This window comes from Miscanthus floridulus, chromosome 10 (genome assembly GCF_019320115.1).
Source record: "Miscanthus floridulus cultivar M001 chromosome 10, ASM1932011v1, whole genome shotgun sequence".
NCBI classification, from domain to species: Eukaryota; Viridiplantae; Streptophyta; class Magnoliopsida; order Poales; family Poaceae; genus Miscanthus; species Miscanthus floridulus.
The window spans coordinates 5,569,815-5,641,903 of NC_089589.1; the positions used below are offsets into that span (position 1 = coordinate 5,569,815).

Consider the following 72,089-nt stretch of genomic DNA (forward strand, 5'->3'; position numbering starts at 1 on the left):
TTTTTTTGAATGACAGCGCAAGAAATTTAAATATAATAGGCTGTTAGAAATGGAGGTCATAGCACTGTCATCGGAGCTAGCAGCCTTCATCGTATCGGAGTGCTTAGAAAAAAGGAACATTCTCCATTGCACAGTCCGTGAAGTACAAGGCGCAGTACGGGCCAGAGCGGCTCGCTAGACTATTGTAATTTCTTTTTTATTTCAAGGGATCGAGAGCTTCATAAGTACATTTGAATTGTAACTGTAACATTTGTAATGTTTAATGTCGAATGACTTGTCGTCTACGTAGCGAATATAAAGTGAAATCTGATTCCACTAAAAAAATAAAATAAATTATAAAATAGTAAAATGTGAAAAGGAGATCACTATCGGTTAGCACAAAACCAGCAGTGATGGTAAAGAGGGCACTGCCGGTTCATGGCATGAGCCGACAGTGTTGGTTGAGCCATCACTGTCGGTTTGAGCTACCAGCCGGCGGTGATGACTCGACCAACATAGCCAGCTTGAGCTATGAACCGACAGTGATGGCTTGTTCAACACTGCTGGCTTGAGACACAAGCCGACAGTGTAGGCTTGCTCAACACTGTCGGCTTGAGCCAAGAACCGACACTGTTGAAGCAAACATCATTGTCGGTTGGGTCTACAAACCGGCAATGTTGTTCAACTGGACACTGCCGGGTGGAGCCAGGAACTGACACTATTGCCTGTAGATTAGTGTAGTTTTTTAGGAACCGGCAGTGTTGTCAACCCCCCAACAATGAAGGGTGGTTTTGAACCGACAGTGATGATAAGATCTGGGGTAGTGAGCACTGCAGTTGGGGAGTTCATCAACCTCTAGCCGTCATTATCCTTGTGCAGATTCACTGGTGAACCTATTTCCTGATTCGTCTAATTTCATTGGTGGTGTTGAAGATACATGTGCAGTATTGATTTGCAACGGCAATTTTCAGGTTTTATATATATTTGGTAATGACTGCAAGGACATGCTCACTACACGGTGCCAACTGACAGACACCCATTGTTGTTATTTGTCAAACCTGCACACCAATAGGTCAACTGATTGCAGCCAGCAAAGCACATTTAAAACAGGTTATTTCTCTTCCATAATTTCCTTTTCTTTTCTTTTTTTGGTAACATACAAAAGCATCCTTGTAGCTTCACAGAAAAGGTCATAACTTATAGCGTGTGCATGTGTGAGTAGGCTATGCTAAATTGAACTCTGGTTTCTAGTACATGCATAGAGATGGTCCTAACTTCAGATGTGATGTGAGAATGTGTCACAATGTTCTGTTGTATATAAAATTTATTCTGGAGAATGCTTCACATGACACATTTGTGTGCTAGTTGTCATGTTCAGAAAAGGAATATTGAGCAGTTTTAATGTTTAGAAAAAAGAATATAAAGTAGTTCAAATCTGTAAGCACCACACGTAGTTATGATTGGTTTGCTTTAGTAATGGCTCTGCAGCTGATGCAGATGCTACAAAACAAGAGAAAATTTTGTAGTGCTTCATTTCTTGAATAATTTGAATGAGGATGTAGTGTTATTGCAGGTCCACTGCACTTGGCAGTCCATGATTAGCCTCAGTCAAGGTGAAAGACCTGCATGGTTGAAAAAAAGTAAATGAAGATCTTAAGGCTATATGATGTAAACAAATTCGTTTCAGTCTTTGTGCTCTTGTAGCCCATACCAGTGGAGGACCATTTTTTTTTAAGACGTCACCAGGTGGGCCGAAAAGTCCACACCTAAATATTTTTTCACTGATACCGGCGAAGCCGTGAATGGAGGGTGCCGAGCATCTAATACAGAGATGACCCTTAAAGGTCAGAGAAGTACATGATATGTATCAATGTAAGCAGCCCAAAATGCTACGGCCTACAGGGGCATCCTCGAGCTCTGCTTTGCAATGAACAAATGCTTTAGTTACTTACGCTGCACTACTTGCATGTTGCCTGTACTCAGGCTAGCGGCTGCAAATTTCCTTTGCTACTTACCTGAGCCGTGAAGTAAAAAGTAAATTGTTGCACTGCACCGTTCATTCTCCACCGGGTATGGAGCATTCAGTTGTATTAAGCGGACGACTCTGCTTTGTCAGGCACACCCAGCGTTTTGATCAGAATATGCAGCGTTTGTTTGATCTCCTTTGCATATGAAAAATTCAGTTTTCAGAACGACAAACATTTTGTTCTACTGTACAGTTAATATGTGGAACTACTACGAGTGATGCACGATGCGTTTTTCTTCCTTGCATGATTTCAGCCTTGTATCTTGAGTTTTACTCGGCTTGTCCTTGCATGATTTCAATCTGGTCCACCAGGCTCGTTTGGCTGTAGGTGCGCTGCATTGCCATTTGTCAAACTGATAACACACCTTTGCAGGCTTGCACAAAGTGTGCACTGCGCTACTAGCTGCCAGTGGACACCTCGGAAATATTCCAGCTCCATGGGAGTGCGAGGGAACCGCTGCCTGGCCGTATCCATTGGCTATGGCGTGCCGCCCTGCCGCTGGGCCTGCGCGTGCGCATGGTGACGCAGCCGCGCGCGGCGGGCAAGGGACGTGCCTGCGAGCCTTCGTTGTTGCTTTACTTTGGTCAGTCTTAGTGGGAGTTTATGTCCCAGTTTCTAACACTCTTATGTATTGCAAACAGTGCAGAAGAGTTTCATCCTATGAAACTTTTATATCTTTCTCTTCGTAAATACAGTGTCATGTCAGCATACTTAATGTCCATGAAACTCTATCAAATTCCTATTGAGCTTGTCCTTAACAATCTCATACTCTAGCTTCTTTTAACAATGTTAATTAATATAAAGGATCCCAAAAGAGCATAACCAGCCTCATAGTCACCTAGCCTAATTTAATCTCAACGGACACATCACAACTTTTCCAAAACAATGCAAAGAAAAGTGACACGTCATCGAAACACGCTTAAGACGTTTAACAACCTCAATCATGTTGTGCAAGTGGGCAGACAAATAGCAGTTGAATACAAGTTTTGGTGGTTGGCATATCCGATCGATACCGCTTTCCTCTTGTGCAGTGTGCCCTAATCGAATTCCAAATTAATCTACGCCAGGCCTTATTCCAAGGTCCAAGAACAAGTGGATCAATTTTTATTGTGGCTCAAGTTTTGAGCTCCAATCTTCTTTGTTTGTAAATTAAATTATGTATGCCTGGCGCATCACGATGCAACAAATCATCAAGTCTTTGTCAACAAAACCTACTCTGTCATTATGTATAATATCGGCCAAGTGGGCATGTGCACATTATTTCTGACTAGGCATCACATGCTGGCCACACGGCAAAACACCAGAAAGGGCGCATCTTACTGTTGTATACGTTGGGGAACCTGGCTCAATTCCATCATGCGAGCGTTTTTAGTTGGCACGCCCGTAGGCTGCTGTCACAGTTTTTGTGCGATCCATTACGGCCCATTCAAGTTTGACGGCTCAAACTTCCAGGGTACGAACAGACTCGAACAAAGAAATTAAACTACTCATCATTGATGATCGGTCTCGTTGCAAGCTGGTATTGCTGGATATCATCTTTGCACATAAGAGCTACTCCGTACTTGGCATGGTTGAAGAGATTTTTATTGGAAGATTCTTCTATTTATTTCTTTCGAAACATTGCACCAGAGGTATATCATGATTCCATATATCTTCTGTCTCTTCTATCAAATTTGCTGCGGCATTTCCGCCAGAAACCATGCAGCGAACCGTTCGTACCCACTGAGTCAAGTACCGAAAGCTGGAGCCATTGTCGAGGCATATTAAAACGAAATATTGACAAATAGACACATGCATGTGGTGGCATCAAAATTGCAGCTTTCTGAACATGAACGCGACAATTGCTAGTTTCCAAGTTGCTTGGGCGTACGCGTACCCTACAAGCAAGCTGATGCTGATGTAAATAATTGATGAATCCGGTGGCCTGAAACTGTCGATTAGGCAGCGCACAGCCTAGGAGTGTCTGTTATCGAACAATACAAAGAGGTCCCAATCATGTCAGCAGTGTTCTGGCCCAGCTGCCTGCCGTGCTCCGTGCTCGTGGTCGTGGTGCCCGAGCGCGCACGCACGGGGAAACGACAAGCATCAAGCAGGCACTGGCCGAGCTGCCGGTGGCCGGTGCCGGGTGGGACCGGGGCGGCGGGCGATCGGATGAATCCGATCGAGATCATATCAGAGCAAGAGGAGATGCATGCATCGACTTGCTTGATTGGGGGTGTTTAGTTACTCAAAATCCAAACTCTAGCACTATGCAAAAAGAAGATTCCCCATCACATCAAACTTACGGTATATGCATAGAGTACTAAATGTTGACGAAATCAAAAATTAATTGCACAGTTTGGTTGTGCTTTGCGAGACGAACGTTTTGAGCCTAATTAGTCAACGATTGGACAATTATTACTAAATACAAACGAAATACTACAATGCGCTACCGTGTACTACAGTGAATTTGCCACTGCCGATTCCGGGCAACTAGGGCTTGGTTGCATCTTGCACGCCACTGCTTGGAGCCACAGGGGAGTAGCAAACTATTCGTCTCGGATGCCACCGTAGCGTCTCCATCGGCGGCGGAAACTCGTCGCCCGCCGGCGTGGGCACGGCAGGAGCCAGCAGGTCAATGCGTGCGGCCTGACCATGCCGGGCACTGTCCACAGTAGTATGCAAGCCTGCACGTGGAACGCCTCCGAATATGGAAACTAAACAAGAAAACTAATTTAGAAAAAATATTTACCCCGCAGAAGAGAGACTTAATAAGGCCCCATTCGCTGGTCTGAAACTTGGCTGTAACTAGCTGAAAAACATTGTTCCGGCTAAATTGTTGTGAGAGAAAAACACTGTTCGGACTGAAAAAAGAAGCCGAACAAGCCGAATATAGGGTAAGTCGAACAGGGCATTAGATTGTATTTACTCTCGTACAATAGAGCAATTTGATAAAGAAGCGCTAGGTAGAGTTTTTATAATAAAATATGAGCTGAATTAGTAGCATGTTTAGAGATAATCATTTAGACCAATATCGTTGTATCAACTTCTTGTTCTTCTAAAACTAATTAGCAAATGTATCCATGAATTACAAAGGAACACAATACGTCTTTAAATAAAACTCGATAGTATCATTGGACGTGAGTTATTTTAGCTCATATAAGCATAGGTCACGTGTCCGGATCACATAAAAACACCAAGAGCATGAGAGCATTTTAGTAAGTAAAAGATGAATAGAAGAATCACTTTGGTTTTTAATATTATATTATTATCATTGATACGCATTAAGCATTAATTGGTGTATATAAGATCAGGTAATTACAGCGACCTTAGCCTCTTCACAAAGTTTATTTCACCATACTCCTATGCGAGCACCTTTAGGAGTATAACATAACGGAACAAGTATATACATAATATTAGGAGGAAGCTCATTCATTTAGGTTTGAGTTCTCGACTTCATGTTGAAACTTGAATGCAGCACTCCACCCGGCGGCGAGAGCATGCAGCGGCAACGGCGACGGCACAGCAACCCGACAGTAGCCAGTGCGCGCAACACGTTCAACGGTAGGTGCGCCATCTCGTCATCGCCGAAAGCAGCGGCCTTCATTGTTGCTTTGACATCCAACAAAGCAAAGCGCGTGCAATCTTGGCTCGCTGGTCCCCATGCACGGTACGTGCATTGCATCATAACTCCGCGGCAGCTTCCCGGAAGGTTCCTCTTTGCTTGTTGGGCCCCTCCATCCTGTGGCATGAACCATTCATGGAAGACCACATTTTTTTCTGGCAACCCCTGTTCGCCATGCACACTTGCACAACCGCACACTAGTACTATGCTCTTTCTTGGCACGCGTTTCCAGCTCAAAGTCCTTTTTTCTTTTCTTTTCACTCTATCTTTGCACCATGTTCGTTTGAACTTATCAGTCCGGCTTATCAATCATGATACAGTATTTTTCTCTTATAACGAATCAGCATCGGTCAATCACTCTTGTCTCTGCTGGTCTCTTTGTTCCCTTAAACAGTGCAGCACGTCAACTTTTGCAATGACAAACACCTTATTCCGGAATAATCATATTCCAATATTTTTAAGATAATGACAAACATCACAACTCCGCGGCAGCTTCCCGGAAGGTTCCTCTTTGCTTTAGGGAATCTATATATGCGATGCACTTTGCCGGGTAATTTACTTTAGCCGTCCACATCTGCTTTTGCTTGTACTCCTAGAGACGACTACACCTTGCTTTAGCAGTTGCTGCCCTCCCTTACTTCAGAACCTAGCAGTGCAGAAGCAGAACCCTGCCCTCGACTCGATAAGTTGATGCGCCTGCGTTGTGCAAACCAAGGCCGGCGCCCAAACTTTCCGTCTTGCTGTACACACAAGCAACGGCAACACATCTGAGCTCCAGGTATTTTGCTCTACTACTCTGCCACCTCTTCGATCATTCAGTCGTCGTCCACCCTATATATTTCCTTGTACTCCTTCGCCTGCTATATATACTTTCTGCTTGCACCTGTAATTTCTTGGGTAAATAACATGAGCTTTCTTCTAACTGGTCTCAGCTAGGTACTGAACGAACACTCCCTAGTCATAGATCATGGCAACTACAAGGATGCTGTCCTATTGATTCTTCTCTACTTGTGGTATGTTCATCTTACCCTGGTTCACTGGTTTTCATGTTTCTTATCTCTATTCGACCGACTCAAGGGAGGACGCTACCTTCCTTGGCTTAGGGGCACTAAAACTTGATCTGCTCTGAGGGCTCTTGTTTTGACACAACCTCTGGGTTTTCTCAAGCTTCTCAGGTTCTGCCAAGTATACATGATATACATTCATCTCTGCTTTGCCGGGTAATTCAGAATTATATATAGATGTAATTTATGGGTTTTAAATTATTTTTCATAATAATAGATGTTTTAATTTAGTTGTAGATTTATGGGGAAATTTTAGTTTCTCTAATAATGACATAAGTGGATTTTTTGAAGTGTTACCGGGGGACAATCCCCACTTGAATAGTTTTGATATATTGTCAACAGCCTCGTTTCTGGGGAACGAGGCAAAACCCTTTAGTCCGGTTAATTATCGAAAACCGGACTAAAACCATACAACGGCCCTAGCACAAGGGCGAGGTTGTGGCATATCCACTAATAAGGAAAATAAAACAACAACAACAACAAATGCCCATGCCCCAGGGAACGGTGGCACAAACACAAAAATACCACGAAGAAGAGAAAAGCAACACCACCATTACCACCAAGGCGCATGAGCTCTTAGGCGATGCCTCAGCGAGGTGAATGAATTCAAAACGTAATCATCATCAGCCAAGCAGGAGCTTAGCAAGGTTGTCGCCCAAGTCTGGTGCCGAGAAGAACTACACATTGACCTGGCTGACCGAGGAGAGAAGGCCGCTAGAGGTTCCTTAGCGACGACTTCAAGAAGGAAATCCACTCGAGGGCGATAGTCGTCGTTGGTCCAGCGTAGAGTTGGGCTGGCCAGAACCCGGACACGCATGGTATGGCGGGTGCACTGGGGGCGGGGGCGCCGGCCGCCGCCACATGGGGAAGGCAATATCGGGGATCGCGGACACAACCGCGGTAGGTCATGGTGCGTTGCGCAGGGGGAGTGGCGTCGGTCGCCGCAACATGGGGACGACGGATCCGGGCCTAGGGCGTCGGCACGCGGTGCGCCGCGCTGGGGGATCAGTGGTGCCGGCCGCCGCCACACAAGGACAGCAGATCCATTTCTGGGAAGTCCAGAAAGGGGGCTTGGGGACATGACCGCGTCGACTCACGGTGCGCCGCAGGAGGGAGGGGTGCCGGTGGCCACACGAGGGTGGAGTATCCAGGCCCGAGAAGCCTAGAAGAGGGGGGCCCTAGTATTGTGACCGTGGCGGGTCAAGATGCGCCACGCTGGGGTTAGTGGCGCCGGCTGCCGCCACACGGGGATGGCGTACCGTGACCGGGAAGCTCAGAAGGGGGCCTCAGGGACGTGACCGTGTCGGGTCACGGTGCGCTGCGCTAGAGGAGGTGCGTCGGCCGCCACACGTGGACGGCAGATCCAGGCCCAGGAAGCCTAGAATGGGGCTCAGTGACGCTGGGGGTAGAGGCGCCGGCCATCGCCACACGAGGACGACAGATCCAGGCCTAGGGCGTTGGGTCGCGATGCACCACGTTGGAGGGAGGGCCGCCACCAGCCGCAGCCACACGGGGATTCTGTTGAGAGAAATGATTGCGAAAAAGAAGAAGATATCTCAAGAAAACAAATTAAGGGGAGAATGTTGGAATTAATTTATTTTCTTGAGATGAGAAAAAAAATTTGATTAGTGGATGCTATACACTGGTTGATCCTTGAAGTTTCTAACAAAGTCCGAAGAAGTGAAACTAGACGCAAGTATGAGTTGAAAAGATGCAAGTCAAAAGCAAATTGAGTTTTGCTAGTTAAGAGGTGCTTGATACTACTAAAAGCTACTGGATTGTTCATGCACCATGAAATGTGATAGCCTTGAGCTGTGTATGTGTGTGAGAGAAGAGATAATGAAGATATTAGTTTGAAGAATAACACGTCCCACTGATTTTGTTGTATTCAATTCCTAACACAAATGCCTGTATTTACCCATCCTTGACAAATTGACAAGGTTTGAAAGCATAACATTTTGTTCGATATTTTGATTTGTTCCAAAACAGAGGGGTAAAATCTAATTTCTCCTTTCAGTTGTGTGGGTCCTCTACATTATTGTAACTATGGTCCATGTGGGTCCTCGAGCCCATTTGTCCATATAGATCTCTCCATGATTCCATCCATCATGCTTATCTCCTTGTTACGACTGGCCATGGTCGGCAGCAGTTGATAGCTTACCTTCACAAGGAAGCTGCCACAACTCACAATTGAGCAGAGGCAACCCCGGAAGCTTTGGTGTGTATACATAGCAAAGGCAGCGGATCCCTGAGCTCCAGGTATGTATAGCATCCCATTTTATTTTGTTTCTTGCTCTGTGCACATCCATTCATTTCATCTCTGATACCTGCCTTAAGCTTTCTACGCTACTCCTTGTGTCTTTGTTTCTAGCAGTTGATTAGTTCGCTACGAAGCATCACAAGCCAGCAGAAGATCCCAAGTACTCTGAACACTGGCCGTCAAGATCTAGGCTCCATCCCGCACTGTGCAACACAAATTCGGAGGTCTGGTACACTGGTGCACACGTTGCAGAGGAGAAAAAGGAAGACCACATTTGGAGATGGCACAGCAACAGCAGCAAATCCCTTAGCTCCAGGTATTTAGTTTATTTCTGATAAATAATATACATCCTATTTGATTTTCATGCTTGCTCTAGTCAACAATTTGTTTATTTCGTCTCTGATGCCTGTACTTTTTCCAGCACATAAATCTGTATACTAAAGGTACTTAATACTGGAGCACTCATCAGTCATAGATCATAATCTGGGCAAAGGACTGCTATTTATTTGTCAGCTCTTGAGGCAGTGGTATGTTAATGTTGGCATCGTTGAATAGTTCATGTTCATGTACTTTGTATCTTGTACTCTCCTATATCCTGCTCTCTAATTTTCGGACATAGATGACACTTCTTATGTCGAGTTCACTGTTATGTTAGAAGGAATTCTACATTGTTTGTAAAGGAGCACTTCAGCAACACGAAGACCGAAAGGCGGGATGCGTACTTGAGCACCTGTTTACCCAGGTGAGATATCTCAAATATACCGGCTACTATTTCGTACACTTCTATCAGATTATTATTTGAATGAAATCTTCTCTGACATTGGCATTGGTACTGTTCATGCATTAATGCAGCAGAAAAAAACTAATACTCACATCAAAGCACAATAGGAAAGATGTAGTTTCATCATGCATGTGGAGCCATATTTGGTACAGCTCATTTTTGAATTCTGGCCTCATGTTTGGCTGCTCACTGCGAATTCATTTTTGCAGGAAATTAATATCTGGCACAGGAGAATCTATAAGAAAAATGACCGGGGTAGAAGCTGCTGCCATATCTGCTTTAGTATCTGGAACCTTGAAGGTTGTGGGCAGCAAATTAGCTCCACTACTAATCAAAGAGTACAGCTCTATAGTGGGTGTCAAGGAAGATCTCCAGGAGCTCCATGATCTTGTTGAGGAGATCAACTTTTGGCTGGAAAAAACAGCAGAAAATTCTATTGGAAGTACACAATCATTTGCTTGGCTGAAAAAGTTGAACGATATTTCTTATGATGTTGATGATGTTGTTGATGAGTTCCAGCTAAAGGCTGAAAAACATGACTCCAATGGTGACAGTGGTATTGTGTCCAAATACCTGTGCACAATACCAAAATCATTTGTTTTTCAATGCAACTCAGCCAACAAGATCAAGGCAATCAAGAAGAGATTTGCTGCAATCGTGAAGCAAAGAACTGACTACCAAGCAATAACAAAGGGTGTGGATCCTCCTGTTCAACTTACGAACATGAGAACAAAGGAGGTGGCATCATTGCCTAATGTTGACGAGGCATTAGTAGTTGGAAGAGATAAAGATAAGCAGGAGATAATATCCATGCTTGAAGAGAATGATGATCAACAGAAAATTAAGATAGTTTCGGTCATCGGGCTTGGTGGGTCAGGGAAGACTACCTTGGCTAAACTGGTTTTCAATGATGGTAACATTATAGAGAGGCATTTATTTGAAGTTAGACTATGGGTTCATGTGTCAAAAGAATTTGTTGTCAATGATCTCATCAAAAAATTGTTTGAAGCTTTTTCTGACAATAATCCAGGAACCCATGCCTTGCCTTATATGAACCAAACTATCTTGGACAAGTTGAAGGGCAAAAGGTTTCTTCTTGTATTGGATGATGTTTGGACCAACTCACGAGATGAGTGGGAAGAATTCATGGTACGTCTAAAGGTTGGCGCACCTAAAAGCAGGATTTTACTTACTACTCGGAACAGAGAAGTTGCGGTAATAGTGGGATCCACCAACCAATTTTACTTACCATTCTTGTCTCCAGATGACAGCTGGAAACTATTCCAACAAAGCCTGGTAACACCTCCTGCTGGTTGGGATTTTGAAGAGGTTGGGAAAGCGATTGTGGACAAATGTGGTGGGGTGCCACTAGCAATTAAAGTACTTGCAGGTGCTCTCCATGGGAAGGAGCGGATAGAAGAGTGGCAGGTTGTGAGAAAGAGAAAATTATTGAATGTTGATGGTAAAGAAGATAGAGTAGCTGCATGCTTAAGGTTAAGCTATTCCCATCTGCCATTTAATCTCAAGCAATGTTTTAAAATATGTTCATTGTTTCCTAAAGGTCATGGGATTGATAAAGAACAATTGATTGACCTATGGATTGCTCATGATATGATCGCTGTAGAGGATGGTGTTGATTGCTTGGACTTGGAGCATGTTGGCCACAACCACTTTGAGTCTCTTCTGCAAGTGTATTTCCTACAAATCTTCTACGAAACAGATGGGAGAGTGACATGTGGGATGCATGATTTGGTTCATGATCTTGCCTTGTCCATCTTGGGTGATGAAATTTCACTTGACATGCCCAGCAGTACCACAAAGAGCTATAGATATTTTTCTTTGATTAAACAGACAGAACATATGGCACCTAAATTTTTTTTTAGAAAAGCACGTGCTGTATATATGCCTAAGTATGAAGATTACATATATGCCATGGCATTGAAGCATGCAAAGCACTTGCGCAGTGTTACGGTGGGATATCTCAATGCAGAAGGAGCTAACACCATATCTCAAGTTAAGTATCTGAAATATCTTGCCATGTCATTACGAGATTGTGAAACGCTTCCTAAGGGTATCTCAGATGTTTGGAGCCTGCAAGCACTTCATGTAACAAGCAGCTATTCACTTATCAAGATACCGGAATCCATTGGTAAGCTGAAAAAGTTAAGAACACTAAACTTGTCGGGCTGTATATTGCTAAAGAGTTTGCCAGATTCTATTGGTGATTGTCATATGATTTCAAGTATTGATCTTTGCCGTTGTAGTGACCTTACAGTGTTGCCAGACTCTATTGGTAAGTTGCAGAAGTTAAGAACATTGAACCTATCAAGTTGTAGAGAGCTGAAATGCTTGCCAGATTCCATTGGCAGAAACAAAATGCTAAGATTGTTGAGACTAAGTTACAGCAAAGTTAAGAGGCTACCATCAAGTATGACAAAACTGGAAAATCTGGAGTGTTTGGACCTTCAGGGTTGTCGTGAGCTAGTAGAGCTGCCTGAAGGCATCGGCAACTTGGATAAGCTTCAAGTTTTGAACCTAAATTCATGTACAAAATTGGGAGGAATACCTGTAGGCATTGGACAGCTCAGTCGACTACAAAGGTTGGGCTTATTTGCTATTGGTAAGGGAGAAAAGTTTGCTGGAATGTCAGAGCTTGCAAATGTATCTAGGTTTAGTGAGGGACTAACAATCATAGGTATTCAACATGTGATGGATACGAATGATGCACACGTGGTATGCTTGAAACAGAAGACAAACTTACAGTGGTTGGGCCTAGAGTGGATGGCAGATTACACAAAAGAGGTGAACACTGAGTTGCAGCAAGATGTGCTTGATGTCCTAGAACCACCACCTGGTATTAAAAAGCTGGACATTCGTGGGTATTCAGGTAGGCAGTATGCAGGGTGGATGCAAAGTCAAGTTGGTGGTGGAGTACAGGGCCCTGCTCCCTTCCCATTTTTGAGGGTGATGTTGCTATGTGATTTGCCGAACTTGAAGCATCTAGATGGGCTTGTCGAGCTACCTTGTTTGGAGGTGCTTCGGCTGCTAAGGATGCCTTCTCTTGAGAGCATAAGTGGAGGCCCATTTCCTTCGCTGGTGCAGATGGAGATGTACAAACTGCCTCGTTTGGGAGAGGTGTGGATGGTACCAGAGAGGACCATGCCCGATGTAGAAGATGGGGGAGGCTGCTACAACTACAATTTAACACCTCACTTGGGACAAGTCCGAGTTGGTAGCTGCTTATCAGAGTTAGAGATCAATCGTTGTCCAAAGTTGGAGGTGATGCCGCGCTTTCCTCCGTCGCTGCAGCGCTTGATCTTGAATGGCCGTGAGCAGATGCTGCAGTCACCAGGCCAATGCCAGGGGTCTTCTTCGTCCCCCAGTTTTAACAAACTGAAGAAGCTTCAACTATGGAATGTGACAGGATTAGGATCTGGGCATGGGTGGGAGCTACTGCAACACATGACGGCACTCGAGTCATTGGAGATTCTTGTCTTCTCTGGAGTGCAAACCGAGGTGCCTGAGAGCTTGTGGAGCCTCACATCCCTCCGGTCCCTGAAAGTGGACCACTGGTCTAATATCCGCATGCTACCCGAGTCGCTAGGGGAACTCCGGTCTCTGCAAGAGTTGACCATCGAATTCTGCCATAGCCTGATCAGCCTCCCCCAAACAATGGGCCAACTCACATCCCTCCAGTTGCTCAAGATAGGATGGTGCGAAGCACTTCACCAGTTGCCCGACTGCCTCGGAGAACTCTGCTCTCTACGCAAACTCGAGATTAATTATTTGAGGGGGCTGACTTGCCTTCCACAATCCATCTGCCGCCTCACCACCTCTCTTCAAGAGCTCCAAATCTACAAGTGCCCGGGCATCAAATCCTTGCCGGAGGGGATAAAGGACCTCACGGCTCTGAAGCAATTGAAGATCTGTTTCTGCCCTGATCTGGAGAGGCGCTGCAAGAGAGGAACAGGGGAGGACTGGCACCTCATCTCCCACATCCCTGATGTCTCGCACCATTGATGGTCTTGACAGATGAATGAGGTGTGGCCGTGTGGGGAGGATTTGGCCAGCGACTGCATGCTACTGCTTAATCGGGTGAGTTTGGTGTGCTATTTTTACCTGTATCTATGAGCAGTCCCCCTGTTTTCATGTGTACATTCACTAGAGAGCCAATTTCCTAATTATTATTTTTTATTAAAATGTGGTTTGATTTGTGGAATACTTTGGACGAGGATGTAGTTTTGACATTTATGGATTTGCCTATTATTGCATTGCAGCCCACTGCACCTGGGAGCTGGGAGTCCTTGGTTTCAAATGATATGAATTCTCTACGCGCCTGTGTAGTGTAATGCTTCGATCTTCGTCACATAGGAGTATGGGATTTCACAGAAGAACAGACGTTTGTGTTCTGTTGTTCAGTTAACATGATGGGCCTTCTTTGTCGTCTCGTCAGTCACAGTTCTTGGCAGCCAGAAGCTGAGGTAGCGCGCAGCCAGTGAGGTGGAACTATATATATTGCGACTTGCGAGTGATGCGCGATGATGGGTTTTTCTTCTGTGGCACTGTCAGTGTGAATGTGATGGAAATATGCTGAAGCAACCTACAAATATTGCAACTTAGGAGCAAGGTGGCAAATCGTATGACTGTGGTTTGGGAGTTGCATGGCCTGTCCTGATCAGAATACAGGTGTAGATGTGATGATTTGGAAATGCTTTTGTGACAGTTTGAAACCGTGAAATTTATTGTGTTGGAGGACGCTTCTGATGATGGTGTTGTGCACTGCATCTTGCTTGCTGCTATGGCCTATGGTGGAGATCGAACGCATGCTTTAATGCCAGATTGCATTACAGGCTACAGAAATCACATGAGTTGGCAGGTCTCCTGTGGCTTTCCGGCCGGTTCTTTCCTCTTCCCTGGTGTGTGAAACACTCGGCAGTGCGCGCCACCCGTTCGACAAATCTGTTAGGTAATATGCTGACGGCGTCGAAAAGGCTACCTGCTGTGGGTATTGTAGCCATAGCAGGGGCAGGCACCGAACGGCTCTCCTGCCGCACTATAGCCACAGTAGGGGCAGGCGTCAAAGTCAGCCCTGCTGTTACATCTAGTCACTGTAGCAGCATGGCAGCTGTAATAGGATTAGATGGATAGAGTTGTATATATATTTTACCACTGCAACTCAGTAAAGCGAGCGAGTTCAGTTTTTGCCATCTCCTCTATAGAGCTCCGGCCAACGCTGGTGCTTGTGCTGAGTGTGTGTGCTCTGTTCTCCCTCCCTTCTTCTACCTCTAGCCTTAGTGGGTGGTCGAACAACGATAGTCATGGTCGGCAACACCGGTGAGTGGTCGACTCACCCGTGCCGGAGATCCTATGGGCTAACAAGTGGTATCAAAGCCGTACAAGTGTCGTCGCCGGACTAACCGCTGGCGATGACGGACGGTTTGGAGATGGACGACAGCAGCGGCGCTGCTGTGGCTGCCCAGCCACGACAGGAGGTCGTTGTGCGCATGGTGTGGGAGGTCAGCATCACCAGTTGGCCGACGCTGACTCGCACCAACTATGGCGAGTGGTCGGTGACCATGAATGTCAAGCTCAGAGCCCGACGGCTCTGGAATGCTGTTGACAAGAGCGCCGACAACGAAGAAGATGACATGTCAGCGTTAGAGGCTATCCTCGCTGCTGTACCGGCGGAGTATAGGGAGCCATTAGGGGCGAAAAACTCTGCTAAGGAGGCGTGGGAGGCCATTGAGGCGATGCGCGTCGGTTCCGACCGCGCAAAGAAGGCGACGACCCAGTTTCTAAAGTAGGAGTACGTCAACCTCAAGTTCAAGGATGGTGAATCGATGGAGGACTTCTCCCTCCGCCTGCAAACGCTCATCTGCAAGTTGAGGAGCCACGGCATCACCATCGACGAAGAGGAGGCGGTCTCCAAGTACCTCCACTCCGTGTCGATAAAGTACATCCAGATCGCTCTCTCCATAGACACGATGCTGGACTTGTCCACCCTCACTATTGAGGATGTGACAGGTCGTCTATGGGTGGTGGATGAGCGCATAGAGCAGGCCACAACAACGAAGAACAGCGGCATGCTGCTGCTGATAGAGGAGTGGGCTGCCCGGAGGATGTCCGGGGTAGCCTCCTCCAGCCACGGTGGCGATGGCAAGTGTCGCGGCAAGGCTTCTTCGGAGAAGAAGAAGAAGGTCAACCCCAACACCTGTCGGCGTTGCGGGAAGACGAGCCATTGGGCAAATAAGTGCCTAAATCGCAAGTAGGAGAAGAAGGCTGAGGCTCATCTAGCGTAGGCTGATGATGATGATGAGGCCACTATCCTGATGACGATGTTCTGTGCACTACATGACATTGAGGCCGAGGAGAAGGGAGAGGTGATGGCGGTGGAAGGGCCTAGGAAGGCCCTAAAGGCTGTCAACCTCGATGAACCGCGCGCCCAAGTCCACCTTGGACATGTGGGCGGCGAGCAGGAGCAGCGGTGGTATTTGGACTCTGGCGCCAGCAATCACATGACGGGCTCCAGGGCAGCCTTCTCTGAGCTCGACGATGACATGACCGGCATGGTGAAGTTTGGTGACGGCTCAAGGGTGGCGACCCGAGGGCGTGGCACCATCATCTTCAGGTGTCAGAATGGCGAGCACCGCGCGCTAACGGATGTATATTACATCCCGCAGCTGCGTTCAAGCATCATCAGCATGGGCCAGCTGGATGAGCGTAGAAGCGAGGTACTGATCAAGGATGGTGTCCTCAAGATCAGGGACCAGGAGCAGCGCCTTCTTGCCAAGGTGAAGAGGTCCCAGAACCAGCTGTACCTGCTCGACTTGAAGGTGGAGCAGTGCCTGGTAGCACGGCACACCGAGGAGCCATGGCTGTGGCATGCCCGGTTCTGGCATCTCAGCTTCGACGCGCTTGGTCGGCTAGGCAAGATGGTCCGTGGGCTGCCCCACATCGAGCACGCAGACGAGCTGTGTAACCGCTGCCTGGCCAGGAAGCAGAGGATGCTGCCGTTCCCAAAGGCGGCCAAGTATCGCACGGTGGACGCTCTCGAGCTCGTCCACGGCGATCTCTACGAGCCAATCACGCCAGCCACAAATGGTGGTCGACGGTAATTCCTCCTGCTCGTGGATGATTGCAGTCGCTATATGTGGCTACAACTCCTGACGAGCAAGGATGAGGCGGCGGCAGCGATTAAGAAGTTCAAGGCGCGCGCGGACGCGGAGAGCGGCAAGAAGCTGCTCGTGCTGCGGATAGATTGGGGTGGCGAATTCACTTCGGTGGAGTTCGCTGCGTACTGCGCGGATCAGGGTATGGTGCGACACCACATCGCGCCATACTCGCCACAGCAGAATGGCGTGGTGGAGCGGCAGAACCAGATGGTGGTCGGCATGGCTCGATCCATGATGAAGGCCAAGGGCATGCCGGCAAGGTTCTGGGGTGAGGTGGTGACCATGGCGATGTTCATCCAAAACCGCGCGACCACCAAGGCCCTGAAGGGTAAGATGCCGTTCAAAGCTTAGTATGGGCGCAAGCCAAGCGTGTCCTTTCTTCGGACATTCGGCTGCATCAGCCACGTCAGGAAGAAGAAGCCGGTTCTCACCAAGCTGGAGGACAGGAGCACACCGATGGTGTTCCTAGGCTACACGGAAGGTACCAAGGCATACCGGCTCTATGACCCACGCGGAGGCAAGGTGCTTATTTCGCGTGACGCCGTGTTCGACAAGAAGGCGGCTTGGGACTGGAACAGTCCGGGCACGGGGGAAGCTGGCGGCTTCACCAGCACCTTCGTCGTCGAGCACTTGGTCATCCACGGTGGTGGAGATGCTGGAGAGGAGGTGCAGACCACTCCAACAACAGAGCCAAGCACTCTGAGAGGGGTGTCGAGCACTCTGAGAGGGATGCCGAGCACTCTGAGAGGGGTGCCGAGCACTCCAAGAGTGGAGCCAAGCGGTTCTACAGTGGTGTCGACCACTCTAGGATGGGTGTCAAACACTCCCGTAGCGGAGACAAGAGGTCTTATAGTGGTGCCGACCACTCTAAGACTAGTGCCAAGCACTCTGGGAGGGGTGCCAACCACTCTAGGAGTGGTGACGAGCGGTCCAGGAGTAGTGCCGAGCACTCCAGGTACTGTGCCGATCACTCCGGCGGAACAGGGAACTCCATCAATGCCGATTGAGTTCACCTCACCTCCAAGTGACATCACTGAGTTTGTGGATGCCTTCCACGATAGTGAGGAGGTGCGGTTCCGCAAGCTGGACGATATCGTCGGCGGCACAGGGCCCTCAGGCCTGGCGGGTAGGCTGCTCAATGACCCAGAGCTGCTTCTTGTCAGTGCAGAGGAACCACCCATGCTCACGCTGGCCGAGCACGATGCAAATTGGCAACGAGCGATGCTAGAGGAGATGAAGGCGATCGAGGAAAACAAGACTTGGGAGCTCGTCGATCCACCTCTAGGATGTCGTCCGATCGGCCTGAAGTGGGTGTACAAAGTCAAGCAGGACGAGCACGGCACCATTGTCAAGCACAAAGCATGCCTCGTCGCCCGAGGCTTTGTCCAGCGCAAGGGCATTGACTTCGAGGAAGTCTTTGCACCGGTAGCGCGCATGGAGTCTATCCGATTGCTACTGGCTTTGGCAGCAGTCAAGGACTGGCGCGTCCATCACCTGGATGTAAAATTGGTCTTCCTCAATGGTGAGCTGGCGAAGACAGTCTTCGTCAGACAACCTCCTGGTTTCGCCATCAAGGGGGTGGAGCACAGGGTGCTCCGGCTGCGCAAGGCGCTCTATGGGCTACGATAGGCCCTACGAGCGTGGAACGCCAAGCTTGACTCCACGCTAGGCGAGCTTGGGTTCACACGGTGCGTAACCGAGCATGCGCTCTACACGCGGCGATGGGGGAAGGAGGAGCTCATCGTCGGCGTGTATGTGGATGAATTGATCGTCACCGGCGCACGTGTGGAGGACATCGACAGCTTCAAGCGTGAGATGGTGGCTCATTTTCGAATGAGCGATCTCAGTGCGCTCTCCTACTACCTCGGCATCGAGGTGAGATAGGGGAAGGAGGCGCTCACGCTTGGTCAGAGCGCGTACGCCTCGAAGCTGTTGGAGCAGAGCGGCATGGCTGAGTGCAAGCCATGCATAACTCTGATGGAGGAGTGGTTGAAGCTGACGAAAGCTAGTACCACAGTGAAGGTAGATGCAACACTTTACCGGAGCATCGTCGGCAGTCTGCGCTATCTAGTCCACATGACACCGGACATTGCATTCACCATGGGCTACGTCAGCCGCTTCATGGAAGATTCCAAAGAGGATAACTGGGCTGCAGTGAAGCGGCTACTGCGCTACATCAAGGGGACGGTGGATCAGGGGATCGTCTTCCCCAAGACCGACGGAAGTAGGTTGCAGCTCACTGTGTTTAGCGATGTAGACATGGCGGGGGACATCGACTGACGGCGGAGTACCTCTGGCGTGCTCGTTTTCCTTGGGTCGGCTCCAATCTCATGGCAGTCGCTAAAACAGAAGGTGGTGGCTCTATCTACGTGCGAGGCAGAGTACGCGGCGGCGGCCACAGCGGCGTGCCAAGCTGTGTGGCTACGCCGGCTATTGGGCGAGCTGACCGGTGTGGAAGCTCACCCACCAGCACTGATGGTGGACAACCAGCCCGCCATCGCCCTCTTGAAGAATCTGATTCTCCATGATCAGAGCAAGCACATCGACATCAAGTTTCACTTTCTCAGGGACTATATCGATGGAGGGCAGATGGTCATCGAGTTCATTGAAACTGGTTGACAACATGCGGACGTCCTCGCCAAGCCGCTCGGCCGTCTTCGGTTCACGAAGCTGAAGGAGATGATCAGCTTGGAGGGGGTTCAAGGGTTAGCAGCAGGATTAGGGAAAGAATTGTTAGGTAATCTGTTGCTCCCTTGTGTGAACGCACGGCAGGGGAAGACGGCGCCGAAAAGGCTCCTTGCTATGGTACTGTAGCCACAGTAGGGGCAGACGCTGAACGGCTCTCCTGCCACACTGTAGCCACAGCAGGGACATGCGTCAAAGTCAGCCTTACTGTCACATCTAGTACTGTAGCAGCATGGCAGCTGTACTAGGATTAGATGGATAGAGTTGTATAGATAGTTTGCCACTGCAACTCAGTAAAGAGAGTGAGTTCAGTTTTACCATCTCTTCTGCAGAGCTCCGGTCAACGCTGCTGCTTGTGCTGAGTGTGTGTGCTCTGTTCTCCCTCCCTTCTTCTACCTCTAGCCATAGTGGGTGGTCAGACAACGATAGTCGTGGTCGGCAATGCCGGTGAGTGGTCGACTCACCTGTGCCGGAGATCCTGTGGGCTAACAAAATCGTCACGTGAAGTGGGAACTTGAACTTGCACTAGTAGAGAACAGACCTTTGATCCTCGGCCAAAATGGGCTCTAGTCCCGGCATTTTTTGCACCCGGGACTAGAGATACCTTTAGTCCCGGTTGGTGGCTCCAACCGGGACTAAAGGTCCCTTCCAACGGCTACTGCGCCAGACAGAGGTGGCAGGTACCTTTAGTCCCGGTTAGAGCCACCAACCGGGACTAAAGGTAGACTTTTACTCCCGGTTGGTGGCTCCAACCGAGACTAAAGGTCTCTGCCACCTCTGTCTGGCGCAGGAGCCGTTGGGAGGGACCTTTAGTCCCGGTTGGAGCCACCAACCGGGACTAAAGGTCCCCCCTTTATATATCGGTCGTCTCCTTCTTCCTCCCCGAGCCCGAGCTCAGCACATTTTGAAGCTCACTGCACTAGTGTTCTTGCTTCCTCCCTCCATTGTTCCTCTATCCGTTCTTCGATTCCTCCGTCGATTTCTTCGATTCCTCCATCGATTCTTCAGTTGTAAAGGTTACCAATCCCATACTCTCATTTTTCACCATTGTCTTATCTCATTTTGTTCACTATATATATATGGTTCTTTATTGTGGTTTTTTCATTTGTAAGCAATTTGAGCTCAAAATCACTTCAAGCTTGCATATTTACATGAAGGAAGGTTAAAGTAGCTATTAAAAACTAGTATTCACCGTTCATTGCTAGCATGCATAGCACACTTCATTGTTTAGAGATATAGAAAATTTTAATGTTATTTTATTTTATTTGTTTATAAAATGAGAAATTTATAGTGTATTAAAAAATGAGTATAGGGACTAGTGCCTCCGACTGGTATGACAGATGCAATGCAAGGCCGTGCAATAGAAAGCAAATCCGTTCTCTTTTGACGATACGCCCGAACAGCCGGGCCTGACAGATTTGGTGGTTGAACGGGTCCGTCGGCCGTCGCCGTGTGACTGTATGACAAAGAACGGCATCGATCGACCATAGTATTTTATTGTCCGGAGTCCGGTCCGAGGTGCAATGCAACGCAATGACAATTGACAATGCGTTGCTAGGTCAAAATATGGTCATTTCTATGGACTCCGCGACTAAACATTTTATTTTAACTTTTTATGAAATGAAAAACTTAGAAAATAGTTAGAAAATTATAGAAAATCCGTACTAGTTGAACTTGCGGACCGTGTTCAGCTCGGCGAGCATGTTCTCTGCCGAGCGGTAACGGACATCAAGGAGGAGCTTTGATTCTACGAGGGAGAGCGGCAACGGTCGTGGAAGACCGTGTTCCCTTCCTCGTAGAATCAGAGCTCTTCCTTGACCAAGTACGGTGCCGTCCGGTGGAGAAATGCTCGCTGAGATGATCACGTAAGCAAGGTCAACTAGTACGAATGGTTATTTATTAAAACATGTTTTTGAGCTATAGATCCTGCTGGCCGTCTTCTTCCTCCCCGAGCCCGCCCGAGAGCTTAAGTTCAAATTTAAGCAGTGTTCTTGCTCTTTCTCCATCCATTCTTCGATTCCTCCATCAATTTCTTCGATTCCTCCGTCGATTCTTCGGTTCTAAAGGTTACTCTCATGTTTCATCATTGTCTTATCCCATTTTGTTCACTATATATATATATGGTTCTTTATTGTGGTTTTTTTTTTCATTTGTAAGCAATTTGAGCTCAAAATCACTTCAAGCTTGCATATTTACATGAAGGTTAAAGTAGCTAGTTGAACTAGCGGACCGTGTTCATTTTGGTGAGCATGTTCTCTGCCGAGCGGTAATGGACGTCAAGGAGGAGCTTTGATTCTACGAGGGAGAGCGGCAACGGTCGTGGAAGACCGTGTTCCCTTCCTTGTAGAATTGGAGCTCTTCCGTGGCCAAGTACGGTGCCGTCCGATGGAGAAATGCTCGCCGAGATGATCACGTAAGCAAGGTCAACTAGTACGGATGGTTATTTATTCACATGTCCCGATATCGTCGCAGTAGTCTATCAATCACCGTACCCAAACGTAGTATATATATAAATATAAACGATAATCGATTGTTATGTGTGTACACTCCCATTCTTCTGTTAATTTACGGAAATATCATGTGAATTACTTACCTGCCGCAGTAAAAGATGAGAGCACAATGACCATTAAAAATATCATTGTTTAGAGATATAGATAATTTTATAGTTTCTTAATTTTATTTGTTTATAAAATGAGAAATTTATAGTGTATTAAAAAATGAGTATAGAGAGTAGATGGCAACTGCTTCCGGGTCCTCGGCCTCTCATTGGTTTCCAAAGCGACTTAGGCCGGGCCTCCCTCTCATTCCATGCGGCAAGTGTCGTGATGAGACGAAGATTGTGATGGAGTACCGAGTGAAGAAGGAGGGTCCCAACAAGGATCGTATCTTCTACAAGTGTCCGGATCGTAATGTGAGTTATTTTATCGTATTTAATGATTATGGTTAGTTTATACCTATTTTCATGATAGTTGTGATTAAAGTTCTAATTTTTTGTTTTAATTTCAGTGGGATGGCAGTGGACGATGTTCAGGCTTCTACTGGGAGGAAGAGTATGTTGAACTCGTACAAAAATATCTTGCACAACAGGCAGATACGGCGGCTAATGAGGCAGTGATCCAGCCGAAGAAGCCCAAAGATATTGCACAATCGGGGGATCTGTCTGTTTTAGTTGAGATTGGTCGCGAAATCCTTGTGCTCCTGAAATGTATTTTAGCTTTAGTTCTTATAGTGGTAGTTGGGATTGTCTACATTGTAGTGATGCTTTCATAAATTTGTACCTTTTGTGGTGGCACGCATGTTGTATAAATAATTAATTATGATCTAGGTTTTAATATGGTATTTATGTCATGTAATGCAGATGAGCCGGCATTGGATGTACAATGCTGATCGCCGCTCCCAAGAGTTCATTGACGACGTGCATTCTTTGTTACATGCGGCCGAGGCAAACAAACGCGATGGTTTCATGTGCTGCCCATGTGCCATATGTAAGAATACGGTGGAATATCCTTGCTCAAGGACTCTTTATTCACACTTGTTCAAGTCGGGTTTCGTGCCAAACTATATTTGTTGGACGAAGCACGGAGAAACCGGCGTTGTAATGGAAGAAGGTGAAGAAGAACAATGGGACGACAATGATATTATTTCCGATGGTGCGTGCTTCAATGATACTGCAATGGGAGAAGCTGAAGAAGAGGTAGCCGCAGAAGATAAGCCGGCTGATGATCTTTGTCAGGTCATTCGTGATGCACAAAAAGAATGCGAAAGTGAAAAGGAGAAGATCAAGGGTATCTATATGCGGAGATGTCTGGGTTTTAGGCATCCGACGTTGCAACTTGTTCGAAACCTTCTCAATTTTTTATCATAGCCTCTACATGCGATAAAACGACGCCTAGTCAAGTTTCGTGATTTTTGGACTTCGTTCGTATTTTATATAATTTAAATACACTTTTCCCGCAAGTTGTTCGTCATGTTACATACACCAAATATCATTAATATAATTTTTTTGAATCACCAAATTCCATTATTTCATGCACCTGCAGTTCAAATTCGAAGTATGCAAAAAAATTCAACGAAACAAAAAAAACTAACGAAATATAACAAAAAAGTCAACATTGTCCCAAATTTGAACAGAGAGTTTTAAATAATGTGGGAAGGCCTCACAAAAAAAATTAGGCAAAACAAACAAAAAAACAAAATTTCTTCCCTGAGTGCCTTCCCTGGCACTCGGGGAAGAGGCCCTTTCCCGAGTGCCAGGACAGGGCACTCAGGGAAGACTTAAAAAAAAGGCCTAGAAGGCCTTATCTAAACCTAACCGGCCACCCACCCGGCCACCCCACACCCGCACGCCGCCCGCCAGCCTACCCGCCCGTACGCGCTACCCCACCGTCGCCAGCCCCCTCCGCCGCTGCCGCTCGCCACGCCGGTGCCACCGCCCCCGCAGCCCCCGCAGCTCGCCCCCCGCGCTGCGCGCCCCGCGCCGCGCCCCCCCGCAGCCCACGCAGGCCACCGCCGACGCGCCCCCGCAGCCTGAGATGGCGGCACGGCCCCGCCGGCGCGCCCCTGTCCCTGCGCGTCGGGGCCCGGCCGGCCGGCGCGCCCCCTCCCCGGCCCCTACGGCTGGCCCCGAGGCAAGCCGCCTGACGCTCCTAGCCTCGGCCCTGGCCCCGTCCAGCCTTTTCGTCCGTCTGTCCATGTCCATCTGTCCGTGCCTTTCCTTCTGCCCCGTCCAGCCTTTCCTTCTACCGCTGGTCAGGGAGCAGAGAAGGAGGATGTAGGTGGAGGAAGGAGGAGGAAGGAGGAAGAAGAAGGAGGAGGAAGGGGAAGAGGAGGAAGAACGAGAAGAAAAAGGAGAAGAAGAAGGGGAAGGGGAGGAGGAGGAAGAAGAAGGAGGAGGAGGCCGGCGAGGAGAGGAGTAGGAGGCCGAGGAGGAGAAGGGGAGGAGGTGCCTCCATCGCCATGTCCCGTCCCGTTGTCGGCGTCTTCTTCTCCACGTGCACGTCCCGCCAACGCCCAAGGTACACGAACCGTCCTGTTCTGGTTGTCGGCCATCGCGCCGTTTATGTGTTGACGGCCTTCGTGCCGGAATTGTGGATGTGTGGGCCATCGTGCCCCAAATGTGGACGTCAGCCATTGTGCCAATGGTTTTTCTTGCAGGTTATCGAAACCTCCCCATCCAAGGGAGGTTCTGCCGAAATTTTATACTTATAGTGTTGTTTTTCTTCTTTTGCAGAGCAGGACCTGTCGCAGGGGAATCAGAGCACCTAGGCGACCCCAATCGTCTTTGTCGGCGCTGCGGTCTTGCCTGCACAGCGTCGACTCGCCACTGCGTCGCTAGCCTTTCTCCACCGCCACCCTAGGTATAATTAAGCTCTTTTCCTTACCGTTGTCGTACGTTGATCGGTGTAGCCCAGTTAGGCGTCTCCCATCCAAAACAGATACGGTTGGAGGTATGCGGATCTCCGCATATCTATGACCGTATCTGTTTCGGATTGTCCAGGTGTAATTGGACAGCCCGCGGATGCGTAGATGGGTTAGTTTCCATGTTCTGCTCGGATCTGAGACGGAGTTTCGGCACCACCTCCCTGTTGTTCTCCAGATACACACTCTCCCTTCTAGGACGTGTATCGGGAGAGCAGCGGGTAGGTGCTGCCGAAATTCTATCTCGGATCGGAGTAGAGCATGGAAACTAACCTCATCTACGCATCCGCGGGTGGGATTAGGACCTATCCTCACCTATTAGACAGTAGGCACGCCGTGCAAATGCGACTGATGGTTACTTTACTTCGTTATGTGTATATGCTAGAGGATGGATAACCGTGAATGGATGTACACGGGACGCCCAAGTTAGTCTCAAATCACCCGTGAATGGATGGATAAGACTGAGAAATTCTTGGACCATGCATTTAAGGCAGCTAAGGGAGCGAGAGACACGTTCTGTCCCTGCAGCGAATGTGAAAACAAGAAAAGAAGAACAAGGGAAGTCATGATGAAGCATCTTTGCAAGTATGGATTTATGCCAAACTATACCCGGTGGGTGCACCATGGTGAACCCTACCGTCCTAGAGAGGAGGTTGTGAGACTAGGCTTGGAGGCATTTGATGGTGATGGCGGGGTAGCAGGATGGTTAGGTGACTATGCGGATGCGATGTTCACTGAAGGACGTATGGAGGATGAGCAGGAGGATGGGGAGGAGGATCCAGAGCCAAGCGCTAAGGCATTCTTGGACATGTTGGAATCGGCACAGAAGTTCCTACATGAGAAGACAACGATTTCTCAACTGGATGCCATTGGGCACCTATTGGGGTTGAAGTCACAGCACAACATGACTCGAAAATGCTTCGATGATATGGTGGCAATTATTGGGGATCTGCTTTCGGTGGGTCTTCAGCTGCCTCCAAACTTGTACGAGTCAACAAAACTCCTTCGAGCACTGAAGATGCCATATGACCAGATACATTGTTGTCCGAAGGGGTGCGTCCTATTTAGAAAAGAACACAAGGATGCAAAGTACTGTCCAAAGTGTAAATCCTCTAGATATGTGGAGGTAGACAAAGGTGATGGCAAGAAGGAGCAGAATGAGAGGATCCCCATGAAAGTCCTACGACACCTTTCGATCATACCGAGGCTCCAACAGCTATTCATGAAAGAGGAGTCCGTGAAACAGATGAGATGGCACAAGAATGGTGTTCGATACAATAAAGACAAGATGATACATCCAGCAGATGGTGAAGCATGGAAAAGCTTTAATGCCAAGCATCGTGGCAAAGATGAAGAGGCCCATAATGTACGTGTTGTGCTGGCAATGGATGGGTTCAATCCTTATGGAATGATGTCGGCCCCATACACTTGTTGGCCCATGTTCGCTATCCCCCTCAATCTCCCCTCCCCGGGGACCTACTTCAACGGCAAAACATATTCTTGACGTTGATAATTCCTGGACACCCGGGAGACAAAATGGGTGTGTACATGGAGCCTGATTATGATGAATTGATCGAGGCTTGGAATGAAGGCGTATTGACTTACGACCGAGCTACAAGGAGGAACTTCAAAATGTATGTTTGGTACCAGTACTCCATGCATGACTTCCTGGCGTATGGGATATTCATCGGCTGGTGTGTCCACGGGAAGTATCCATGCCCGGTATGTAAGGCAGCTCTATAGTTCATTTGGTTGAAGAAGGGTGGCAAGTTTTCGTCGTTCGACAAGCATCGACAGTTCCTCCCTCTTGACCATGCATTCAGAAGAGACACCAAGAACTTCACGAAAGGTGCCACAGTGATGACTAATGCACCTCAGAAGATGACTAGTGCCTAGGTTCATGCTCAGATAGATGCTCTCGTGGTCCCAACGCAGGAAGATAATCCAAAGAAGGGTAAAAGAAAGAAAGGTAATCCAAAGAAAGATAAGCCAAAGAAAGATCGCATTGTGGGCTATGGTGTGGAACATATGTGGACTCATAAGCCGGGATTGGAGAGGCTTCTCTATTTTGATGACCTTCTCCTTCCACATAACATAGATGTAATGCACACTGAGAAGAATGTCGCCGAAGCACTTTGGGCAACACTCATGGACATTCCTGACAAGACAAAGGACAACCCTAAGGCCAGAGTAGACATGGCAACACTATGCGACAGACCTAAGCTACAGATGATGCCTCCAAGAGACAACAAACCATGGAAAAGGCCTAAGGCTGATTACGTCTTGGAAAAGAAGCACAGGACAGAAGTGATAGAATGGATGCAGACGTTAAGTTTCCCTGATGGGTTTGCAGCGAATCTGAGGAGGGGAGCGAACCCAGAAACTGGCAAAGTCTTAGGGATGAAGAGTCATGACTTTCACATATGGATTGAGCGGCTTCTTCCGTCGATGGTTTGAGGCTACATCCCTGAGCATGTCTGGAAGGTGCTGGCAGAGTTGAGCTTTTTCTTCCGCCAGCTTTGTGCCAAGGAGATATCTCTGAGAGTGGTTGAGGAGTTGGAAAAAATGGCACCCGAGTTGCTCTGTAAGTTGGAGAAGATTTTTCCACCTGGCTTTTTCTTGTCGATGCAGCATTTGATTTTGCACCTCCCAAATGAGGTACGAATGGGGGGGGCCGTGCAGAACAGTTGGTGCTATCCAATAGAGAGATGTCTAAAGACTGTTCGCCAGAAATGTGGAAACAAAGGCAGGATTGAGGCTTCCATAGCAGAGGCATTCATTCGTGAGGAGGTGTCAAACTTCACAACATCATACTATAGTGAGAACCTTCCAAGCGTGCATAATCCACCCCCTCGTTACAACGAGGAAAAAAATGAATCGACCCTCAGCCTATTCAAAGGGCAACGCGGGAGATCAAGTGGAGCGTCCAAAAAGATATTGACCAATGAAGAGTGGCGCAAGATCATGCTCTATGTGTTGACGAACCTTGAGGAAGTCGACAAGTATCAGGGGTAAGTTCTCAACGAACTTGTTACATACTCCGTAAATTTTCTACATCCAACAACCTTGTTGCTTGTCGGTGCAGGGAATTTTTTAATCAATACTGGCATCATCTAAGTCCACCTTCTGACCATGAACGAGATACCCTTCTTCAACATGGTACGCCTGATTTCAAGGTTGATTTCATTACATGGTTCCAAAGAAAGGTACCTTCTGACCAACTTAGCTCGTTCCAAGTTTGGCGTTCCAAGTTGCCTAATTTCATTTCTCTCCTGCTTGATCTTGTAGTGCCAAAGTGATTTGTCTATAAGTGCCGAATTACGACAAGTGGCCAAAGGCTTTTACTGTAAGGTCTCATCATTTAACGCTTATGACGTGAATGGATATCGCTTTCACACAACAGGCTACGAGAAGAATCGGGCCAATGCAAGGACCACGAATACCAGAGTATTTACGCCCGGAGTAGTTACACCCGATGCTGATCAGGAGGACTATTATGGCACAGTTGAAGAAATATACGAGCTCGAATACCATGGTGAAAATGCACCTAAGCTTGTCGTATTCAAATGCCAGTGGTTTAAACCTGCAGTACAGAGAAAGTCCCCTAAACTTGGAATAGTCGAAACTAGACAGGATTCCTTCTATGAAGGAGATGATGTCTATATTGTGGCTCAACAAGCCAGGCAAGTTTATTATTATCCATATGCGTGCAAAACCGATCCACGTCTTCAGGGTTGGTATATTGTGCACAAGGTATCACCACATGGTAAATTACCTCGCCCAAACGATGATGATTACAACTTGAACCCACCCATGCATGACGGGGAGTTCTATCAACAAGACGAGGGACTACCAGGGATGCTTGAGATAGACTTAACCGGGGAGATTGAAATGGAAGTAGACGAGGAATGGGTTGTTGACGAGCAAGCTGCAGATGAGGTGCATGATCCGAGAGACTTGAAAATGCTTGACGGACTACAACTAGACAGCGATGAGGATGAGGCTGTCGACGATTTGGAGGCTCTTGATAGTGATGACGATACCTATCGTCCAGATAATCCCGATCATGAACAATATTAGAAATACATGTAATACTATGTTATTTTGTAATTACATTTTCTTTATTTTGCATCCCTTGCTAAGTACTTCTCGTTTATCATGACTAATAATGGTTTATTCTTTTTAATTGCAGGTGATGGGACCCACTAGGAGGAGCTGTCCCTCGACTTACTCGAGACCGAGGGACACGTCAGCGGCTGTGGAGATGGAGATGGAGCCGTCAGAGAGGCAGAGGCGTCCGAGGGGCAGGCCTAGGTAGGGGGCCCCGCCGCCGACTGACCACGACCTCGGCTCCTCGTGCTCTCCTAGGGCTGACGACGTACCTCTGCCCATGGTGGGCGAGGACGCCATTCCGCAGATGTACGACGACGTCGTTCCGCACGCGTCCGAGGAGGGGGTTCCGCACACCTCCGAGGAGGGGGCAGGGGGTTCGACTTCCTCTACAGCCTCGAAACCCTATAAGCGAGGTCCCAGCCAGCTCCCAAAGCGACCGATTCTTGTTGACCGCCGCCCACTAATTGCACCCGAGGGGGATAGGTAAGTAACTTAATATGTTCTTCATTTGATATGTTGAAAAATCATAATAAGAGCTAATAATAACTATTGTTAACCACTTGTGTAGGAACTGGATGCTTGTGGAGGAGGGGGTCCCGGCTCACAATGTCAATGGGATCCTGGGACTTCTGTGCAGGGAACACTTCCTTGGCCTGGTGTGGACATCGGAGGATGAGGACCCAGAGATACCCTCATTCGACCACTACGCCCTCTTCCACGCCGCTGGGCACCTAAACTTGGCGGATCAGGTGCTTATGGAGTTATGGGTAAGCCTTTCTCGCTCTATGACCCTCAATTCATTGCATTCATTAGACATTCTTGAAATAAAATAATGGATACCTCGTGTCTTTATGCAGGACTTCTTCAGATGCCAGCCAGGACAGGAGTTAAGGGCGCATGAGGTGGCTGCCGCTTCCTGTAGAAGGCGTGTCTCGGACTTGTATCACGAGTCCCGCCTCCAGGCGCACATTGACTACAACGCCACCTACCGTAATAGAAGAATGAACAGAACTCAGGCAAGAAGAGAGATAGAGATTCTGACAAGGGAGCAGTACCTACAGGTAAATAGAAAACATCTCCTATTGATCTCTTTTTAGATTAACTATGCCTAATTTGATCTTCGGATGGCTTATAGGTGATTCCGAGATGGTGCGCCACCTTTCCCGATTGCTGGGCTGCTATAGTGGACAAATGGTTGGACGCGGACTGGCAGAAGGCGCACCAAGAGAAAAGCGAGCACCGTATGCTGCTGCCAGGTGTACCTCACCATCAGGGCAGTGCCAGCCTCAGCAAATACAAAAAGACATATGTAAGTCTCCACCACTTGTCTAATCTAGCCGCGCTCAATTCTACATGATTCCTAACCACATGTTGTTGTCTTTCTCGCAGGAGGCGGCGCACGGTGGCCAGCCAATTGGCCAACTCACGGCGTATGCTCTGGCCCACATGGGCCCGGCAAAGTCCAACATTGAGTACAACCCGGATGCGGGCCCAGAGGCGTACACCAACTTCAGCGTCCACACCCGCCTCAGTTCGTACACGGAGGCGTCAAGGTTAGTCCATGGGTCGGACTACGATCCGAGGACCGAGGAGCGCCTTGATCCTGAGCTAGTGATGAGGATTGGGCAAGGCAAGAAGCATGGGCGGTTTTACATGGGCGACGACATCCTCGAGACGGGCTGTACTCCTCCTCTCAACCGCCTACGAGCAGCGAGCACGAGCTCTAGCATGCCCATAAGCCAACGGCCGATAGCGGTGGCTTCAATCCAAGTAAGTATTCCAGTTTCATTCATCGTTCTTTCACTTTTACGTTCCTTAGCTCTGCATTATTGAAACATTGGGGTCAAATGTTGCAGGCCAAGCTGCAGCAACTTCGGGCTCAGCAAAAGAGTTTGCTGGCTGAGCGGGAGGCTGAGCGGGGCGAGCGGGAGTCCGAGCGTCAGAGGGTACAAGCTTTGGAGGCCCAGCAAGATGGTTTGCTCAAGTTCGTGCAACAACTTGGGCAGCAACAAGGTTGGGAGATCCCAGCAGAGCTGCTTGCACCACCACCACCATATCGTCGAGAGTCTACTCCGGTGAGTATGAGTACAGATGTTTTACTTTCTTTGCTCATGCTTAGTGTCAAACCTAGTGATGGCATTCGTGCCGGATTTGTTAATGTGTTGGCCTTCGTGCCGGAAATGTGGTTGTCGGCCTTCGTGCCGACGTTTTTCTTGCAGGGTTTGGAAACCTCCCCGTGCAGGGGAGGTGCTGCCGAAATTTTCAACTTTTCTTTACACTCCTTACATTTTTATCTTGTCACTCACGTGCAATCTCCTCTCTTTTTTGCAGCATCAATCGGGGGCGGCGTCGAACCATGTCGAAGGGTCGCCGGCATCGCACGTCGGGCCATCCCCACCTGGACCGTCGCCGGGATCGCACGCTGGGGCGTCCCACCCCTCACAGTCGCCGTGAGCCGTCTTCGGAGTCGTTTTTATGTATTGAACTTATGAACTTGGAATAGTGTGTACTTTTGAACGTGTGGTTTGTAATATATTGTGGATTTCGGACAAATTTGATCGTTTGTGATATATAAATGTGGTTTGTGACATATTGGTGTTGATTTGTAGTTTGTGATATATATATATGCTTTGTTGTTTACATGAAAAAGCAAAAAACAAAAAAAAATAATTTTAGAGGTGGCTTCCCGAGTGCCTGTGCTGTGGCACTCGGGAAAGAGGGATTTTTTTTTAAAAAAACAAATTTCTTTGCCGAGTGCCTGAGCTGCGGCACTCGGCAAAGAGTATTTAAAAAAAATTCAAAAATCTTTCCGGAGTGTTGCACTCGGGGAAGAAAATAAAAAAACGGCATCAGTCGTCGGCCAACGGCGTCAAGTCTTCCCTGAGTGCCAACACGGCACTCGGCAAAGCCTTCCCCGAGTGCACGATTTTCGACACTCGGGGAAGGTGCCTTTCCCGTGGGAGGATTAGCCGTAGGCTCTTTCCCGAGTGTTGCACTCGGGGAAGGCTTCCCCGAGTGCAACTGGGCCTTCCCCGAGTGCAAATGGCACTCGGGGAAGCCAGCAGTTCCTGTAGTGAGAGAGATGGGACTAGCAAGTGCATTTTCGTCCATACAAAATACCGTAGCCCAAGAGTGAGTCAAACTAGTCAAACTGCATCCAAAACGTATAGCATGGCAAATCTTTGGTAGACCAAGAATTATAGTTGCATGGTTTCAAATAGATAAATAATAATGGTGTTTCTCCAAATCATGACATTTACGATGGCATAAATTCAATTAACCTTTTTTATTACAGATATGCCTCAAGAACTTTAACCTCGATAAATATAGATTTCACCACGAGGAATATGACCAATTGAATTGCTCGGCTTGACTGACAATGTTAATGTATGATCTTCTTATGTCAAGTTACCTTTGGTATTTGATAGGCTCCTTTTTTTGCTGGAAATAAAATTGCCATGTGTACTCTACTCCATCCGTCATCTTTGAACTGTCGTTCTCACTTCCCGAAAAGTCAAACATACTCAACCTTGGTCAAATATGTACAAGAAAGTATTAATTAATATTTATAGTATATGATTAGTATTATTAGGTAGATCGTTGAATCTATTTTTATAATAAAGTTATTTGGAGATACAAATTTTAATATTATTTTTACAAACTAGTTAAATTTAAGAAACTTTGACCAGCACCTGATCCTACCTCTATGAGAAAATCCTGAAAATTTCGCTTCCACGAGGAGTCGAATCTAAGATATCAAATGCTACTGAGGCTCTTGTAACCCGCCTTTAATTGTCTTGTTTACATGACCACTCAATTTTAAAAGCATTTTCACTTGGGTAAGCAACAGAAAGATGCAGACCTGCTTTTGCCCAAATTCTTATACAGCGCTCGTGCGCCGAGCGGGCTAGCAACGCGTGTTTTCTATTTTTGGCACCTGCCTCTTCTAACATCTGGCACCTTCCGTTTTTGTTCTGGATATCTGAAACGTTGTCACCATTTAAAATATTTCAAACAGCACCACCTATTTCTCCTTTCTTTCTGCTCAACGAGCGTTTCTTCTTCAAGCAAGAGGCGGAAGCTCCTACGCCGCCGCCACAGGCTCGATTTGGGCGGCCCCAACTGATCTTCCCCATCCATGGCCCCAACTGATCTTCCCTGTCGACGTGGAAGCGAAGAGGGCCGTCGAAGTCAGGTGGCCGTCTGGATTCATCACAGAGGCGGAGGCGGTGGAGGCTGATTCAAGCGTGCTTCGGGCTGAGGAGCGACGGGCCCTACGAATCCGCCACCCGTCGAGATCCGGCATCTGCAGTCAGGACCGGGAACAAGGATTCGAACCCTACTGCGATACGACTGCCGGCCGCGCGGCTGCAAGGACGTCGACATCGTCATCGGCGACGGTCTTGAATGACTCTAGCTCCTCTAGGTACGCGCCACCGCTTTGTCCGCCTGCCCCTCCCCGCTCTTTGCCCCTCTGCTCCCACCGGGTGCACGTGCAAGATTTGTGTGCATTGCGCCGGTCGTTCCGTGATCCCCAATGTTGTGTTCTGCGGTCGCTAGGACATTGGTGTCGACTCGCGCGTCGTGGTGGTCTCCCTTTTTGCGGCCGATGCCTAGTTAGGCACCCGCAAGGTCCTGGGCAAGGCAGTTGCTAGTTTCATTCTCTTTGGTTGCGTGCTAGCAGAGTAGTGGGTTTCGCGGTGAGATGCCACCCTGCTAAAAATTCAGAAGCAAACCAACTTGTCTACAACATCTGTTTCAGATTGACCTTATGTTTGATCGATAAGAATAACCGTGTATTGCAAATCTGCGGGGTGAAATCTGTAGTCATCATATAGTTCTAAAAACCGAGAAGATGAAACGGACCATTACCTCAAAATCACCTGTTTCTCAGTTTGGAGATATTCTTCCTCAAGGTATTTTATGAGGGTTTTGATTCTTTAGACGGACCATTAGCTCCATCCTCTGCTGACAGGGATCTGGTGATGTGACTAAAAATGTTCAGTCATAGGGAAGATGCTTTGAACAAATTAGACTGAAAAATGAAAACCGTACCTGTCACCAAAATATTTTCAAGTTATCAAGAAATGCTTTGATACAGTCAATAGAAGTGCTTAGCTCTTGCTAGAATTCCAAAAGAAAACTTCAGTAGAATAACTAATATTGGTGTGCAAAAGCTTGTAAACAGAAAGGCCTCAATAGCGTATCACTTCTCGGGAAAGTAAAAGTCAAATTAAGTACCACGCATGCAGAAACATGATACTTCGTCAATTTCGCAAAGCAGAGTCCACATCTATCCAATTCTTCGCCGCAGTCAACATAAGAGGAATGTATGTCAGCAAATATTTTGAGCCTGTAACTTCTGAGAATGATTATTAGTTATCACAATGTGTTGTTTAGGGGTTCAGGGAGAGAGCCTACTTACTTGGCCTGCTTTTCCCTTAGTTCTTCAAACAAGGACTACAATTTCCTTGTATCTTTTCAAAAAGCTGATCCATGCACTGACAGTGCTTGCTTCTACTTTGCATGAAGCTATGAATCTTGAAAGTTCATCTTCCTGGGCATATGTCAGAAAATAAAAAATAAAACAAGTGAACTGTGCTAACACAATGCATTTCTTAAACTAGAAACTAACAAATACAATTATTGACTTACCTTCATTTTTTTCAGGTCATGGTCAGTGGGAGCATTTGAAGAAAAGAACGCTTCTGGATAAGAGTGATTTTGGTTATTTCCTCCCTGTTTTTATTATTGAGGTATAGTCTGGTACTCTTCCTACGGTATTTGCTAACTTTGTACCTCTGGTTACAAATTGACTAGTTTTTTCTTACTAAGATATTTTCCTGATTCTGTTCAGAACTGTAGCAGATTTAATATTCCTATGTTATTCAGAATTTTTAACAGTACATTGAAGCTTGCTAGGAAAGATCGAGTCAACTAAGTTTGTAATCATTGATATCGTCACAGTTTGCACAAAGTTATCTTACTATCTCAAAAAAAATCTTAAAGTTGTATAGTTACCTGAAATTAATATGAAGAGATACATCTTGTAGCTGGGACTTGAGGGCATAAATTTTTTGTGATCTGGTGTTTTTGTGCAGATAAGATTGTTTTGCCATAATTTTTACAGCTACCTGTGAACAATTTACAGCATATATCAAAATATATTACATGAGTATGTAAAACAATTGCAGCCAAAATATATTTTTTAGCTATCTATTTTTTAGCTTTTGGTGTGGTTTGGACCTGCTAGCTAAAACAACCACCTAAGACTGCTTGGATCCAATAGCACCCAATAGTTAGATAGTTACTATAGCAGCTAATACTGAATAGGAAGCCGTGCGTTCCGTGCTTCTTTTGGTTTCTTTTGGCCGTAGCAGTTTATAATGTATCAAAGTATTGAATCTAGCCGAACAAAGTTTCTAATGTGATAGTTCAAAGTTTTATAAATTCTAAGTGTAAAGTTTTGAACCTAGCAGTAGAAAGTTTTGTAATGTGATAGTTCAAAGTTTTGAACCTAGCTGTACAAGGTTTGTAATGTGATAGTTCAAAGTTTATAAATTTTTGGGGGTGTCTTGTTTGGAGTTTGCAGATAATATGAAATACTTAGTCTCTGTAGATTTTTACTTATGTAAACAAGGTATTGATATGTTCCATGAGATAATTTTTTTTGGTAAAGTTTGATTTAATGTATTTTCTATCTTTCAAATGAATGCAGTTCTTGGAAGAATCGCTGCTAGTACCTAGGAACTGGCCCATTATCATTGAGGGGATGGTATGCGCTTTATCTAGAGACAATTGGGCATACCTATTATTCTTTTCACTTTTTTATCAATGAACAAAGCTAACATGAAGCCCTTTCTGTTGCAGATGAAAGTATATATTTGGCATGTTCAGACTTCCACCCCTATGTTGTTGGTGACTTGGCTTGCACTAAAGAGCTAAATAGGTGGTTCTCCAAGTAATTTGAGAAGGTAAATCATGTTTGGCTGTCACATTAATCTCAGACTCACTAATTTTACAATCTATAACAAGTCAATACATATAAATTGGCAGATTTAGGTATATTTTGTCATCTTCACGACATTTTCCAAAACAGTGTTCTGCACAGTTATATATTTCTAGCACAATTTTACATTTTACCCTTTGAATAGCATATGACAACTCTCCGTAGTTTGTCTGCTTAGTTACATTAACATTTGTTATCAGATTGGGGGCCATTTCGACTTGTTGCTGAGGGAGGGGAAATCAAAATGCTCCTGGGTTAGTTTTGATGACATCACTAATTGCTTTATAAGAGGTAAATTGGCTTTCTTCATTTAATTATTTGTAACTGATTTTTCATGGACGAAATAGCATGATTCTAATATTGGGATGATGTAACAAATGAACTCATAGTAAATATTATGTTGTCATGATGCAGGAGATTCTGAAAAATCTCATCATCACCAACGTGTCACTGAGTTGCAACGACTTCGTTCCATGTAATTAGCTTTGGCTTCATACCTTGTCTTAGCCTTTCTATATGCAACCACTCATCATTCCATGCAGTTAAATTTTGGAGGACTCTTGGAGATGCTCTTATACTGTGAATACTTAATTTTCGTAAGGATTATGACAACCACACATTCACAGCAAAGAAAGACAATTCCACATTTGGAGAACACAAACTGCAACAAAAATTAACCAGCACTCCTTCGCTGTTATGTGGATCTTGGGTAGTGTGCCTGACATAAGTGGATTGCCTTGCCTGACTAGGTTTATACTTGTAGAAGTTAGACTGCAACACGAAACTATTTCTTCCCTCATAAGACTAAGTAGGGCACACTTGTTATTTTGTTATTATTATGTCCCTTCTATTTTTGTCCTGATCTTACTGGTATCTGATACATTTTGCAGCTCATCAATCACTTGGTCAATCAGCTCGCCAAGCACCAGTTTCTGAAGATTGCTTGCCAACTTGAAAGGAAGAATATAGCTAGCGCGTACTCTTTGCTTAGAGTAATAGAATCTGAGTTACAAAGCTACCTCCCAGCAGTCAATACCCGCTTCTGGTAATCAATCTCCATTGTTATTGAGTTGCTTCTTGTCCTTGTTTCGTTGGTGTCCTTTTCATTTTACATTCTGTTTAGCATATATTTCTGTCACCTATTATTTTTCTTTGTCTTTGGGTATATGCTTAATTTCTCTGTGTTAATGTGTCCCTCAGGGTCATTATAATTCATTAATTCAGGCTGCATCTAAAGTACAAGAACAATGAGCTATTGATGATCGTGACACTTTCCTCCATGTAGTGCGAAATCTCCTATGTATTCACTCAAGTGAGCAACTCTACGTATCTGTATGAGTATTTTATTCTCATATTTCTAACATGGCTTATCCTTTCTGTAGATGTCCAAGCAACAGTGCCAACATATATGTCAGCACATGCATTGGTTCAGCAGATATCAACACTTCAATCTAACTTGCTTTCTCTTTAGTATGACCAGAAAAGATGTATCAATGAGTTGTAAGTTAACAAAGCACTGTCTAATAATTTCTTTCCTTTACCATATTTCCTGTCCAAGTCTAAATACATATAAAATCAAAATTTCAGATGTTTCATTTAATGTTTTTTCTAATACGTACTTTTACCGTGTACCAACCTACCCATGTATAAACAATTGATTCCAGGTATCCAACTAACTGGTTTTCCGTATAAACTAGGTCGACTCATTTCTATGTTAATTGAAAGACAGAGCTCCTACGACTTGCATTAAAAAAGATATCCAATTGACGATTCACAACAGGTATTTTTATAGCTCACAGACAAACTCTGAGTGGTAGTTCCAATACCCATAACTCATGGTGTGTTTTCACATCTTGATTTTCGTATATGTGCATAGCTGCTGCCTCGTTACTGTTCATGAACATAAAATGGAAGCATCAGCATGCTGAATATCTTGTCTTCCCTGCAACCTATTCACTAGAGCTCCTGCAACTCATGATCATCAGGATTGCCTATATCCTCCTCACCTCTAAGAAGTTCATTAGCCGCAGGATTTCCTCTATTAGGACCTATGAGCACTCTGTGTTACCTTAGCTAATACTTGGAGCACACTGTGATGAAAAGGAACAAACTCAAGTTAGAAAGTTTCGTGGCTGCGCCATGCAAACATTTGTGCATCAATAAAATACCATATTATTAGTATCTAATTATAAAAGTTCTGGATATAGTATGGATGAAAACGGTACGGATATTTATTCGACCGTCCGTTCGACCGAACAAATATGAACCCTTATCTGGATAGTTACTCGGATATCCGTAATTTTTTTCAGATACGGATAATAAAACAGATATCTTAGGCGGATATCAAATACGAATGTAATATCATCGATATCCGGCGGATATCGGATAATCCGGTTAAGTATCTGATATATCCGGATATTATTCAAACGGATATTATCCGGATATTATTCAAACGACCTTGGATGGAGAAATGATCAAAATAAAAATTGTAGATCTCAAAAAGTTATGAAACTTTGTTGTTTACAACTTTTTCGTTTGAAATCATTTAGTGCTTCAAAATGCTATTTGAATTTCAATTTCGAAATGGTTAAAGAACGCATATTTCTCTTTTTAATCTTTGGCTAAAACTTGTAATTAGTTTTTCTCTCTCGTACTAACTTCAAATTTGATAATTTTTTTTTCTAAAATTTTCTAAAATCATGTTCTATCAAATTATTGTGTTCTTATAGCTATTATTGTGTTCATCTTTTCATGTGACTGTATTCTATCTATTTGAATTTTGAATTTCAAAAAATAGCAACTTCAAACGTCATTTTCAAACATTAAATGACTTCAGCTGAAAAAGTCATGAACATAAAAGTTGTAAAACTCATCAAGATCTACAACTTTTATTTTGGTCATTTGTTCATCCGAGATTGTGGTAGTAACATTGTTCACAAAATTTACATCTCTCTCTTGTAGTTTCATAAACTATAAGAGAAATGTGTGAGATTCGTGAATACTGTTACTACCACTATATCGGATGAACAAATGACTAAAATAAAAGTTGTAGATCTCAGAAATTTATGAAACTTTATAGTTGAATTTTTTTTATTTTAAATCATCTTGTCAAGGAAAACTACGTTTGAATTTCTCAAATTTAAAATTTAGATTTTTCAAACGACCTCAGAATCTCAGATGGAGAAACAACCAAAATGAAAGTTTTAGATCCCAAAAAGTTATGAAACTTTGTTGATTACAACATTTTCATTTGAATTTGTTTAGGGCCTCAAACAATAATTTTTTGCTTTTTTTGTTTTTTTTTTCTCGAATTGTGATTTTTGGAATTGGGCCAAAATATTACTTCTTGCCCAAACGGCCCAATCCTCTATAACCCTAGCTAAGCTAGCTGGCCCATATATAAGTTCCCACTTGGATATATATATATATATATATATATATATATATATATATATATATATATATATATATATATATGCTGCTTTTACTCAATATCCGAATAGATATTTGTATCCGACCTTCCCCGAATCCGATTCATACCGTATTCGATACTCATTATTCGTATCCGTAACCGAGTCAATCCGTATTCGTATATGTATCCGAACGCTATCCGTGTTTGAATCCGAATCCGAACAGAAATATGAAAACAAATATAATATGAGTGATATCCGTTCGTATCCGATCCGTTTTCATGAAACTTGAAGTGCAGTACTGTTCGGATTCAAAACTTTGTACTGTGATAGTTCAAAGTTTTGAATCTAACAGTACAAAGTTTGGAATGTGATAGTTCAAAGTTTTATAAATTATGAGTGTAAAGTTTTGAACCTTGCAGTGAAAGTTTATAATGTGATAGTTCAAAGTTTTGAAACTAGCAGTACAAAGTTTGTAATGTCAGAGTTCAAAGTTTATAAATTATGAGTGTAAGTTTTGAACCTAACAGCATAAAGTTTTAGTTTAATAGTTCAAAGTTTTGAACCTAGCAATATAAATTTTGTAATGTCATAGTTCACAATTTATAAATTCTGAGTATAAAGTTTTGAACCTAGCGGTACAAAGTTTATCATGTGATAGTTCAAAGTTTTGAACCTAGCGGTACAGAGTTTGTAATGTGTTAATTCAAAGTTTATAAATTCTGAGTGTAAAGTTTTGAACCTAGCAGTGCAAAGTTTATAATGTGATAGTTCAAAGTTTTGAACCTAGCGGCACAAAATTTGTAATGTTATGGTTCCAAGTTTTAAATTCTGGAATCAATTTTACAATATCGTGTATTTATATATTTTTTAGTACATACATAAATGTAAAGCTCAACATAACTTCATGCATTTTTAATTTGTTTACCTTGTCTTGTTTTTTTCAGGGTATTAATGACAACTATTTATCACTGAAGAACTGAAGCCACATGTGCTTTATACTAGCTATTTGCAAACACACATATATCTCTACAAATAAGATGTACTCCTTTTTCTAGCTTTTTTCTGATAACCTTGCATCTCTTGTATGAACTTTTTTTTTCTATATCAGTTGAATTATTAATCCCATACAAAATTTTGAAAATACTTGTCGGGGACCAATACTAGGGTACCCGAAGAGGAGCTAATAACCATCAGCATTGATTCGTCCGAGCAGTTAAGAGCGCGACTACAGCTCCAACCGACCGCCAGGTGCGCAAACTCTGCCTCGCCCGACCCCTGAGGGTTGGCTCCGCCTCGCCTGACACCGAGGCTGCGGGCTCCGCCTTGCCCGACCTCTAAGGGCTGGCTCCGCCTCACCCGACCCCTGAGGGTTGGCTATGCCTCGCCCGACACCGAGGCCGCGGGGTCCGCCTTGCCCGACCCCTGAGGGCGGACTCCGCCTCGCCCGACCTCTGGGGGTGGGCTCCGTCTCGCCCAACACCAAGGCTACGGGCTCCGCCTCGCCCAACCTCTAAGGGCTGGCTCCGCCTCTCCCGAGCCTTGGGTTTGCGCTCCGCCGCGCCCGGCCTCTGGGGAGGAAATCCGCCTCGCCCGACCCCGAGGCCGGAGGCTCCGTCTCACCCGACGGAGACCCATACCGCCGTCAACCACTCCAGGTCCAAGCGAATAGCCCTGGGTCAAAGCCCTGACACCAGGGAGGTGACCGGCATGTGTCGATATAACCCGTGGCCGTGACAGGCCATACCTGGGTATTCACATCAGGAACAGCGTCGGGCGTACATGTGTTATTCTGTCTAACCCTCGTACGGGCACTGACAGGCACGTCAGTTCACCACAACGTTCGCCAGGACAGAGTGGAGCGCCACGACCGGGAAACGACGCCTGCGCATGGTGCTAGTGACGAATAGGGCCACGACGTGGAGCTGTCCCTGTTGACGTCTACAGGGTTAGCGGGACCCGTGTGAAGGAATAGTAGGACCCGGCGATCCTGAAGGACTTCCTCTCCTTCTCATTCTCCTCTTTTCCCTTGATTGTAACCCGTGCTTTCCCTTGGCCTATAAAAGGGAAAGCAGGGCGTCCCATGAAGGGGACATGGGAATCGATCGGATCGAAACATATCACACCGATTCGGACTCGAACCCTAAACCGATTAGAACACAAAGCACACAGTCGAGAAGCGACCGAGTCCTCGGCACCCATTCGCTCCTCTCACCAGAGACTTGGGACCTGTCCCTCTCTCAACCGTTTGTAACCCCTACTACGAACTTTCAGTGCTAGTAACACGAGCAGCATCAACGAATTGGATGTAGGGATATTCTGCCCGAACCAGTATAAACCCCATGTCCTCTTAGCACACCATCCGGGCCAGACAGGCAATATTAGAAATTTACTAGCCGGTGGCAACTCAAAACACCGATAGTTGGTGCGCTAGGTAGGGGGCTTTTGCATGTCTCGACATCCACACCGGGCCTCGGATGTCTAGTCACAACCTCAGCTGGGTCTCGGGCGCACACGTGTGCTTCGGGGACCTAGACTTCATCGTCACGATGGAGGGAGAGTTGGCAATGGCTCCCGTCACCATCTGACCTCTTCACTCCGATGGCCTCGACGCGATCGCCGAGGCACTTGAGGAGCTGCAGCTGCACGCACCGGAGGCCCACGCCCCCAGAAGTGACCAGCTCCTCGACTTCGACTACGAGAGGTTAGAGCGCTAGCTCGGTGCCTTCCTAGGACCCCGACCATCCCAGGAGTACCTACGCCACCTCATCTTCTCGTTCGCCAATGTCATGGTGCAGCTTGCCGGAGGGGAGCCCCTCTCTCTGGAATACCTCATCTAGAGCGCCCCGACAGCGCTCCCATTCGGTCATCGCAACGTCATAGAGACCGATGACCACCCTATGGCACAACGCACGCCTCTATCCCCCACGAATGACGAGTTCGTGGGGATAACCAAATATGTCATGGAGTCTTTCCACGACCTCCTCGCGGAAGAAATGGAGTCGCACTCCACCTCTGACTCCAGCAGGGGGAGCCATCACCCCTCTCATGAATGTTTTATGGCAGGTACCCCTAAGGGACACGTCGAAAGCATCCACGAGGAGGAGGCTACCCCGACAAACGACCTCGACGACGAGGTCAAGGGGGATACAGGGGCTCCACCCCGCTTGCGGATGGAGCAGCTGATGGCCCGGCACCAAGAGCTCGAGGAAGCATGACTCCAGCTCGAGCAGGAACGCGCGGAGCTCGATCGAGAGATCGAGTGCCATGGACACGGTGGGCGCACGCGCCATGGACCATGATGTAAACCAGAGGATCATCGAGGACGATGAAGCCCTCCCACACTTTACCCGGGCAAGCCAGAACTTCATAGCTATGGTGGCCTTGCTCCGTGGGCTTCTAGGGCCCACGACTCCCGAGGATCATCAGGCCCATCGCGAGATTCTCACGCTACTCGAGCATGCGGCGGCATAGCAATCCAAAAGCTCGTTGTCCCAACAACGCAAGCTCGATGCCATCCAGCCCATGTCCTCAGAGCAATCCGACAAGGACGCATCAGTCCACCAGGCGCTGCAAGGCGGCAGGCTGCGCACCGCGGTCCCAGTGCATGAGCGTCTCGGCCGCAACCGTGACACACGCGACACCCTCGACGCCCATAGGCATACTCATGGCGATGCAGGGGAGGGGCTAGCCACGCCTACCACCCTCGTCATGGCGAACGCTACGACAGTGTCGAGGACCGAAGCCCGAGCCCCGGCCTGCTGGGACCTCAGGCCTTCGGCTGACACATCCTCAACACAACCTTCTCGCCATGGTACCGACCACCAACGAACATCCTGAAATACTCTAGGGAAACGAACCCAGGACTATGGCTCGAGGATTATTGGCTTGCTTGTCAAGCCGGTGTAGCGAATAATGATGACTTCATTATTCGCAACCTTCCATTGTTCCTAGACGATTCGGCATGAACATGGTTGGAACACCTTCCGCCCAACAGAATCCAAAGTTGGGTGGACCTAAAAGAGATCTTCATGGGGAACTTCCAGGTCATGTACAAGCATCCTAGGAACCAATGGGATCTCAAAAATTGCCAACAGAAGGCTAGAGAAACCCTTCGTGGGTATATCCAATGCTTCTCCCGGTAGTACAACGAGCTGCCTAACGTCGCTGACAGTGACGTTATAGGAGCTTTCCTGTCTAGGACCACCTGTGAGTCCCTGGTTCACAAGCTAGGATGTAAGGCCCCGCAAACCACCAAGGAACTCCTCAACATTGCCACCAGTCATGCTTCGGCGAGGAGGCGGTCGGAGCGATCTTTGACCGCCTCAAGGACAAGGCAAAACAGGATGAGGACACCGGTGAAGGCGCCTCCAACCATCCCATCAATAAGAAGAACAAGCAATGGCTTGAGCACTCACTCGTGGCTGCCGCTGACTATAGGGGGGGTCGGAAGCCCATGGAGGGCACCCCGAACCACTTTGAGAAGCTACTCGAGGGGTCATGCCTGAACCATACCTTCCCTGTCAAGCATCTGTACAAGGACTGTGGCCTCATGAAGTAGTTCTTGTCCGGAGGCTCCAACAAAGAGGAGCACGGGAAGGACCCTGACCCGACCACGAACGACGCCAAGGGGAAGGACGGTAGCTTTCCGATGCCGGATGGCTACCTCATGATCTTTAGAGGGTAGGCATCCTATGACTTCAAGCGCCATCAGAAGCTCACGCGCCACGAGGTCTATACGGCCAAGCCAGCCATGCTTACCTTCCTTCGATGGTCAGAGTCCGCCATAACCATCGATCAAACCGACCACCTAGAGAGTGTCCCACAACCGGGGAGATACCCGCTCGTGGTTGACCCGATCATCGGCACGAAGCGGCTCACCAAAGTATTGATGGACGGAGGCAGCGGCCTCAACATCATGTATGCCAAGATGCTCGACGTTATGGGCATTGATCGAGCACGCATCCAACCGACCGAAGCGCCTTTCCATGGCATTGTGCCTGGAAAGCGATAGATCGATCAACCCGTCACCTTTGGGGGTTCATCCAACTATAGGACAGAGACCCTCACCTTTGAAGTGGTTGGGTTCCATGAAACCTACCACTCCATCCTGGGACGACCATGCTACGCGAAGTTCATGGCCATCCCCAACTACACCTACCTAAAGCTAAAGATGTTGGGCCTAGGCAGGGTCATCACCATCGGCACCTCCTTCCAGTGCACCTACGAGTGCGACGTCGAGTGCTGCGATCATGCCACGGCAATCGTCGCCTCCAAAGAGCTCACAGCCATCAGGAAGGAGGTCACCGAAGAAGCACCTGACCCCAAGCGGTCAGCCAAGTCTTTCAAGCCAGTGGAGGGCGCCAAGGAGGTCCTCATAGACCCCAGCAGCCCCGTGGCCAAAGTGGTGCGCATTGGCACCACGCTTTCCTCCAAATAGGAAAGCGCACTCGTCAGCTTCCTCCACGCCAACAGAGACATCGTTGCGTGGAAACCCTCGGACATGCTGGGCATTTCGAGGGAAGTCGCCGAGCATGCCTTGAAGATCTGGCCAGGCTCCAAGCCGGTGAAGCAATGCCCGCGTCACTTCGATGAGGTGAAACGCAGGGCCATCGGCGAGGAGATCATGAAGCTTTTGGCGGCCGGGTTCATTAAGGAAGTGTACCACCCTGAGTGGTTAGCCATTCCCGTTCTTGTACAAAAGAAAAGTGGGAAATGGAGGATGTATGTTGACTACATGGGTCTCAACAAAGCGTGCCCAAAGGATCCATTTCCTTTGCCATGCATAGACCAAATAGTCGACTCTACCTCAGGGTGCGAAACCCTTTGCTTCCTTGATGCGTACTCTGGGTACCATCAAATCGTGATGAAAGAGTCTGACCAGCTCATGACATCTTTCATCACCCCATTCGGATCGTTCTACTATGTCACAATGCTGTTCGGTCTAAAGAACGCTTGTGTTATGTACCATCGTTGTATGCTCAAATGTTTTGGGGACCTCATCGGGCGGACTGTTGAGGCCTACGTGGATGACATCGTGGTCAAGTCCAAATGGGCTGACCAGGTCATATCCGATCTTGAGTAGACCTTCGCAAAACTCCAAGCAAATGGCATTAAGCTCAACCCCGAGAAGTGCGCTTTTGGGGTCCCGAGGGGTATGCTGCTTGGTTTCATCGTCTCTGAGCGTGGCATCGAGGCCAACCCGAAGAAGATCTCGGCCATCACAAGGATGGGCCCGATTCAGAACATAAAGGGGGTACAACGAGTTATAGGGTGCCTCACCGCGCTCAGCCGCTTCATCTCGCGCCTCGGTGAACGAGGTCTCCCCCTTTATCGACTTCTGAAGAAGGCCGACCACTTCGAATGGACATCCGAGGCCTAGGAGGCACTTGACACAGTCAAGTAGCTTCTGACGAAGGCCCTGATCCTAGTTCCTCCGACCGATGGAGAACCCCTTCTGCTCTACATTACGACCACCACGCAAGTGGTCAGCGCCGCCCTGGTAGTGGAGCGAGAAGAAGAGGGGCACGGCCTCAAAGTACAGCACCTCGTGTACTTCATTAGCGAGGTCCTATCTGATTCTAAGACCCGCTACCCCCAAATCTAGAAGCTCTTGTATGCCATCCTCATCGCCAAGAGGAAGCTGCGCCACTACTTCGAGTCACATCCGGTGACGGTCGTGATGTCCAGGGCGACTCCTAGCTGGTCATCAACCAAGTCATGAAGGAGTCGGGCTGTCACAACGCCAAGATGGCTGCATATTGCCAAGAAGTCTGCTAGCTAGAGAACAAGTTTGATGGCCTCGAGCTCAACCACATTTTGAGATGTCTCAACGAGGCGGCCGACGTGCTGGCAAAAGCGGCGTCCAGCCGACAGCTGATGCCAACGGGCGTCTTCGCCAGCGATCAGCACAAGCCCTCGGTTCGCTACAAGGGTCCAGAACAAGCCGGTGATGGGCCGCCCGCCCTAGGCTCAGGGGCTAACCAACCATCGGCTCCATCCGACCTTGAGGTCATGGAGCTCGAAGAGGACCCCACGATAGAGCCCAACCCTCTAGTCGACTGGAGGATGCTCTACCTCGACTACATCCTCTATGAGGCGCTGCAGATGGACAAGATGGAGGCTCAACGGCTCACGCGTCGCACCAAGTCCTTTGTCCTTGTTGAGGGCGAACTCTACAAGCAAAGCCACACCAAGATCCTACAGCGCTGCATCCCCATCGAACAGGGGAAGCATTTGCTGAGCGATATCCACGGTGGGGTCTGCGGTCACCATGCTACACCTAGAACCCTGGTCGAAAATGCGTTCCGACAAGGCTTCTACTAGCCGACCGTAGTAGCCGACGCCGAGTAGATTATGCGCACCTATGAAGGGTGTCAGTACTATGCTCGTCCGACTCACTTACCGGCCCAAACGCTCCAGACGATCCCCATCATGTGGCTGTTCATGGTCTGGGGGCTCGATCTGGTCGGACCTCTCAAAAGGGCGCCCAAGGGCTACACCCACTTGCTTATCACCGTAGACAAGTTTACAAAGTGGATAGAGGCTCGACCGATCTCCGCGATCAAGTCTGAGCAAGCCATGTGTTCTTCCTCGACATCGTCCGTCACTTTGGAGTCCCGAACTCCATCATCACGGACAATGGCACGCAGTTCACCGGAAAGAAGTTCCTTCGATTCTACGATGAATACCACATCCGGGTCGATTGGGCCACCGTGGCACACCCCCGCATGAACAGGCAGGTTGAGCGAGCGAACAACATGGTCCTACAAGGCCTCAATCCTAGGATCTTCAATCGGTTGAACAAGTTTGGCGGACGATGGGTCGCAGAGCTTCCCACGGTGCTCTAGAGCCTGAGGACGACCCCTAGTGGGGCCACCGGCTACACACCATTGTAGGGGACCATGACGCCTAAGAGGGGGGTGAATTAGACAATTTAAAACACCAACTCTAAACTATGGCCTCCTTTTCTACCCTTAGCAAAACATATGCAAAAGATAAAATATCTAAATGTGCAACTACGGTTTAGCTAGTGTGTTTCTATCTCTAACGCAAAAGGAGTTATGCAAACAATGTAAATGCGGAAGTTAAAGAGTAAGGTAGACATATGCAAACTCCCGTCAATGACTCTGGTATTTTTACCGAGGTATCGAGAAGCGTGCAAGCTTCCCCCTAGTCCTCGTTGGAGCCCCTCGCAAGAAATCCCTCACAAGGGCCAAGCTCCTGGTCAGGTTACTCCGTGGATAGCCCTGGGCCTTACCCATGCGCAAGTGGGTCTCCGGTGTGCCTTTCGGCAAGCCTATCCCGGACCGCTCCCCGCCGTCTTCACTATCAAGCTTCCGGCCGAAACGCCGCGGGCCTTGTTCCCTCCAGTACACGGTGGCGGCCACACCACAAGCGCGGTTGGTGTGATCTCGCAGGACTACAAGCCCCTTTGATGTACAACAATGGTGCGCGCAAGCACCGAGTGGTAAGAGGTATGCAAACCTCACTAAACACTAGGCCTAAACCTAGAGCAAGCGCATAAGCGGTGGTCTAATCAACCTAAGCACTTCACAAAGCACTTACGCTAATCATCTAATAAATCACTAAGCACTATGCAAGTAGAGATCACTAAAATGATGTATCAACACCCTTGGTATGTTTCCTCACCTCCACACTACTCAAATGGCTGGTTGGGGGGTCTATTTATAAGCCCCACTGAGAAAGTAGCCGTTGGGGATGAAACCCACCTTTCTGCTACCGACCGAAGACTGTTGTCGTCCTGACCGGACGTGTCTAGTCGCCCTGACCGTTGAAGCTAGTGCGTTGATCAGACTCGGCGCTAACTCTGGTCACTGTCGATCGGACATGTCTGGTCGCGCTGGCGCCGCTCTGGTACCTCTCTAGACTCGATTGGATGCTATACTTTCTACGTCCGGTCGTCCAGTGCTGCTATGTCTAGTCACACTGAAAACATTGCCGTGACAAAGAACAATATCATCGGTGCGTTCGGTCACTGCTTCGCTCAGCGTCTGGACATAGCTACTGACGCCTGCTATTGCTGAGCAACTGATCGGACGCGTTCGGTCCCTGTAAGGGCCGCGTCTGGTCACTTCTGCCGAGCTTGTTTCTTTGCGATCTTGCATCCAGCTTGGTTCCCATCTTCGTGCTTGGACTATGCTTGATATCTTGGCTCTTCTCTTGTGCTTCTAGGGTCTTGCTTATGGTGTTGGTCGTGGGATCATCATGTCGCCTTCGTCCCAGTTACATTTTGCACCCTATTGAACTACAAAACAATTAGTTGCAAATTCATTAGTTCAATTTGGTTGCGTTGGTCATCAAACACCAAAATCCAAAGTAAATGGGTCTAGGGTCCATTTTTCTTACAACTATTTTTCATGGTCTATGGTTCCGAGGCTATCCTCCTAACCGACCTCGACTATGAAGCGCAAAGGGTCAGAGCGTACGACGAACAGGGAGCCAAGGCATCCCTCAAGGATGCCATGGATCAGCTAGAAGAAGCGCGCGATGTCGCCCTCCTCCACTCGGCCAAATACCAGCAAGCATTGTAATGGGGACGAGGGTCCCGATCTTCCGTCAGGTTCAAGATAAACAACGATTTGTTCGGAGAGCGACACACCGATCCGGCTTCAGATCACAAAGACCCAAACCCTGCAACCTTAGCACCACGTCTCCTCTGGTTATCAACCGTGTCATAATCTGGTTGACCTCGCCAAGAAGGCTAATCTCTGCTGCGAATCGAAGAACACAAGCAAGAACAAGATAAAACGCAACTCAATTGAAGTGACAATTGCAGATGAATGATTAAGCACTCGAAGTTGGGGTCTTGCAAACCGATAACGATGACTGTTCAATGACAGATTGATCTAAAACAAAACCCAAAACCTAAAGTAGGTGGTGGCTACTGATTATATAGCCTAAGGGACGTCCATGGATCCCTCTTCACGTCCTAAAGGTGCCCCAACACATTACAAGGCCCAACGGCCCAAAAGACGACGACGCAGCGCCATGACAGATTCTGGACGTCAAATTGTTTCAACGATTCCCGTTGATTACGAAGAGGTTTTGATGTGAAACCACCTGGATTGGCTTCCTTATCAAATTAGCTTTCCATCCATATGTGGATCATCGAAAACGGAGTTCGGATGCGTCCTGGGCGTCCGTTTTATTGCAGACTAGTCCTGACTGCCGAGGCAGACTCGAACTCGGATTGGACTGGGCCTCTGGCTTGGCTTGGACATCCTTGCTGGCCTCCTAAGGTGGTGGCCAAGGAGGAGGACGTCCAAGGACATCTCTTAGGTGTTCTTCATCTTCTTGGGGCGTGCTCCAACTTGGGCCTGGGTCCCAAGAATGTCTAACAAGCCCATGACGACAGTGTAGCTCTCGCCAGAAATAGCGACAGAATATATTGGTGATTTGGAGGCCTTGCCGACATGATATTGAGATGGGACCAGATCTATTTGAAAGATTATCAAACAAGCTTTCCATCAAGTGCTCATTGACCTCGATCGCACTCCGGATGGATGAGTTATGGCCTTCCCAATGAGGCACTGTCGGACTGCCGACGAACTGAAAGTTCAACTTTGATGAACTTCCATTATGAAACACATTTGAACCTACAATCAAATAGTGACATGTACATGTGGAACCAAGTGAATTATAACCAAAGCCACTATGCAAATGTAGGAACGAGCGCACCTTATAATCATTGTTCATATCCGAATGTGCCATGTCCTCATCATCCTCCCCTTCTTGACAACAAACCGTCCTCGGTTTGAGCTTAGCTGGTGGACAAGTTGTCGGTAGTAGCCAACATTGCTCCCCTTCTTGAAATTTAACCTGTTGCCTCATTACAAAACTTGGGGATTTCGACATGACAACATTATCGCTATTGGTGCCCTCTAGTTGATCATATTTTTGCACAATGAAAGGAGATTTCAGAGTTGAACAAATATAAACACGATGCACCATATACTCTCCTTTACAATTATATTTGCCAATAAAGTGACATGTACATCTAGATAACCATGGCAATCCTGCACAATTAAGTTTCTCTTCTAAACTACTAAGAGCATATAAAGTATCAAACTCAATATAACCCAAAGTATTTGAAGAATACAATAATTTCTTTTCTTTTTTTCGGTAGCAATGGGAAGCAAACGTTTATGTTCAGCATAAGTAATTGGTTCCAAAACATGGAAAACTGAAGCATCATCAACTAATTCATCTTTATCACAAGGAACATCAAGCAAATTATCATGGGACAAAGATAAATCAAGAGAGGGTTCCACTAACAATTGCTCTATGATAGCATGGTTTGTGGAAAAATTTAGTACATTAAGACAATTTTCACCTTCCGTGAGTGTAGGACCATGGGCATTACCTGTGTTCTCAGCAGGAGTAATAGGGGCATGGTGAAGTGATGGTTCTGAATTTGCATATGCGGTTGTGAGCTCCTCATTTTCTTCCACATCATCCTCTCGCTTATGTACATTATTCTGCAGAAGGTTAGTCATAGCAAGAGGAATAACAACAGACTCTTCCTCTAAATGGTGCACCTCAGCATACGAAGTCAAAATAGGAGGTGGATTAACAAAGGTTTCTCGCATAAGAAGTTTCATATCATTCCAAGTTTGAGGTTTATCAGAAGGATCTAAAGACTCCCACCAAGATAAAGCAGAATGTCGCAAAACACTAGCTGCATTTTTTACCTTCCTCCTTGGACACATAAAGTGAGTAGCAAATATGTTATCGATGACAATTTCCCACTCCATGTACTCATCAGCACCTATACCATCATAAGTCGGTGGATACAAACAACCTGTCATAGTAAACACAAAAACAAGGAACAAACGGTGAAAGTTATCCCTACCAAATAACTACGTGGTTGCAGTGGTGTCACTTTTCACAGCAAGTGGAAACGTCTTACCAAGCTCTTACAAAGTTCTTACCAACGCAAGCAGTGGCGGTACAACCGGCGGCTGGTTCGTGATACCTGTGAGGCAGTGGTACCGAGATTGCAAAGCCCTTTTTCTATACTGATCTGAAGAATTTGTGGAGCTTGGAAGGCAAACAAAGAGTAATATGTATATCTAGCACACAAGTCAGTAACAGACAGCAATATTAAATAAATGTCTAGAGCACTTGTCCTAGTTGCTGGCCTATATGTGTTTCTATCACCAGTTGTGATAAACAAGAGAGGAAACAAGGATGAAAGGAAATAAGTATTAAAGGTAGCAACGAATATGAACAAGGCAAAAGATACCACAAACAATAGAGCTATTGAGTGTTCCTTATGTGCTCCTTTTCGATATCTTATATTCTCTTTTACTATTTTTTTCTTTTATTTTTTTGTCCAATCTTTTTTTCTTGCTTTTGCTCTTTTGATATTTTTTTCTCAGCAAGGAGCACACAAGCATAAACCATAAAAAATTTGAGCTCAATTGAATAAAAGATGTGGCCTATAGAAAATTAGGATTGTGCTCTAAAAAGCATACCAAAACTTGTGGGCTCAGAAACTCAATTTTCCTAATCGAATTTCGCAAATCTAATTTTTGCGAACCCAGCAAAGCTGGGATGAAATAGATCTAAAATTTTCTGGCGTTCTCCGTAGATATAAAATTTTTCCTGTTTCGAGTTCGGATGCAAAAGCTATGACTGTTTTAAGGAAGCTGCTCGAATCAGGGATTTAGTGAACACAAGATACAAACCGATGGTGATACGGAATAGCGGTGGGTGGAGGTATCAACACAAACTAGAAAAAAACACAATCTAAACCAGCAACAAGACTTTGACCTAGGACACAAACTCAACAAAGCGGACTCTGAAACTGAATCATGCAAAAGCTATGGCGCGGATGGTTATAGGATATGAAACAAATATAGCATTGGACTATGGGATAAAGCAAAAACACTCGAACTAAGGGTAAGATGCGAACTTGACGGTATACCTGAAGCTCTGATACCACTTAATGGGGACGAGGGTCCCGATCTTCCATCAGGTTCAAGATAAACAACGATTTGTTCGGAGAGCGACACACCGATCCGGCTTCAGATCACAAAGACCCAAACCCTGCAACCTTAGCACCACGTCTCCTCTGGTTATCAACCGTGTCACAATCCGGTTGACCTCGCCAAGAAGGCTAATCTCTGCTGTGAATCGAAGAACACAAGCAAGAAGAAGATAAAACGCAACTCAATTGAAGTGACAATTGCAGATGAATGATTAAGCACTCGAAGTTGGGGTCTTGCAAACTGATAACGGCGACTGTTCAATGACAGATTGATCTAAAACAAAACCCAAAACCTAAAGTAGGTGGTGGCTACTGATTATATAGCCTAAGGGACGTCCAAGGATCCCTCTTCACGTCCTAAAGGTGCCCCAACACATTACAAGGCCCAACGGCCCAAAAGACGACGACGCAGCGCCGTGACAGATTCTGGACGTCAAATTGTTTCGACGATTCCCATTGATTCCGAAGAGGTTTTGATGTGAAACCACTTGGATTGGCTTCCTTATCAAATTAGCTTTCCATCCATATGTGGATCATCGAAAACGGAGTTCAGATGCGTCCTGGGCGTCCGTTTTATTGCAGACTAGTCCTGACTGCCGAGGCAGACTCGAACTCGGATTGGACTGGGCCTCTGGCTTGGCTTGGACGTCCTTGCTGGCCTCCTAAGGTGGTGGCCAAGGAGGAGGACGTCCAAGGCCATCTCTTAGGTGTTCATCTTCTTGGGGCGTGCTCCAACTTGGGCCTAGGTCCCAAGGATGTCTAACAAGCCCATGATGATAGTGTAGCTCTCGCCAGAAATAGCGACAGAATATATTGGTGATTTGGAGGCCTTGCCGACGTGATATTGAGATGGAACCAGATCTATTTGAAAGATTATCAAACAAGCTTTCCATCAAGTGCTCATTGACCTCGATCGCACTCCGGATGGATGAGTTATGGCCTTCCCAATGAGGCACTGTTGGACTGCCAACGAACCGAAAGTTCAACTTTGATGAACTTCCATTATGAAACACATTTGAACCTACAATCAAATAGTGACATGTACATGTGGAACCAAGTGAATTATAACCAAAGCCACTATGCAAATATAGGAACAAGCGCACCTTATAATCATTGTTCATATCCGAATGTGCCATGTCCTCATCACATTGCGCTGGTATCACAGCCATCGAGTGCGGCGTTGGGCCTTCAACATCGGAGACCTGGTTCTCCGCCTCGCCTAGAGCAACAAGGACCGCCACAAGCTTTCTCTGCCATGGGAGGGACCGTACGTCGTCGCGGAGGTGCTCCGACCCGGCGCCTACAAGCTCAAGACCATCGACGACGAAGTCTTTGTCAATGCCTGGAACATCGAGCAACTACGTCGCTTTTACCCTTAATAAGCGCACACTTTCTCTTACCAGTTTTGTTATCGAACTCCCCGATCTTTTGTGACACCTGACCCCAGCTACGGTAAGGGGTCAGGCCTCACTCGGGGGGCTAATAAGTGTGTACCTATTCAATAGACATTCTCTACACCCGACCCTTACTCACGTTAAGACCCAGAAGCGAGGTTTGCGGAAACAAACACTGTGTAAAACTTATCGGACTGTGAGAAACCTATGCCTCAGCAACTACGGCATCTTCGCTCACCAGCGTGATCAGAGTTTTTTTCCACGCCCCGGGCTTTTTGGCTTTAGCTACGGAGAGAGTCAGTACGCGTTTAAGAGTATGTTCGCCTGGCAAACGCTTCTCTATGCCCAACCCCCTCTCATGTTGAGACCTAGAAGCTAGGGTTGCAGAAACAAACTCTGAGTAAAACTAGTCGGACTGCGAGAGACCTACGCCTCGGCGGCTTTGGTGTCTTTGCTCACCAGCGTGAGAGTTTGTTTGCCCACACCCCGAGCTTTACGACCTCAATGACAGAATATACGAAAGGGGGGACGGCTAAAGCAAATTGTTTGGCCATAACGAAATCTAAGAGCTTGTCCATTTATTACGGGTTCATCGCCTCGCTTATCTACCTAACTAAGTTTTTGGGTGAGATGTTCTCATCCCATATCTCTGTAGGTAAGTCTTGTCCCAGCGGGTAACACAAGTCAATCGGACGACTTAGCCGCTGCCGAGAAATAGGTAGGGAGCAGCAGGATGCCCCACGCGGGTTATGCTGACCCCGTCACGAACGACGGACCCGGATTCCACTCAATCATATCCGGTAAGAGATCCCCAAACCCATCACTCGTACCATCGAGGTAAGACCTATGCCCAAGTCGATCGAATGGCTCAACGCCGCTGCCGAGAGATGGGTCACCCTTAATTTACGCACGATTTCTCCTATTAATTTTGCTATCGAGCCTCCGACCCCAGCGATGGCAAGGTGTCGGGCCTGGCTCGGGGGCTAGCAAGAGTGTCTATTTGGTAGACATTCTCTATGCCTAACCCCTCCTCACGTTAAAAAACTAGAGGCAAGGTGTGCAGAGACAAGCACTGAGTAAAGCTGGTCGGACTGTGAGAAACCTATGCCCTGATAGCTACGGCATCTTTGCTCACCGGCGTGATCAGAGTTTTTGTCCCTGCACCCCGAGCTTTAGCCTCCGCCTTCTCGGGAAGGGTTTGGAGGGGGCCACCTGTGGAATCTCCATCGAGAAGAGGCCGGCAGGTCGCCCAAATTGATCGAATGGCTCGGGCCATTGCTAAGAGACGGATAGGGAGTAGTGGGATGCCGCATGCAGGTTACACCGGATCCATCACGAACGATGGACCCAGACCCCATACGGACATATCCGGTAAGAGCTCTCTGAACCCATCACTTGAACCATCGAGGTAACTTTACCGACCCCCCCCCCCTTTTCTTTTCCACTACATGATCATCCATTCATCCATTCTCATGCATGCATTCATACATTCATTTATTCATTCATTCATCCCTTCATCCATACATTCATCCCATACATCCAAGCATTGCATATGCAATTGCTGCATCGCAACGCTTCGCGTCGCGTCATGAAGTGGTAGTCATCTCATTTGATATGAGCGGTAATCGACCGAGGTTCGAAGGCCGGCCCGTGAAGGGATCGAGGCCACCTCGCATCAAACAGAGCCAGGGGAGAAAAACTGAGATGAGCCCCAGCGGCCTTGCCCATCCCTGCTTAGAAGCGGATAGGGACATCTCGACCTTTCTCGTTCGATCCTAACCTCGAGCCAAGCCCACAGAATCCCCATCGAGGGGAGGCCAGTGGGCCACCTGAGTCGCTCTTCGGAGTGACACGGGCATCTGCCGGAAAGCGGGTTAAGGAGCAGTGGAATGCCACATGAGGGCTATGCCGACCCCATCAGCAGACGACGGACCTGGATTCCACTCGAACATGCCTGTTAGCGAGCTCACCAAGCGCGACACTCGAGCCATCGAGGCAAGTGTCATTAGCTCAGCCCCTCCAGTTGTGGAAACCGAGGATGGGGTGACGCATGAAATTCGGTCGACCCCGACCAAGCCCAATGAGGCTCGGGGGCTCAAGACGCCCGACCCGAACTCGGGAGTCCACCTGACCAAAGTTCGAAGGCTGGCCCGTGAAGAGCTCAAGGCCACCTCATGTCGAACAGAGCTAGGGGAGAAAACCCAGATGAGCCCCAGCGGCCTTCGTCTGACCCGCTTAGAAGCGGACAGGGTCATCTCAATCTTCTCATTTGATCCTAACCTCAAGCCGAGCCTACAGAATCCCCATCGAGGGGAGGCCAGTGGGCCACCTGAGTCGCACTTCAGAGTGACACGGGCATCTGCCAGGAGGCGGGTTAAGAGTAGTGGAATGCCACATGAGGGCTATGCTGACCCCGTCAGCGGATGACGGACCCGGATTCCACTCGAACATGCCCGTTAGCGAGCTCATCGAGCGCGACACTCGAGCCATCGAGGCAAGTGTCGTTAGCTCAGCACCTCCGGTTGTGAAAACTGAGGATAGGGTGACGCATGAAATTTGGCTGACCTCTACCAAGCCCAATGAGGCTCAAGGGCTCAAGCCGTCCGACCTGAACTCGAGAGTCCACCTAACCGGGGTTCGAAGACTGGCCCGCGAAGGGCTCGAGGCCACTTCGCATCGAACAAAGCCAGGGGAGAAAACCCAGATGAGCCCCAGTGGCCTTTGCCCAACCCTCTTAGAAGTGGATAGGGTCATCTCAACCTTCTCGTTCGATCCTAACCTAAAGCCAATCCCACAGAATCCCCATCGGGGGGAGGCCCATGGGCCACCTGAGTCGCTCTCCGGAGCGATGCAGGCATCTACTAGGAGGCGGGTTATGGAGCAGCATAATGCCACATGGGGGCTATGCCGACCCCATCATGAATGACGGACCCGGATTCCACTCAAACATGCTTGTTAGCAAGCTCACCGAGCGCGTCACTCGAGCCACCAAGGCAAGTGACGTTTGCTCAACCTCCCCGGTTGCGGAAACCGCGGACAGGGCAACATTCACAAAGACGAGCCAACCCTCGACCGCACCCTTGCAATGCGCGGGGGCTCGAGGAAAGTTGGATTCGCAAGGAGACAGAATGTGCGGTCGCACAACGATGGCTCAGATCCTAGGGAGGGGGTATGTGCAAAAACAAGAGACGCTTTCTCCTACTAGTTTTGCTATCCTCTCCTCAATCTTTAGTGACACCCGACCCAGCAACGGCAAGGGATCAAGTCTCACTCGACGGCTGATAAGGGCATATATACACCCTTTATGACATGGTCGCTGCACCCGACCCCTTTCTCACGTTAAAAAACCTAGTGGCAAGGTCTGTAAAAATGAACAACTGAGCAAGGCTGGTCAGACTACGAGAAACCTACGCCCCGGTTGCTACGACACTCTTGCTTACCAGCGTGATCAGAGTTTCCCTCCTACACCTCGGGCCCTATGGTCTTAACAAATAGAAGGGTCAGAACACATGAACCCCTTTTCACACATAAAAAGGGAGGAGAAAGAAATCTGTTCGCACCAAAACAAAAGTACAGACTCGGTCAAGCGAAACAAAATGACAAGTTTGTTTAAGCAATACACAAAGGTCGGCACATGTCCTCTGATTACAATAATGATCAACCTATTGAACTAACTAACCCCTCTGGGGGAGAACTATGCTTTTGATCCTATCCGCCAGGTCCTGCGAAAGGGGAGCCAACATAGCTTCCATCTCCTCCATCTCGTGGACTTCATAGCCAGCGCGAAGCCATGGCTCAACGTCTCCAGGTCGATGCAGTCCCCATAATGAGAACGAGCAATTGCGAAGGATTAGTTGAATCCAGCACGAAGCACATTCCTCTCGAGCTAGTGCACCAGGGCCGTGATCTCAACGGCATGAGCCGCGAGTGAGCTGGTCCCCTCTGACCGCACCACCTCAAGGTCATCACAGACCACTCCAAGGGCGGCGCTCAGGATACTGAGCTCATCGCTCTCCACCTAAAGATTCCTCCTAGCCTCGGTGAGGTCCACGGCCAGCCTGGCAGAGATGCTCTCGGCCTCCAACTTCTGGGTCATCGCAGTTCCAAGCTCAGCCTATAGGGATCTGACCTTCTACTGTGCGTCGTCGCGCTCTTGGTAGGCTTGGTCACACTCTTAGAGGGCCTGGTCGTGCTCCTCATGAGCCACCATGCTCCGAGCAGAGCCTCTCCGCGGTTTGGAGCAGCTCATCCCGCTCCTTGCCTAGCCGGGCGACCGCCATGGCATCTAGACTCGCCCTCTTCTCTAGGGCCACGAGCTTCTCCTCGGCCCCTACCTTCAGCTCCCTTACCTTCTCAACCTCGGCCAAAAGGTCGAGGATCCGCTGGTGAGTCTTGGCGTTCTTCTAGAGCAGCTCGTCCCGCTCCTTCCTAACCTTGGTGGCCTCCTTGTCTTCCCTCTGTGATCTTGCCGACAGGGCCTCGAACGCCCTCTCGGCCCCGTCAGCATGCCGACGGGCCACGACCACCCACGACCAAAGGCTGTCTGCCTCCTCGGCAAGGGGAGTTAGCTCAGCCACCCTCTGCTAGGCGGCAACAAGCTGAGCGGTCACCTCCCTGCGCAGCCGAGCATCCTCGATGAGGCAGTCCCAGGTTTCCTTCTGCTCATGAAGGAACCGAGATTTCCCCCGGCTGCGAGCGATAAGGGACTAAAAGGAGATGATGGTCAGAATACAAAAAATATATAGAGAAAGAAAAGGGTGAGAAGCAGGGTCAAGTAAATACCCGGCCAGAGGGAACGACAACATTGCATAAGGCACCTCGAGCGTGGTCCTGGGCTTCAAGCACGGATGAGATCCCCACGTCGAGGCTCTCCTGCTCCAAGCTCTCTGTGGCATCATCGAGAGTGAAGAGCATCGCCGTCGGATCCTCTAGACTCGCCCACCGGAGTAGGGCCTCACCCCACATAGGCGAGTCACTGCCCACTAACATCAGGGCTAGGGACGGCTCCCCACCGGCCCCGATCACCGCCGACCCTCCTCGCCAAGACGTCCCCGCCGGGACATTCCCTCTGGTGACGGAAGGGGTCAGCGGTACGGACGCTGACTTCTATCCTAGCACTATGACCTTCGAGGACCCCTCGGCCATGTTGAAAGGTCCTTGTTTGGTTTTGGTAATTGAGTGACAACTTAGGTGGACTAATTGTGTTTATGTGAGATACACAGGTGATTAGTCCATAGGTACATGTGTGTGAGCAACATATGCCATGAAGGTGAAAATGGCTTGGAGATGTTGCAAAGCTCACACATGTGATGATGAAGGAGCTTAAATGCACATGAGACATGACATTGAGTCATGTGATCAAGGTGGAGAAGATCAAGACAAGACTTGGCTTGATGGACCGGTTGCAAGCGTGAAGGGCAAGTCGAAGGCTTTGGAGTGATGGACCGCGTGGCGGTGAAGCTTGAGCAAGACTTGGCGCCGATGGACGATGGCAACGGTGAAGAGCAAGTAGAGTCAAGATCGATGAACCAATATGATCATGTGATGATATAAAGTGGATCATATCATTGTTGATCGTGTTGGTGCATGTGTTGCATCGACATTGAAGGAGATGGAATGGAATGCGCAAGGCAAAGGTATAACCTAGGGCATTTCATTTCACCGGTCATAGGTGTGTAGAGAAGTTTATGACCGGGTTTAGAATAGATGGCCGTACTATCAAGAGGGGCAAACTTGTTTGCATATCGGTCATCTAGTGCCACTCGAGTGATCTAACTTTGCATCATCGCTAGGATCGAGTGGCGTGGCAAGTTGAGTGACTAATCCTTTGGAAAATGTGTGTGAAAAGCTAACACACATACACATGGTGGTGCACACTTGGTGGTGTTGGCACATTTGCAAAGGAGAAGAAGTTAGAGTTGTTGTGAATCAACTTAGAGAAGAGAAAAAGGTTTTTCGGTGTACTCCAAACTATAGGATGGTCCTTGGATTGGAATACTGCTTTGATCCATTGTGATTTGGATCAAGTATTCATATGGGATGTGTAGCCCTCTGAGTAAGCTTTCCAAAATGTCCAAGATCATCGAAATCGGAGTTCGGAGCTAAGAGTTATAGCCGTTTTAGCGCCGAAAGGTCTGTGACCGGACGCTGCGCGAAAAACGACCGGACGCTGGATTCCAGAGTCCAGTCCCAGCGTCCGGTCAGTGCTTTTAGCGTGTCCAGAAGCGACCGGACGCTGGGAGAGTCCGGTCAGTGATGACCGGACGCGTCCGGTCGCTGAAAAACATCGCTGGAACCTCTCTGTTAGTGACCGGACGCCGGGTTTCAGCGTCCGGTCGTTATGACCTGCGCGTCCGGTCGTCCCGAATCTTGCCCAGTGAAGGAGTAACGGCTAGTTTAGCCCTTGGGGCTATAAATAGAAGTGGCCTTCGGCCATGGCTGGGGTTGAGCACCTTGGGGGACTTTGTGTCCATGCTTGAGAGTGCTTGGGAGCCCTCCATCACACACATACTTGATAGTGATCATTCGATTGTGTGAGTGAGCGATTCTAGTGCGATTGCATCGTGAGGTTGCATCGAGTGGCACTAGGTGATCGAGTTGCAAGCCGGTGGTGCTTGTTACTCTTGGAGGTTGCCACCTCCTAGACGGCTTGGTGGTGGTCTCCGTCGAAGCGCGCAAGAAGCTTGTGCGGCGCTCCGGAGAAGTGCTTGTGAGGGGCACTGTGCTCGCCCCGCGGGAGTCGCGAAGAGCAACTTTAGTAAAGCGTGTCATTGAGCTACCCTCACTCAAGGGGTAGGTTCTTGTGGCGCCCGACGTGCGGGCTTGGCGGGTGATGCCAATTAGCCACCGAACCACCAAGTGAGCGGTCGACACAACGGGGACTAGCGTGTTGGCAAACACGTGAACCTCGGGAGAAAAATCATCGTGTCAACCTTGTTCTTCCCATTGGTTTGCATTCCCGTTACACAAGCTTGCAATTACTTTTATATACATTGAGCTTGTGTTGTTGCTTTAATAATTAGTTAGCTTGTGTAGCTTGCTAATTATCTTCTTGCTTGTGTAGCATAGAAGTAGCTCCCTTGCGTGGCTAATTTGGTTTGTGTAACCTTGTTAGTCACTTTGCTTAGTTTGTGTAGCTAAGTATTTGCGCTCTCTAATTAGGCATTGGTTGCCTTGTTATTGAGCATTGCTAGTGAGCTTAATTAGCTTTGTGCTTTTGCTTACTAGCATGTGTAGGAGCTCCCTTGTTGCTTAAAGTACTAGTGGCATAGGTTTGTGTAACCTTGCTCCTAGAATTGTTTAGGAGAGCTCTAACTAGCCCGGCACCTTTGTTGCATATTTGTTATCTTTGCAAGGTGCTAGTGAACATATATAGTGGGGTATAGTCTTGGCTAGACCGATAGTTTTAATTCCGCATTTGTATCGGTTAGCTGACGCGATTAAGTTTTAGAAAAGACTATTCACCCCCCCTCTAGTCGCCATCTCGACCCTTCAAGTGGTATCAGAGCCCGGTCTCTCATTTGTGGTCTTCACCGACCCGAGAGGATGGCGAACTTTGGGCTAGAGGTTGTTTGTGACACACACATTTTTGATGGCACAAACTATGCACGGTGGAAACGTCATATGCTTGATCATTCCCGTGAATTGGGTCCCAAGGCATGGTGGATCATTGTTGTTGGTTTTTCTCGTGATGCTTTGGATAAGGACAACCTAACCCAAGCACAAGAGGATTGCTTACAACTTGATCATCGTGCTCTTTATTATCTAATACGTGCTTTACATGATGATATTTTTAGACGTGTGTGGGACTTGGAAAGTGCTCATGAAATGTGGCTAGCACTCCAAGCCTTTTACGGTGACTCCTCCACATGGGATGATGGCAAATTCAAGAAGGAGGATGAGCCCAAGAAGGAGGCGCATGAGTGTGTTGAGCATAACCACAATTTGGTGATTGTGGAAGATTGCTCCACCTCATTGTCAAGTGAGGATGATGATGATCAATCCACTACAAATTCACTTCACAAGGTTGATGATGATGCCACAAGTGTTGCAAGTGATGATGCTACCCCATGCACACTTGATGGTAATGATGGTTCATGCTCAAGCCATGATGATGCTACTACAAGCCCATCCACTACACCACATTGCTTCATGTCACAAGGTGACACTAAGGTATCAAATGATAATGTGGTTGATCATGTTGATTCATATGATGAGCTTGTTAGTAGACTTGCTAGCATGACCATGTCTTTAGAAAATGAGAAAGCTAAAACAATGAAATTAGAAAATGAAAACTCATTTCTAAAGAACTCTTGTGAAGAACATAAGAAATTACTTAATACTTATAAATCTTCACTTGATGAGCTTAAATTGAATCATGAGACACTACTTGCATCTCATGATGAATTATTAGAAAAACAAGCTTCTCTCATTAAAATATTTACAAAGAAACTTAAAAATAATGAGAGCTCATCACATGGGTCAAATGATCAATCACATGTTGTTGCTAACCCTTGTGATGTAGTCAAGAAGCATGTATCCACCTCTTGTGATGATTTATTAAATATGCCATGCTCTTCACATATAAATGCTTGTTCTACTTCTATGTCTTGTGAGACTAACCTTTTGAAGGAGAACAATGAGCTCAAAAATAAAGTGAAGAAATTGAGCAACAAGTTAGAGAGGTGCTACAACTCAAAAGTCACCTTTGAGCATATGTTGAAAACTCAAAGAAACTATGGTGACAAGTGTGGCCTTGGCTTCAAGAAGAAGATGACAAAGGGCAAAATGAAGAGAGAAAGGAAGATGAAGAAGCTACAACAAAGAAAGCTCTCTCATACCATGTGCTTCCGGTGTCATGAAGCGGGACACTTTGCAAATGGTTGCCCTAACATCGAGAAGCTCAAGTTGAAGAAAGAAGAAGAGAGGCTAAAGCATGTCAAGTGCTTCAAGTGCGGCACTTGGGGTCATTTTACCTCGATGTGCCCAACCAAGGAATTGGTGAAGCAACAAGTGAAGCCTCAACCAAAGCCACAAGTTGAGCAAGAGAAGACACCCCAAGTTCAAATCAAGATCAACCATGAAGATGGTGGTGACTTGATGATAAAGAAGAAAACAAGAAGGGGTGGAAAGACAAGGCATCCAATGCAAATTCAAGATGCCAAGATGATGAGCAAGAATGACAATGAGAAGAAAGTCTATGCTCACATCAAGTGCTTCAAGTGTGGAAGTACGGGACACTTTGCCTCTAAGTGTCCTAACAAGCTTGAGAAGAAGGCTCAAGCAATCCATAAGAGGCAAGGCAATGAGAAGCACCACATGAGCAAAGAAGAGAAGGCTCAAGCAAAGAGAAAGTGCAACTCATGCCGGGAAAGGGGACACATGGCACATTCATGTCCCCTAGGTAAAATTTCTAAGCCTATTTCAATTAATGATCATGATATGCTTAGAAAGGATGGTAATGGTACCTCTATGGTTGCTATTGCAAAACATCCCGCTACTCATACTAAGGCATTGCCTAAGTATGTTGCTCCTAACTTGAGAGGACCCAAACTTGTTTGGGTACCATCAAAAAGTGGATGAATGTGTGTAGGTACCATTGGCATTGGAGGCTTGATTCAATTGTCTTCATAGTGATCATCATAGGTTGAATCAAGATATGAAGCTTAGTGCACATCCAATCCCAATGCCATGACAAATTAAATGAAGTCCAAATATGCTACAACATACAAGTGTAAATTTCAAGTTGTTGGTGATTCATTGGATATATTTGATGACTTGAAAATTATTGAGTTGAAGCTTGCTAGTTGGATGATCATAAGCTAACCAAGGTATATCTCTTGTTGATCATTTCATTTGGGTGCATATAAGTTGATTGAATTGAATAAATATGCAATGTTGCTTGCTATGAGATGTTTGAATGGATAATTGCTTAGTAATCAAGTTTGGATTGATTTGTGTTGGATAAATTCATAAGATGACATTTAGTAAGTGATTTGAATGGATATATGTCTTATGGAAGTATTCAAACAAGTTAGTATCAAGTTTGATTCATATTTGATGAAGTATAGCTCAATTGCTTGAAATCTGTCCTACATTCAAAATCTGAGCTAGCTGTGATCATAGCCACGTTTGAGTGATCAAATCTTATTGGATTGGCTTGAAAATTGGTGTACATGCTCTAGATTTATGGTATGAGATGCTATAGAAATTTCATGGAAATTGGATAAGAAATGCTTCGGTTTTGGAGTGGTTCTTGTCAGCTATAGTGCAGCAGTTTTCAGCATGTAGCAGTGGTGGAAGAATTAAAAATTTAGCAGTCCATATGAGATCAAATGAAGCTAAAATTTTTACAGCTGCTAGATAACTTAGTAAAGAACATCTCCACCAAATTTCGTGGTATTTGGATTTGTACTTTGGGATATATGCTTATTTCTTTGAAGGGTACAAAATCTGTCAGAAAAGTGACAAATGTTGGATTAATCAAGAATCACTTTGATTGAAAGGTCCTCAAGTTGGAAACATGTTTACAAATGTTTGAGGTACCTAAGTTTGGTTTTGAGATGATCTAGAAGCATGACAAGATATGAGTACAAGGTTATTTGATTGTGGAGTGTGTTTTGCACATATTTGGTACTCAAATTAGAAGATCAAGATCAAACTCAAGATGAAAATGAAGTTTAAGTTCTAGTTGTGATTGGAGATCATTTGGTAGAAAGAAAAGGACTTAAACAAGTAGAAAGAAAAGGACTTAAAGAAGGAATCAAGTTTACTCATCAAGATAAGTCCATCACTTGGATCAATCAATCAAATCATTTCAAGTGAGTATCAAGAATGGTTCTTGGAGAGAGGTCACTTCTCCCTAGTGTAGGGGCTTGCCGCCTATGTGTAGGTAAACCAAGTGTGGTACTTAGAAGGCTAACATGGAAGTAGTGATCCAAAGAACATTTGAGATGCTTAGTTGAAGCAATCAAAAGGGTTGATCAAGAAAAGCAAGTAACACCCAAAAGAGAGCTAGTCATGATATTTCAAGTGGTATTCTCAAATTGATACTCTCATGCAAGCAAAGATCAAAAGATAAAGCAAGTCAACCACAACAAGAAAGTGCACTTGATCATAAGTGGTATTCATGTCATATGGGTGAAGAATGAGATTCAAATTGGTATCTATTGGTCTTCACCAAGCTTTTAATTGGACTTCACATTGCTATTGGAGTAATGAATTGGAATCTATGTGACTATCCTCTACTCCAACATAGCAAAGGTATCATTGTAATATGCATGATCATTTCATCCCTTACTAGTATGCGGTTAGTGCATATAGTACATGCTTCATAGGATCATGCATTACAAATGAAATGTTTGAAATTCATAGCCTACCACTATTGCTTGAATGATTACTTGATCTAGTGGTTAGTATATGAATTTGTTCATGAGCTAGTGATCCCAAGTACTTGACTTAATTTGGATTGCTAAACAAGTGACAAGTACAACATTGGCAAGATAACCCTTAAAAGAGGTGTGAAGAAGCTTGTCATTGGTTCAAACCGGACTTGAAAGCTTAAGCAAATCAATTTAGTTCAAGTCACATAAGAAGCTCATGATAGTGATAAGAGTACAAGCACAAGACAACAATGCAAATGGATATCTAGTTTGTATGTTTCAAGTGGTATCTAGACTCAAGTATTTCATCAAGAATTCACAAGTGATGTTTAGATAATCCCACAAGTGATATCCTATAAGTGATACTCATGAAGATAGCAAATGTTCAAGAAATGATCTTTATTGATAAATCAAACAAGTGGTTCCATAAGATTCTTTCAAATAGTATTCACTTCCTACAAGTGGTATCTATACATAGTAGACGATGGTTCCACAAGTGATCCTCAACTTTAAGTGATCATCAAATAAGAATGCATCCCTCACCTACAAGAACTTAAGTGTATAAAATGGATGACCCATGCATAAGAATGATAAGATACAAGTAGTACAAGTTGCAAAGTCTAAATGGTATCTACATGTGGTGTCATTCCAATATTCAAGTAATGTCCATCAAAAATGCAAGTCTCAACCATCTACCCCAAAGTGCATACCTTTGCATCAATAAGAAGCACACCTTTTATGGAAATTGATGACAAAGGGGGAGAAGTTGTACAAAGATATGATAGATATGGGAGAGAAGATTGTATAAAGGGAAGAGATAGGACATGGACATGGACAAAGAGGGAGCAACATTGGAGAAAAGAATGGATCACAAGTCTTGGACAAGAGAAGCACACAAGTAGGGGGAGCAAGCTCATGAACTTTGATTGATTGCATTTGATATGTGCATATTCATGTGCTTGCTTGCATTGCATAAGTTTTCAAATTCAATATGCATGTTTGTGTGGTGTATGCTAGTTGTAGAACTTGAATGATGATTTGATAACTAGCATGCATAGGATGATAGCTAGACACTTGGTATGCTTTACAAGTAATGCTAGTACCTTGCTTTTAATGTTGATCTCATGAGGTATCTAGTGTTTTTATTGCCAAGTGATATCTAGCTAACCATGGTGCTAAGGATGAACTTAAAGGTGCAACTCCGATTGGTACACGCTTCAAAGGTTTACTCTATACACCTTAGCATCATTCGGTAGTAATTACTCTCCCACAATTTCAATCTATGCATATGTGCAAGCTTAAAATCAAACACTCTAGCACATATGTAGGGGGAGCTAATACTACCATTTTGGATTTGTGGTACTTGTCCAAAATCATTTACACATGGTAAAATTGCTTGGGCAAGCAACATGAATCCAAAAGAGCTTAATTTATATATCTTTGTAGAGTTGTCATCAATTACCAAAAAGGGGGAGATTGAAAGGTCCTTGTTTGGTTTTGGTAATTGAGTGACAACTTAGGTGGACTAATTGTGTTTATGTGAGATACACAGGTGATTAGTCCATAGGTACATGTGTGTGAGCAACATATGCCATGAAGGTGAAAATGGCTTGGAGATGTTGCAAAGCTCACACATGTGATGATGAAGGAGCTTAAATGCACATGAGACATGACATTGAGTCATGTGATCAAGGTGGAGAAGATCAAGACAAGACTTGGCTTGATGGACCGGTTGCAAGCGTGAAGGGCAAGTCGAAGGCTTTGAAGTGATGGACCGCGTGGCGGTGAAGCTTGAGCAAGACTTGGCGCCGATGGACGATGGCAACGGTGAAGAGCAAGTAGAGTCAAGATCGATGAACCAATATGATCATGTGATGATATGAAGTGGATCATATCATTGTTGATCGTGTTGGTGCATGTGTTGCATCGACATTGAAGGAGATGGAATGGAATGCGCAAGGCAAAGGTATAACCTAGGGCATTTCATTTCACCGGTCATAGGTGTGTAGAGAAGTTTATGACCGGGTTTAGAATAGATGGCCGTACTATCAAGAGGGGCAAACTTGTTTGCATATCGGTCATCTAGTGCCACTCGAGTGATCTAACTTTGCATCATCGCTAGGATCGAGTGGCGTGGCAAGTTGAGTGACTAATCCTTTGGAAAATGTGTGTGAAAAGCTAACACACATACACATGGTGGTGCACACTTGGTGGTGTTGGCACATTTGCAAAGGAGAAGAAGTTAGAGTTGTTGTGAATCAACTTAGAGAAGAGAAAAAGGTTTTTCGGTGTACTCCAAACTATAGGATGGTCCTTGGATTGGAATACTGCTTTGATCCATTGTGATTTGGATCAAGTATTCATATGGGATGTGTAGCCCTCTGAGTAAGCTTTCCAAAATGTCCAAGATCATCGAAATCGGAGTTCGGAGCTAAGAGTTATAGCCGTTTTAGCGCCGAAAGGTCTGTGACCGGACGCTGCGCGAAAAACGACCGGACGCTGGATTCCAGAGTCCGGTCCCAGCGTCCGGTCAGTGCTTTTAGCGTGTCCAGAAGCGACCGGACGCTGGGAGAGTCCGGTCAGTGATGACCGGACGCGTCCGGTCGCTGAAAAACATCGCTGGAACCTCTCTGTTAGTGACCGGACGCCGGGTTTCAGCGTCCGGTCGTTATGACCTGCGCGTCCGGTCGTCCCGAATCTTGCCCAGTGAAGGAGTAACGGCTAGTTTAGCCCTTGGGGCTATAAATAGAAGTGGCCTTCGGCCATGGCTGGGGTTGAGCACCTTGGGGGACTTTGTGTCCATGCTTGAGAGTGCTTGGGAGCCCTCCATCACACACATACTTGATAGTGATCATTCGATTGTGTGAGTGAGCGATTCTAGTGCGATTGCATCGTGAGGTTGCATCGAGTGGCACTAGGTGATCGAGTTGCAAGCCGGTGGTGCTTGTTACTCTTGGAGGTTGCCACCTCCTAGACGGCTTGGTGGTGGTCTCCGTCGAAGCGCGCAAGAAGCTTGTGCGGCGCTCCGGAGAAGTGCTTGTGAGGGGCACTGTGCTCGCCCCGCGGGAGTCGCGAAGAGCAACTTTAGTAAAGCGTGTCATTGAGCTACCCTCACTCAAGGGGTAGGTTCTTGTGGCGCCCGACGTGCGGGCTTGGCGGGTGATGCCAATTAGCCACCGAACCACCAAGTGAGCGGTCGACACAACGGGGACTAGCGTGTTGGCAAACACGTGAACCTCGGGAGAAAAATCATCGTGTCAACCTTGTTCTTCCCATTGGTTTGCATTCCCGTTACACAAGCTTGCAATTACTTTTATATACATTGAGCTTGTGTTGTTGCTTTAATAATTAGTTAGCTTGTGTAGCTTGCTAATTATCTTCTTGCTTGTGTAGCATAGAAGTAGCTCCCTTGCGTGGCTAATTTGGTTTGTGTAACCTTGTTAGTCACTTTGCTTAGTTTGTGTAGCTAAGTATTTGCGCTCTCTAATTAGGCATTGGTTGCCTTGTTATTGAGCATTGCTAGTGAGCTTAATTAGCTTTGTGCTTTTGCTTACTAGCATGTGTAGGAGCTCCCTTGTTGCTTAAAGTACTAGTGGCATAGGTTTGTGTAACCTTGCTCCTAGAATTGTTTAGGAGAGCTCTAACTAGCCCGGCACCTTTGTTGCATATTTGTTATCTTTGCAAGGTGCTAGTGAACATATATAGTGGGGTATAGTCTTGGCTAGACCGATAGTTTTAATTCCGCATTTGTATCGGTTAGCTGACGCGATTAAGTTTTAGAAAAGACTATTCACCCCCCCTCTAGTCGCTATCTCGACCCTTCACATGTCCCCCTCCATCTGGCCCACGCTAGACACCATCACCTGGGCCACCGATGGCGCGGGTCGCGTCGGTTCCTCAGGCGCCGCCACGATAGCACTCGACTGTGACCTACCTATCATAGCCGTTGCCACCTCCACCTGCGTCGGCGGGGTCCAAACCGGCTACATTGCGCCCTCCACGGTCGGTGCCACAAGCGTGATCGGCAGCCCCGTCTGCCCCATCATTGGTAGTGGTATCGCCGCCATCGCCGGCTGTTCCATGACCTCCGAAGGCATCCCTTGAGCCCCCGCGTCCGCCCGTCCCACCGAGGGCACGGGCTCCACCGTGGGCGGCGCCTGATCGGCCGGCATCGCAGTCACACTGGCACTGCTCCCACTTGAAACAGGCGCGACACCAGCCGACGGATGCCGCCTCGCTTGAAGGGCGATGCTCTTCTTTGGTGCTAGAGCCAAAGGATTATGCTGCCTTCCGACGCTGCAAGAGACAAAAAGCATAAGTCACGATGAAATCAGACTAAAATAGGGGAAAACAGAGGAGCTGATGACTCACCTCAGCGCCATCGGGTGGCAGATACGTTTCGGGGGCAAACACCCCGACCTCTGCTCTGTCTCATCGGGGCGAGGCCGTTTCGAGCCCGCCCCTTGCTCCTGGGCAGAGGGGCTCGCTCCCCTTGGATCTTGGGGCACGACGACAGAGCCACCCGCCTCTGCTAGCACCTCAGGCGTGGCGGTAGAGCCGCCTGCCCCTATTGGCTCCTAGGACAGGCCGACGGTATGGCCCGTCTCCGTCGGCTCCCCAGACGTGCCCTCCCCTCTATGGAACAGGAAGGGTCCTAACACCTGCAAGGGCGAACCGATACCGGTCAGCACATCCTTGTTCTCGAGGCCATCCCACTCGATGTTGTCGACTACCTCATCGTTGTCCCCATCATCATCATCACTGTCGGTGTCCTCCCCTTGCTCCTACACCTACAGCTTCGGCTGCTTCTTCTTCTTCTTGTCCTCCTTCGCCTTCCTCAGCCGCTCACCCTCAGCTCGATTCACCGCCCTCACGGACAAATCCCTCAGCAATGGCCCCGGGTGATCCATGAAGATGAGGTCCCTCGGCTAGTCCTGCCCCTCTCAAAGTTAGTATCAAGAGGTTAGGAAATCAATTGAAGAGGAGGTATGAGGAGGGGAAACTTATGAAGACGACATGGCCTGGTTTCGACCGCATCGGAGGATGTCCCGGCACCGCGTAGACAAAATTGAGGGGGTGCCCGTGTCATCCCACGAAGGCTCCATCACCTCCTTAATGCGTTGCGCAACCTCGGAGTGGGGGAGCGCTCCCTCGGCAAGCACTGTTCCATTGAACGATGCCTCGGGCGCCATCGCGTACCGCGAGAGCGCACGCTTCATCAACGGCACCACCCTCCTTACATGATAGGCCCTGATGACGCCTGACCCCTTCAGGCCGCTCTCCTTCAGGATGTGGATGGCGGCGATGTGGTCCCAGATCGTCTTCTTGTCCTTCTCCGGAACACCCCACTTCCTCCACGATTTTGGGGCCTCTTCGATCAGGCATCTGGTGAACTCTGGCAGAGGGGCGGCGGCGGCGTTCTTGAGATAGAACAACTGCGAGTGCCACCCCTTGTTGGACATTGAGAGCCGCATGGGGGTACTCGCCGACCCGATTGTTCCAGAGCTGGATGCCGGTGCACCCTATCGACATATGCAGCTCCTGCCTACCGCTCTTCTCCCTCTTCTTATGGAGGGTGACAGCGAAGTACCTCCATAGGTCGAAGTGGGGGCTGATACCCAGGAACCCCTTGCATAGGGTGACGAACACCGCCATGTGCTGGATCCCATTGGGGTTAAAATGTTGTAGCTCAATCTTGTAATAGTGCAGCATCCCCCGAAGAAATTTGTGGGCGGGGGACGTGAACCCATGCTCATGGAAGTGGGTGAACGACACCACATAGCCGTCGGGCGGTGGCGGCAGATCCTCCTCGCCGGGCAGCAGCCACTCCTCGGTCGAGGTCTGCGCGTGGAGAAGACCACGACGGACGAGGCCTTCCATGCGCTGGAAGGTGATGTCGGAGCGGCACCATGGATCCATTGGAGGTAGGGGCGGATGGATGTGAGCTCGATGGTGATGGGGAGGCGGAGGCAGGAAACCTAAGCGATTGGTGGCGGCGGTCGTGGCTGCGGAGGCAAGGATGCAAGGTATAGAACCCTGGGGGCGAACCCTTTGGTTTTATAGGGGCGATGGATGCGAGGAAACCAACCATCTGCCTAGATGTCCGCGCCTGCCACAACGTCTTGCCATGGGATGTGCTCACGCAATCTCTATCCGTTCCCTTAGAAACTCGCTGGACATTTCGCCTCTCCAGACGGGCCATGACTCGTCACGGCTAAGAGGTATACGGATCTAAAAGCGTCTCTACAGCCCGAGTGGGCCGAGGAGTGAGAGGTGGAAAGGGATGGGCCCACTAGCTGCTAGAACCTGGGCGCGCGAGCGCTGCGGGCATCTCGGCTCACGTTCGAGTCTCGGGCGGTTACGATCCGTGGTTTTTCCTCGAAGAAAGGCACATAGCCCACGGGACCGATTGAACGGACCTGAGAACTATACGGATCGACCGCTAAGAATCTGAAGTCGATCACCAAACTAACCCAAGCCGGATCCCCGTGAATAGGATGCCAGGGACCCCACTCAGACTAGCCCATTAAATAGCTCACCGGATGCCATGATTCATCCTTAGAGGAAAATCATGGCATGGCTCGGTCCCTCCGTTTTTATCAGGAAAAACGCTTGAGGGAAGACAATCGCAAAGATGAACTGATCCTCGACTAGGCCCCTACTACGGGAGGGGGCTTGAGGAAAGGGAATCACCGTACCCAGGTCACACTGTGGGTGACAAAAGAAGGCCAAGGCCTTTGGAGTCCTCCCGTTTAGAAAAGCCTCCGAAGGAGTATT

The 72,089-nt window shown here is 47.4% G+C and overlaps 3 protein-coding genes across 15 annotated transcripts; all 3 read left to right on the plus strand.

Annotated features, from left to right (window-relative positions):
• The first annotated feature begins 6,004 nt into the window (after positions 1-6,004).
• On the plus strand, positions 6,005-14,479 carry LOC136486132 (putative disease resistance protein RGA1). 13 transcript variants are annotated; one of them, XM_066482927.1, is made up of 9 exons: positions 6,005-6,388; positions 6,543-6,623; positions 6,714-6,830; positions 8,692-8,933; positions 9,049-9,250; positions 9,356-9,461; positions 9,590-9,676; positions 9,925-13,810; positions 13,993-14,479. In XM_066482927.1, the coding sequence occupies exon 8, from the start codon at positions 9,962-9,964 to the stop codon at positions 13,733-13,735; it is 3,774 nt and encodes a 1,257-aa protein (XP_066339024.1). In that variant the 5' UTR covers positions 6,005-6,388; positions 6,543-6,623; positions 6,714-6,830; positions 8,692-8,933; positions 9,049-9,250; positions 9,356-9,461; positions 9,590-9,676; positions 9,925-9,961; the 3' UTR covers positions 13,736-13,810; positions 13,993-14,479. The 13 variants fall into 13 exon arrangements, with proteins under 13 accessions (XP_066339024.1, XP_066339029.1, XP_066339027.1 ...); XM_066482932.1 differs by having other exon boundaries at positions 8,824-8,933; XM_066482930.1 differs by having other exon boundaries at positions 6,778-6,830.
• A 4,355-nt stretch (positions 14,480-18,834) lies between these two features.
• On the plus strand, positions 18,835-19,167 carry LOC136487904 (uncharacterized mitochondrial protein AtMg00810-like). Its single transcript, XM_066484995.1, has one exon. The coding sequence runs from the start codon at positions 18,835-18,837 to the stop codon at positions 19,165-19,167; it is 333 nt and encodes a 110-aa protein (XP_066341092.1).
• A 25,492-nt stretch (positions 19,168-44,659) lies between these two features.
• On the plus strand, positions 44,660-44,962 carry LOC136487905 (uncharacterized). The gene has a single exon (XM_066484997.1). It carries the CDS (start codon positions 44,660-44,662, stop codon positions 44,960-44,962), a length of 303 nt encoding a protein of 100 aa, XP_066341094.1.
• Positions 44,963-72,089: the final 27,127 nt, after the last annotated feature.

Bases quoted from the DNA above. Each gene is read 5' to 3' on its own strand.
- LOC136487905 (XM_066484997.1), top strand. From the start codon at position 44,660: ATGGCCATCCCCAACTACACCTACCTAAAGCTAAAGATGTTGGGCCTA.
- LOC136486132 (XM_066482925.1), top strand. From the start codon at position 9,962: ATGACCGGGGTAGAAGCTGCTGCCATATCTGCTTTAGTATCTGGAACC.
- LOC136487904 (XM_066484995.1), top strand. From the start codon at position 18,835: ATGGCTGAGTGCAAGCCATGCATAACTCTGATGGAGGAGTGGTTGAAG.